Source organism: Cajanus cajan, chromosome 9 (assembly GCF_000230855.2).
Source record: "Cajanus cajan strain Asha chromosome 9, NIPB_CcT2T_4, whole genome shotgun sequence".
Classification (NCBI taxonomy): Eukaryota; Viridiplantae; Streptophyta; class Magnoliopsida; order Fabales; family Fabaceae; genus Cajanus; species Cajanus cajan.
The window spans coordinates 33,894,958-33,967,046 of record NC_138525.1 but is presented as its reverse complement, the minus strand read 5'-3'; the positions used below and the strand labels follow the sequence as shown (position 1 = coordinate 33,967,046).

At 37.2% G+C, this 72,089-nt stretch overlaps 1 protein-coding gene across 10 annotated transcripts; it reads right to left on the bottom strand.

Annotated features, from left to right (window-relative positions):
• Positions 1-45,953: 45,953 nt before the first annotated feature.
• Positions 45,954-52,602, bottom strand: LOC109811987 (casein kinase 1-like protein HD16). 10 transcript variants are annotated; one of them, XR_014429445.1, is made up of 19 exons: positions 52,056-52,602; positions 51,856-51,966; positions 51,684-51,757; positions 51,256-51,325; positions 51,099-51,154; positions 50,933-51,004; positions 50,082-50,176; positions 49,908-49,974; positions 49,689-49,818; positions 49,390-49,608; positions 49,155-49,297; positions 48,900-49,074; positions 48,660-48,750; positions 48,363-48,520; positions 48,077-48,265; positions 47,612-47,994; positions 46,605-46,824; positions 46,447-46,527; positions 45,954-46,328 (listed from the first exon to the last, which is right to left on the bottom strand). XR_014429445.1 is itself a non-coding variant. In XM_083063145.1 (16 exons), the coding sequence occupies exons 1-16, from the start codon at positions 52,410-52,412 to the stop codon at positions 47,935-47,937; spliced, it is 2,067 nt and encodes a 688-aa protein (XP_082919271.1). In that variant the 5' UTR covers positions 52,413-52,602; the 3' UTR covers positions 47,398-47,934. The 10 variants fall into 10 exon arrangements, 1 of the variants encoding a protein (XP_082919271.1); XR_014429447.1 differs by having other exon boundaries at positions 46,427-46,527; positions 46,605-46,735; XR_014429444.1 differs by having other exon boundaries at positions 46,605-46,735.
• Positions 52,603-72,089: the final 19,487 nt, after the last annotated feature.

Here is a 72,089-nt window from a genome sequence, read left to right as displayed (position 1 = left end):
GGGAGTATTATTTCTGCGAGCCTCTCCAGGCTCAATTATTCTGCATACTGTGGAGGATGTGGAGTTTTATTTTGGTAAGCCTCTCCAGGCTTAGTTATTCTGTACAAACTGTTTGTTGGATTTTCTATATCCTTGCCTTTTTTCATTTTCGGCTTTTTCTGTATTTTGCCTTTTCTTCTGATTTGGCTTTTTCTGTATTTTGCCCTTTTTTTATGTTTTTGGCTTTTGCTGTACAGAAATTAAAAGTGCTAAAGAAATTAAATTCAGTTATTATGAGAGAGTATTATTTCGGCGAGCCTCTCCAGGCTCAGTTATTTTGTAGGAGTATTATTTCGGCAAGCCTCTCCAGGCTCAATTATTCTGAAGGAGTATTATTTCGACAAGCCTCTCCAGGCTCAATTATTCTGTATGACGAGGGAGTATTATTTCGGCGAGCCTCTCCAGGCTCAGTTATTCTGAGAGTATTCTTTCGGCAAGCCTCTCCAGGCTCAGTTATTCTGAAAGAGTATTATTTCGACAAGCCTCTCCAGGCTCAGTTATTCTGTGGGAGTATTGTTTCGGCAAGCCTCTCCAGGCTCAGTTATTCTGAGAGTATTCTTTCGGCAAGCCTCTCCAGGCTCAGTTATTTTGAGAGTATTTTTTTCGGCAAGCCTCTCCGGGCTCAGTTATTCTGTATGACGCTGTTGATTTTCTGAATCTTTGCATTTTGTTTGCTGCTGTCATACACAAGCAATTTTTCTATTTTTTCTATTTTATGCAATTGCCTCATGATGAGGTCTTTGAATGTGCAATTAATTGTGCGCGATGCACAAAATGCAAGTTTAATTTATTTTATTTTTTGGAAAAAATGAATGGCTTCCCCTATCCTCTTCTTCTTGGAGGAATTTTGTCATTGATGTGAGGGAGGATTTCTGTTATTGCCAATACGGCCGTTATTCATTTCAGTATGCCCGTATTGAATTGAAAATTTGTTCATAACCCTAATTTTGGTACGGGCATACTGAACACGATACGGGCGTATTGTTTTTCTGAAGTTTATATATTTTTTGTTTTTTCAATAAACAGAGAATAAGTGATCTTCCAGTACACCTATCATCTGTATGCATGTATGCAGTATGATGCACCTAATTCTATTTGATTCTTTTATCAAAAGAATTAACCGATGCGTTTTTGTGTTTGGATTTTGCCATTCCTCCAGACGGACTGTGCTCTGCCGATTTCTGTTACCGAGGAATGATGCGTATTATATTTGAGATTTGGTGTCATCAACCAAATGATCCTTCCCTTTCTTTAGAAGATGTGTCAACCCTCCTATTGACCACTATATCTCCATGTTTCCACTAGATTATTCAAAAATCGTTGGGACAAGAGAGAAAAGAAGGAAAGGGTATATTTTTCAAAAGTTTGTGTTTTAGAGGGGATTATTTTATTTTTTGAAAAATGGTTTTTTGTAAGAATGGCTGGCCATGGTAGGCTTATGTGTTTAGGCTTGTTCGATTAAACACTTATGAGGTTAAGCACATCTTTGTTATTAATGATTGTGTTTTGACAACTTGGATAGCTTTTCTTGAGCCCCTTGTTGAATTCAATTGATGGTACCATCATGGATTTATTTTGTTTTCTTTCTTTTTTTTGACGGCCCTAACTTTTGCCTAAAACACCCATTTGTGATGTCTTAGCGGGCTTTTGTTTTTGTTCATTATTTTGTAACCCTAATTTTTGCCTAGGTCACCCTTTTGTGGGATTCCTAGCGGGTTTTTGTCTTCATTTTGTAACCCTAACTTTTGCCTAGGTCACCCTTTTGTGGGATTCCTAGCGGGTCTTTTGCTCTTATTTTTGCGCAGTCCCCTTTTTGGGTTTCCTGCCGAGCTTATTATCTTTAGGATTTCTTTTATCCATGATGGCACTTATTGATGCCAAGAAAAGGTGCTCCAAGCTGTCATGCACACTTCCACATAAAAATGATGTGGGTTTATTTTTATTAAGATGATTTTAACCTCATTCATGTTTATTCAAACAGGGTTAAAATAATGTGGTGTAGAATTTTATTGCAAGCGAGAAAAGAAGCAATAAAGAATTAATGAAGAATGATTTTATTATAATCATAATGGAAACATGTGCCCTATCGAGGCTCGGGGGTCGGGCTGTCCCCGAGGAGTGATCTCTAATAGTCACTGAATTTACACATCCCTATTAGAAGGAAAAGGACATTTGATGACGACAGTTGGCCTTGACGCTTGTGAACCAGCCTTCCTAAAGATCTGACTTAAAGAACGTCGAGAAGGATCTTGATTCCTCTTCGTTCTTTGATCTTTAACAGGGTTGTATCCTAACCCTTGTTTCCCCGGATTGTCCTTGATAATGGGTAGCTCCGGGATTCCTTGGGAGTACTTGCCTAATCCTTGTCCTGGCAAGTATCCGTTCTTTGTGAGCATATGAGCTACCTTCTTCATTTCTCGGGGAAACGTTTCAACATTGGCAATTTCCAATGCTTGGAAGGCGGTTTCCAAAGCTTCCTCTGCTGCATCCACATAAGGTATGGTGGATGGCTTGCTGATGAGTATGTCATCTTCAGCTTGCACGGTCACCAGTTTGTCACCCACTATGAACTTGACTTTCTGGTGGAGCGTAGAGGGTACAGCTTTCGCATCATGAATCCAAGGTCGGCCGAGGAGACAGCTGTATGCAGGAGTAATGTCCATCACTTGAAATTCGACGTTGAAGATAGTGGGTCCAATTTGGATTGGAAGATTGATCTCTCCCACCACTTCTCTTTTAGAACCGTCGAAAGCTCGGACGATCATGTTGCTCGGGCGCATTTGGACTCCCTTGATTGCCAATTGCTTGAGCGTTCTTTTTGGCATTACGTTCAAGGAAGATCCATTATCTACCAAGACTTTTAGCGATGTGATACTCCTTGCACTTTATAGAGATGTGCAAGGGCTTGTTGTGGTTTGATCCCTCGGTGGGGATTTCTTCATCGATGAAGGTGAGGTGATCATTAGCCGTGATGTGACTAACAATCCCCTCAAACTTGTCTTGGGAGATAGTGTGCGACACATATGCCTCGTTCAAGACTTTTAACAGAGCTTGCCGATGCGGTTCGGAGCTTAGGATCAAAGACAACAGCGTAATCTTTGCTGGCGTCTTATGAAGTTGATCCACGATGGAGTACTCGCTCTGTCGGATAAACTTTAACAGCTCGTCTGTCTCCTCCTCGGATTCTTTTTCCTCGGTTTTATCTTTTCTTCTTTTCCTTTATTCTTGGGAGATTTATCGTGAAGATCTTCGGGAGTGTAGATCCTGCCACTCCTAGTCATGCCCCCAAGTCCAGCGATGTTAGAGATATCGCTGTCGGCAGAAGAATGGATGTCGTATATCCACGGCACAGCCTTATTTGATTCGTAGGGAAAAGGCCTTGGAGTAGTGATCCTTAATGGTGTTGGACCTTCCCCCTTGTTTGTCTTGATTACCAACAACGGAATTGACGTGTGTTCGCTTGGCGCGGTTGTTGGCTTACACTTGATAACGAATGGCGTGTGATCCATTCCTTGAATATACGCATCGATTATTTCTTTCTTTTTATTAATGTTTATTAATGGATTACTAGGAGAGATGTATGAATGACTCCTAGATCTCTCCATGATCTATATGCATGATATGAGATGATGAGGTTGAATATGCATGCATAGTGTTTATTCAACTAAGCATTATCATGTTTTTAGGATGTTCCTAAGATGATGCATGATATTGCTTGGTTTGGATAAATAACCCTTTTTTCTTCTTTTTTTTTTTTTTTTTTTTTTTTTTCTTTGGGTATTTTGTATCTTTTTTGTATTTATTTTTTGGGTGAAAAGGGAAACTACCTATATGAATGTGATGAAGGTAGATGTTAACACCATGTAATGGAAGATTCTTATTCCCATTTATTCTTATTTTAAAAAAGGGAATGTTGTATGTTTAAATAATGCAATGTATGCTCATACAATGTCACATAATCAATGCACAAACAATTCACTCATCCACGAACAGTCACGAGCGAATCACGAGGTAGGGGTCTCCTGCAGAAAAGTGCATATTCAAGGAGGATCTAACTGTTCTCTCTTGGTCAAAGGCCCCCAAGGTGCCCCCATTATAGGGACCCAATTCCTCTCGTCGTAAGTCGATGGAAAGCTCCAACGCACTGTCGGACTCAAGTTCATGGTTATCACCTTGAGTGATGTTTTTCCGACAACGGTCTAGTAGGCTCCTATAGACCCATTCAACCGGCCGTACTAACATCCACTCCCTATGGATTACCACTCATGCCCCCGGGTATAGAGGGAACTGTTGTGTGCAAAGGTTTGTGTGCAATTTATTTCAAACAATTGCGGAAATTTAAACAAACAACAGTTATTTAAAGCCAAATATATAAAGCATGTTATCATACAAGCAAAGGGTAATGAAGTAATTTTAACTATTATTTGTTAAAAATAATCTGTCACTAAATGGGACTGACTCTCGAAGCTTCCCCAGTGGAGTCGCCATCTGTCGCCACCGGCCCGAACGGGCTTTCGGCATTCGCGAAGACGGTCGAGCTCGCTTATTATTTTGGTTTTGAAAATGTATTGGATTATTAGAACGACTTGTTCTCAAACTGAGACCTTGTCGATCTTATCCAATTTATTTATTAAAAGTCTCACTAATCCATATTAATCCCAAGCGGGACCCTCCATGGATTAGTGGTTTTCGCAAAAGGAGGGTTCGTGGAGTCGCCACCAATGTTTTACTCAAAACATTGGAAAAAGGGATAAGGCAATTGATTTTATAAATCAACTTTGGCCATTACAACCAGAGTTGGGTAAGGGAGTCGGTTACGCGTGGGGAAGGTGTTAGCACCCCACAGCGCCCCTTTCGGGTTCCCTATGACAGATTATTTCTAAAATAATAGCGTAAAATTACTAAATTACCCCTATTTATTATAAGCGATTATAAATTAACTATCTACATGATGACAGTTTAAATATGCACACAGAAAGCAGTAAAAGGAAGGATTTAAGAAGAAACCTCTTGAAGCGTGCTTTTATATATTGAGTAAAACTGGGAAGCTTTTTGGCGTTCCCTCGCTCTACAAGCTCGCTCGCTCCTTCCTAAAAACTTTTGACTATGGAAATCCGGAGGATTTCCCTTCGACTAGGTTCGAATCTCCAAGCTAAGTGCTCGGAATTCCAGAACTTCGTCGGATCGACTCCCAGAGAGATTTCTAGGGCAGAACACTGCTCAAAAACCCCAGAATACTCAAGGAGGGAGTCAAAACTGAGTCTCCAAGTGTGGAATGACGTCCAATTGACGTCATATTTATAGGGAATAGGCGCAATACGGCCTACAGAAGCAATACGGCCGTATTGAAATTTTTGAACTTCAATACGGCCGTATTGAGTTCAATACGGCCGTATTGAAATTCAGAAATTTCAATACGGCCGTATTGAGTTCAATACGGCTGTATTGAAGCTTCAATACGGCCGTATTGATTTCAGTACGGCCGTATTGAAGTTTCAGAAACTTCAATACGCCGTATTGAGTTCACTGCGGCCGTATTGAAGCTTCAATACGGCCGTATTAAGTTCAGTACGGCCGTATTGGGCTTCATTCCCTCCACTTCCTTATTTTGAGCTATTCTAAGACCTCTAGACCTACAGAGAACCCTCCTAGGGCCTTCCAGGAGTCCTTCTGGCTGATCTTCCTTCAGTCTTCGAGAGTCTTCAAGCTTTATTTCCGACCCGGACAATTTTAGGGGTCTACATTCCTAAAAACTAAAATATCTTGTTGGAGGTACCCAATGCGTGACCTAGGTATGTACTAGAAAATAAAGAAAACTTAACTAAACAATTACCTAAACAACTTTGTATTGCATTATTTGTTAGATACATATGAGAAAAAGGTGTTAAGAGGAGTCTAGAAAACTCATATAATCTAAGTTTGTCTTGTAGGGAAGTAACCAAGTTAAGTTCAAATAAGTTTGAACTTCCCTCAAGATCAAAAATAGAAAATAGGAGACCATGAGATGTATCCAACAAATCATACAAATCAAAAGTTGGGTGCTTTATGAGGACAACTAAAATAGAAAGAGTCTTAAAGAAAGAGGGCTTATCTTCCTTGGGCACCACCAAGGAAGTAGCACAAGAAGTGGGACTAAGTGAGGTCCACTTCTTCTCCACTAAATCTTGAAGTTGAGATTCTTTTTCTTTAAAAAGGATTTGTTTTTGAATCTCCACTTCATGACTAGTGGCAACGTGAGAGAAAGAGTTAAGGTCTTGATGAATGAAGATAGTCTTTTTAAATCATTTTCAATGGGAAAGTGACTCTCTTCAAGCATAAGCTCTTTGGAAGAAACATTATCCTCCTTACTCTTCTCTAAGAGTGTTGGTTGTTCTTTTTTTCATTTTCTAACCACTCTTGAATTTTTTCTATACTTTTCTTTATTTTTTATTTCTTTTCTATTTTCTTTTCTTTTTCTTTTCTTCTAAGTTCTACTTCTCTTGTTGTATTTTCTTCCTCATGCATACTTCTAGGAACTTTAACTTCTTTGCCTTTTTGAGATCTAGTTGGAACAATCCTAGGTTGGGATCCACTAGTTTCTACCAACTTTGCAAGTAAATTCCTTATTTCCTTATTACTCTTTGCATTTTCTTTTTCTATTTTTCTAATGTCTTCCTCTATTTTTATGTTTTCCTCTTCTTTTTTTCTTATGTACTCCTTCAACTCCCTAATCTCATCCCTAACACTAAGTCTACTACTATAGGAATTATGACCATGTACACTAGAGTGATCACTCATCTTTGATCAAGAAAAAGGTTTTCACAAATATGTTTTCAAAAGGATGGTAAAAAGGTTTTCACAAAGAATGAGTGATAAAAAGGTTTTCACAAAAAGGTTTTCACAAAAAGGTTTTCAAGATGCAAGATTGGTATGGAAAGGCCTAAGTGTACAAAGTGAACTATCAAGGGAGGTGGACTACAAGGAATCACTTAAAAACCAAGCCTTTTCAAGTAAGAATCACTAATCCTTTTCACACATTTCTCACAAAAAAAAAAATTTGCACAAGAAAAAGGTGCGTGGTGTGCACAGCCCCCTAGTAAGCAAATTGAAGCCTTCTAAACGAAACAAATAGACAAAGTAAAGACCTAGGCAATTATACTACAAAAGCTATAAAGCATGCAAAGGAAAGCACTTAAAGCATATGCTAGTCGGATTCCTAGGTGAAGGTTTTCAAATCACCTTCAAACTACACTAAATTACTACCAAAAAAATGAAGAGGTCTAAAATGGACAATTACAACCCAAAATGGAAGAAAGCAAAGGCCAAAAACATGAAGGCCAAAAATAAAACAAGAAAGAAACACGTAAGAAAAAGAAATTGTTGAATCTCCAAGTCTTCAAATCTCCACCCCTTCACAATGAACACCCAAGGTTAGCCTTTCAATGGTGTTTGCACTCTTTGATTTGGTGTGATCCTCCAAAGTTCCTTGAACTCCAATCGGACAACCACTCCACTCAATCCACCAAGAAAGTGTGTAGTGTTTTAGAAGTTTTCCTCACCTAGGTCAAGAAGGAAACACAACCCAAGAGTACAAGAGGCCAAGAAAGAAAACCTAAAAAGCAAAATTAAGAAGAGGCTAAACTCAAATGGAATTTATGAGACAAATTTAAGAGTAGAAAAAAGACTCAAAAACTGAAATTAAGGCACATTAATAAAAGGCAAGCACACAAAGAGTAATTCCTAGAATAGTACTAGAATAGAATGGCAAGTAGGTTTAAAAGAAAAATTGATGCACTTAACATGTTTGATTTATTGTCTCATTCGGCCATTAAGCATTGTCCAATGGTCCAAGAATCAACTCCAAGTGCTATGGTATGAAAGTTGGTCCAAAACTCCACAAGTCTAGCAAAGGGTTCCCTTTTTCTTGTTTTTGATTTCTTTGTTCTTTTTGGGTTTGTCCAAGTCTCGGTTTCAATGTTCCAAGTCCAGCCACTTTTATCTTCTTTGTTTTTTTTTTTTAATTTTATACTATTCCTTTGCTTGGGTTTTACACTTGGTTTTGGTGGTTTTGTTAGCAACTTTTTGGAGTATTCTTTTAGCAACTTACACAAGCTCAATGAGACAAAATTTGAGTGTTTTTCTTAGGTTTTTAATAGCCCACGTCCAGCAGAAAAAATAGGCATATAGAAATCAATTTCACACTCAAATTATCAAACATCATATAGGCATACAAGTTCACCAAGGAATACACAAAATTGGCCGAAAATTTGAAGCAAGTATGTGTAAAGAAATTAATCACACTTGATATTTTAAGTGATGTAGAACATGCTAGAACTAATTAGCATGCATGATAAACTCTACAAAGCACTCTAAACCCCATGGCCATTTCAACAAACACAAGACATGCATATCATATTTTGATCATAAAAGTGTTTAGGCATGTGTACTTGAAATTTTTTTTCAAGAAAAATTAGGGGGAATCATACTCTTATGACAAAACTTAATAGATTAAAAAAAAAAGAAAAACATATGATCATCATTTTCTTAGCATGCACCAAAATTTTCCAGCCACCCACACTTAAACCAAAAATGGGCGAATCCTACACAAGGAATCTCAGGCACAAGGATGATTCATAAGAAAATTTATAGCATCAATCAATGATCAACACAAGACACATAGAAAAAGAGAATGTATATATCAAGCACAACTTTTAAGACAAACAAGAAGACACATTAGACATGACCGGATTTATGAAAGACCAAAAAACGTTACCCTTGAAGAACCTTTGGCTCTAGATACCACTTCATGGCATCATCACTTGCATGGACATGAGATGATGGACAAGAAAGAGGATGCCTCACTCCAAGGATTAAGTTCTTCAAAAGTGGTGCAAGGTTTTAGGGTGGATGATGATGGAATGGACGAAAATGGAGGTTGGGTAGAAGGTGTTTGAGGAAATGCTTGAGAATGGTAATCTAGGGTTAGCTCATTTCATGATGATGAAGGCCACTTCTAGGGTTGTTTCTCTCAAGGTGGAGATGGGAAGGAGGTGGCCGAATTAGCCAAGGGTGACTAAGGAAAGATATAAAGGCACAAAAGGCTCTCTCTATATTCAATATCCAAAGTATTTACATGATGCATAGTCTAGGGTATTTATAGGAGTGGAGGAATCTAGGGTTGCATTAGCCAAAATTCACAATGCCAAATGCACACTAAATGAAACTCAAATTAACCCTAGATGCAACTTGGTGGCCAAGGATGAAATCTTTGGGTTTAGTTAGGCTACACCTAGGTGCATGATAATACCATGCATCATTTTCCCTCCACTTGGGCCTAAGCCTTTCTAACACCAAAAATAGGTCCAATAGCCACAAAAATACGTCTAGGTTTTTGTTCCCACCCTAATCAAATACCTTAGCCCAAAAATGAAATCCTATGATCTAAAGCACCCCATAATACAAGGGTAAAATGGGAAATACAAAAGAAAATAAACCCTATGACTAAAATACCCCAAAATATAAGGGTAAAAATGAAAAATCAAAGACAAGGGCAAAATAGGCATAAAAATAAATGCTATGCTAATAAAAACTTAGGAGCTAAGGTCCAAAAGTGGCCTCACTCCTCCTATGGTTTTTCAACACTAACTCATTCCTTTTGCTTCCTTCAATACATCACCTCTTGGACTTCTTGGCCTTAGTGTTATTCCATCAACCGGTCTGTAGTACCCCAAGGCATGCTTGGTGGGCTTCTGCAATACATAGTGCCCAGCCTAGTTGATAGGGTAGAGTCCACACAGCATGTTGATCGTCTGGTCAATGATGTATGGACATGGCTTTGGACGCAGACCAACTCTATTCCTCTTTATCACGTCTTTGTTGGTGGTGAGTTGGACATCCTTAAGTAATTCATCCTTTCCTAATGGGTTAGCAGCTCCAGGAAAAATGATGGAATAAAGATCCGTTTCTGGGTGCATTTCCTCTAGAATCGGCGAGTTTATTGGTCGTCATGTTAAAGTAGAAGGAATAGGCCTTGGAGGCAAGATCATGTGATCAGCCCTAATTGTCGTCTTTCTTTCCCTTAAGGCCACAGTATTTAGAGAAACAAACTATAAGGAGGTTTTAGATCATATAAGATTTATAAGAGGTTAAAAGAAGGGAAGGTATAGAAATGTCACTTACGAAAGGAGAATGTACAACGACAAGAGGGGAGGAAACATCCACAGGAATTTATGTCTGAGCTGAAGGAGCGACAACTTCAGCTGCAGGTTCAGCAACCACCTTTGATGCAAGCTTTATGACCCTTTTCTTTGTGGGTTAAGGTGGTGCGAGAGGAGGTAGTGAAATTTTTCTTTTTAAAGCCTTCCCGATAGGTTGGTTGTCCTCAACATCATATGTTGAGTCTTCGTCTAATTGAAGAACCATTTTTCGCTTAGCTGTTGGTGTTGCAATAGCCAATGGTTCAGCCTTCATGGGAGATGGTGATGATTGGCACTTCCTTGTTGAACGTGTCACTGGTTGCTCTCCTCCAATCTCCTTCTTTATTATTATGGTTATCGTAGGATTAGGGATGGTGTGGTTTACAGGCATCTTCCCCAGATTAGCCTTTCCAAAGACAATGGGGTGCAGTCGCTTGTTCCTTCCCATATCCATAATATTTTGCTTCTCTTTTTCCTTTTCAAGCGTATGGAAGGTGTGATAGACATTTTGATCCCAGAGGATTTTTTTTAGAAGCATGGTGTGAACCACGGAGTCCTTACAATCTTTCAAGCACCCTTTCTAATGTTGAAAGAGTGTTTGATGTAGATTGAAGGCAGTTCCACTCATCATCTGGAACAGACAGAACTTATGCATGTCTGAGATGTTATACTTGCCACCTATCTTGTGAAGGATTGATTTGTTCAGGATTTGTTGATAGCTCTTGGCCTTGTCATCAAGCTTGTTGTAGGTTATTGGTCCTTCTTCACCCTCCTTGTGAAGAGTCTTGGTGACCTTGGTCAGCCCACCAGCATCTGACATCCACTCATTGTAGTAGATGTTTCCGACCTTCTCACACCCAACTGCTTGAGCAATGGTGGATGAGGAGACCTTGACTTTTATACCGAGCACCTTTCCTTCAAAGGATCCTTGATAGACCCTTAAGGATTCGTAGAACATCTTTATCAACCCAGGGTAGACAACCTCCTTAATGTTGAAATAGCCAAGGATTCCACAGTTTGCCAAATCCTCATAGATAGGTATTCCCCATTCCTGCATCTTGCTAATGTCAAAGTGATGATTTAAGTACATAACTGGCTTTACCTCTATTGAGAAGGTGTGAGCGCAGTCAGTAGCCTCGCACATTTCTGCGGGCATGTTCACTTTTGCGGCATTTTTGGCTTGTGCATCCATTGCAGTGGATGAGAAGGATTTCTGAGAGAAAAGAAATTAGGGTTTGAGGTTCAGAGAGATTGAGATTTCTAGGTTTCAAAGATATGAGGCGTAGAGAGTAAGTTAACAAGTGCGAGGGAAGATGTAAGGTTTTTTGAAACAGAAGGATATCGCTTGTTTTTATTTTCATTAATATTCGCCTGATGTGGCGCCCTTTTGCCTTCCTCGTGTGTATAGTTCGCATTAATTTTAGGATAAAGGATATGTCCTTTCAAATGGAAACCCCAAACGACATTTTTGTCTTTTAATAATTTAATCGTTTTATTCCTTTAAATGTAGAGAATGTTTCTCTCCAACTTTTCTGTGTTTATTAATGAGGATTATTCAATGAGAATATGATAGACTAACTTTTCAGACGTATGAGAAGTAGTTTACACACTTCATCGAACGAAACATTTTAGACGCTGTAATTTCTTACAACATTCTGAGGGATATTCAGACGTAGTGGTTTACTGCGTTTGTTTTCCTACTGTGTTTCTGACTATATTGGATGGTAAATGTATATGAATATTCTAGTCTATCAGAAGTGATATACTCTTATATCATATAGAACATGCTTCATTTAAGTAGATAAAATGATACTTGTTTTCCCTGTACCAGTTGTTAGTCCTTCTTGATTTTCGGCTACCCATTTTTCCTTCGTTCTTCATGGATCGTGTTTTACACCTGCATTGTTAGATGCTCAATGTAGACCCCTAAAATTGTCCGGGTCGGAAATAAAGCTCAAAGACTCTCAAAGACCGAAGGAAAGTCAGCCGGAAGGACTCCTGGAAGACCCTAGGATGATTCTTTGTAGGTCTAAAAGTCTTAGAGTAGCTTAGAATAAGGGTGTGCGAGGATTGGAGCTCAATACACCCTCCTAGAGGTTCAGTACGGCCGTACTGAGCCATTTGAACTGCAATACGGCCGTAGTGAACTCAATACGGCCGTACTGTAGTTCAAAATGGCTCAGTACGGCCGTACCAAATTCAATACGGCCGTACTGTAGTTCAAAAAACCAGTACGGGCCGTATTGACCTCCCAGGCCGTATTGCGCCTCAATCCTATAAATAGAACGTCATTGGCACGTCCTTCCACACTTTTTACTGATTCCTCAACCCTCCTGCTAAGTATTCTTGGGTTTTTGAGCTCTTCTCTGCCCTAGATATCTCTCTGGGAGTCGATCCGACGAAGTTCTTGAGTCACGAGCCATTAGCTTGAGATTCGAACAAGTCGAAGGGAAATCTCTTTGATTTCCATAGTAAAAATTTTGTCTTTAGGGGAAAGGAGCGAGCGGACGTGTAGTGGGAAGGAGCGCCAAAAAGCCTCCTAACGTTGTTCTGATATATATAAAAGCCCGCTTCGGAGGTTTCTTTCTAAATCCTTTCTTTTACCGCTTTTATTGATTTTTGATTGTCGCATTGCATGTTTAGAGCTTTCATGATGTAAATATTTAATCTATAATCGTTTCTAATAAATAGGGGTAATTTAGTAACTTTACACTGTTATTTATGAAATAATCCGTCATAGGGAACCCGAAAGGGACGTTGTGGGGTGCTAACACCTTCCTCGCACGTAACCGACTCCCTTACCCGACTCTGGTTGTAGTGGCCAAAGTTGATTTATGAAAATCAATTGCCTTGTATCTTTTTCCAATGTTTTGAGTAAAATATTGGTGGCGACTCCAAGAACCCTTCTTTTTACGAAAACCGCTAATCTATGGAGGGTCCCGTTTGGGATTAACATAGGTTGGTGAGAATCATTTAATAAGTATTGTTAGTTCGATGAGGTCTCAGTTTGAGAATAAGTCGCTCTAACAATCCATCATCTTTCAAAACTTAAAAAGAGTCCAACCATCGTCGCGAATGCCAAGGTCCGTTTCGGCGGGTGGCGACACTCAACCGAAGGGGTCAAGCTCTGATACCAATTGAAGTTAGATAAAAAAACACATATAAGGGGACGTTAAATATGTGTGTGTGTGTGTAAACAGAGGAATTTTAAAACTTCATCACAAACAGACTCTCTTTCGTCCAGTGAAATAATATCAATGAATGCTAAACTGAAACTACCCAGAATTGGTTTAACAAAATCATGTTGCGCTTGGGAGTTTCATTGTCTGCTAAGAGAAAATACTTCTTAAACGAAAACCGTTCTTTTAGGATAATCAGTTGAACAAGTATGGTTTCCATCTGAAGATAGTTTTAATAGATGATAAGCATTAGATGAAGCTTTCAGTATATTAAATCAATCAAATAAAAGTGTGTCTGAAACATAAAAATAGTGTAACTATTTTTATATTGGTTCACTCAAACTAACTTATGTCCAGTCTCCTTCAAATGAAGGGTTCCACTAGATAATCAGTTAAGTGCAAGTATTATTTGTTCAGGCTCTTCAGGCTTGCAGTGAGTATTATAGACCACCCAGGTCACAACCACTCCTGGTCCCAAGTATTATCAACCACTCCTGGCTCGTCAACTTCACTTGTTGATGCTAGTATTCTTTGATCATCCACTTCTGGCTCCCAATGAGTATTCTCGACCAACTCTTGGCCCGCTAACTTCACCATTAGCGATAGTATTCTTTAATCAGCCACTTCTGGCTCTCAGTGAGTATTCTCGACCAACTATTGGCCCGTCAACTTCACTCATAGACGCTAGTATTCTTTACTCAGCCATTTCTAGCTCGCAGTGAGTATTCTTTAACAAGCTTATCCAAGCCTTACAAGTATTATTTCCCTAGCCTTTTTAGGCTTTACATATATTAACTATATAGGTTTGGTTTGAGTGTTTGGGTTACTCTCATAGAGAGGATACATAGGTTTGTACACTCACTAAGGTATGTAACCTTAGTTCTTACAACGATGGAGTGTTTGGATTACTCTCATAGAGAGGATACATAAGTTGAATACACTTACTAAGGTTCATGTTCCTAAGATGCACACTTGGAACTCCTTATTCTATAGAGATAGTTATCCTATGGTACATTTGACTCTATACGCTCTATCTCTGGTTTCGTTGCTTCATGGGCTTGATATCACTCTTGTTAAAATTACAAACACAAAAAGCCAACCTTTCAAGGTTTGAGATAGTGATATATATATTATCTTGTAGAATTTACCTATTGCAAGTGTCCGTTGAAGCAGATATAGTCGTTCATGACTAGTTTAATCTCTCATTTAATGCTCAAGATCTTGCATTAAATGTTTCTTCATGTTTATAGACCTTGCGTGAAGTCTTCTTTGCCTTGTTAGCAACTGTGTCTGAATTTAGCAGAGACCTAGGAACCTTTTTTTCCTTTTCCGGTCACGTAGCTGTAGAATGTTGTCGTTATCTGAAAAAATGATATATTTTTTCTGACACATACATGCTTTTACTTTTGCATGCTTTTCTTCTCCTTCTTTCATCACGCTATCATGTTGAGAGCTTTTAAGTGATTGTAGACGATGCCTTGATTTGTCCTTTCAAACTTGATTCTTTAAGTGCTTGCATGGCAATCTTCGTCTGTATCTGTTGATTTATGTGCGTCTCAAGTCGTGATATTTGACGTTGATGTTTTGACTTTCTTCTGGTCTATGAGATAGATGGACGGACTTTGTTTCCATCTTGAACACCTTTCAATCTAATACATAGTTGGCTTTCTTTTGACCAATGCTTCGTCTGATTTGCTCTCTAGGTTGTCCTTGACACATCTATCGTCTGATATCTGATTCATTATCGTCTAGTGCATACTTCATATTCCTTCTATCATTTAGCTTTGTTTACTCTTTGTGTGATCCTTATGCTAAGATTTGTCTTGACTCATCTTCATCTGATACTTGAAGTTTTCCTCTTTATCTTGGTTCTGGAGTAGGAAGTGGCACATGCACATGCTCTATTCTTCAACTTTCCTGTACTTATGTTTTTCTGAAACACTAATACACTTGATAGAAATGACAATATGTATTATATTTGTCTCATTCAAAACCTCACTTGGAATTGCTTCGTCTTCGTCTGACTTAACACTCATCTTAACTACTATAAATCTCTTGGCCTCTTAAAATCATAACCTTTTTGTTAGGGCATTGAGAAGCAATATGGCCTCTCCGAAGACATTTAAAACATTTAATCTCACTAGACTTAGTGCTAGTGAGTGATGTGTATTTTCCTTTTTTTTTTCTTTTTCTTTTTCTTTACTTTTGTCTAAGTTCTTGGAGGAATCAAAAGTTGTTTTCTTTTCAAAAGTTTTTCCCTCCCTCTTGTGATCCTTCTTGTAATAAGGAGATGAGTAAGAACTTTCTTTCTTGAAATTTTTTCTCAAAATTTGTTGTTAAACCTTGATACAAAGTTGAACTAAGTCATTTAAATCTCTATATGGTAAAAGCTCCACTTTATCTCTTATTTCCAAGTTGAAACCACTCAAGAATCTAGCAATAGTAAGATTTTCTTCTTCCCTAATCCCCGCCCTCATCATGTATAGCTCCATGATTTGCCTATACTCTTAAACACTTATGTGTCTTTGTTGGAGCCTTTGAAGCTTGTTCATAAGCTCCCTAGTATAGTATGAGGGTATGTGTCTCCTTCTTAATGCACTCCTCAATTCATTCCAATATTGAATTGGAGGATCATTATGGAGATGCTTATCCCTAACAACGAATGTCCACCAATACATGGCGTGGCTTTGAAAGCTCAAAGTGGCAAAAGACACCTTTCTCTCTTCATTTACTTGATGGCAAGCAAAGATTTGTTCAACCTTCATTTCCTAGTCAAGGTAACCTTCAACATCATCTTTCCCATAGAAGTAAGGAAGATCCACTTTGGATTCCCTAACTTTGGGTGTCCTATTAGACCTTCAAGGAGGGGTTGGTAATGATCACCTAAGGCTAGGCTTTCTTCTTGAAAAGGAACCCCTAAGGCTGAACTATGGGATTGGGAACTACCACTTCTACTTCGGTGCTTCATGTCTAAATTTTCTTCCTTTTGCTTTAAAATTTGAATTTCTTCCTCTAAGATTGCAAGTTAAGCCTCTCTTTCAATTCTTTCTTTGATCTTTTGTTTGGCTTCTTTCTCTCTCCAAAGTTTTAGTGATTTTAATTCATGTGCTACTTTTGAAAAGTCTTTGTAAGCACTTGCATCACTATCACTTCGGTGAGGAGAGAAATCTTCCATTATTGGCAAAAGTTTTTCTTTATGAAAAGATTTTTGAAAAGAAATTTTGAAAGGTTTAGACTAAATAATTAGAGGACTAAGTATACAAATTGAGCCTTGGAGGGAGGTGAGCTACTAAGAGCCACTTAATAACCAAGCCTCTTCGAGTAAAAATTACTAAAATGCCCTTTGTAGTTAATCCTTACCAAAACAATTTGTTTATGAAAAATTTTGTTTTTCTTGTGCCTTGTGAAATTATCTAGACGAACAATTAATCAAATAAAAATGTAAGTTGCTGAATTCAAAAGCTAACTAGACGGTTTCCTAAGGTGAGTGCTTGATAGGTACCAAAGACCTTCAAGGACCACTTTCACCAAGTTTAACGCAAGCTATAAGGCATTAGGGAGAGATGGTCATGTACCTAAGACACTCCCAAGACACTTCAAATTTTCAATTACAGCAAAAGAATAAAAAACAAAGACAAAATTGAATTAATTGTGGACTTGAAATGAAGAAAAATTAGCCACCGAGCTACAGATGGATTTAGTGACAGAAATTTTTGCAATGGAAATTATCCATCTCTAATTCTATCTCTAATTCTGTCTCTAATTGTGTCTCTAAACTCTGTTTTCCATATTTTCAAAATTTTCTCTCAAGTATCCTTGGCTGGATCAAATTTTTCTAGTTTGATCCGAAACTTCTGATTGTGTTAAGCAACAACTTTTAAGTGTTTAGGGATAAATTCTTGATTGTAGACCCCTAAAATTGTCCGGGTCGGAAATAAGACTCAAAGACTCTCGAAGACCGAAGGAAAGTCAGCCGGAAGGACTCCTGGAAGACCCTAGGATGATTCTTTGTAGGTCTAGAAGTCTTAGAGTAGCTTAGAATAAGGGTGTGTGAGGATTGGAGCTCAATACACCCTCCTAGAGGTTCAGTACGGCCGTACTGAGCCATTTGAACTACAATACGGCCATAATGAAATCAATACGGCCGTACTGAAGTTTTTGAACTTCAGTACGACCGTACTGAATTCAGTACGGCCGTACTGTAGTTCAAAAACTCAGTACGGGCCGTATTGACTCCTTAGGCCGTACTGCGCCTCAATCCTATAAATAGGACGTCATTGGCTCGTCCTTCCACACATTTGGAGCATTTCTCCACCCTCTGGCTGAGTATTCTTGGGTTTTTGAGCTATTCTCTGCCCTAGAAATCTCTCCGGGAGCTGATCCGACTAAGTTCTTGAGTTCATGAGCCTTTAGCTTGAGACTCGAACAAGTCGAAGGGAAATCTCTTTGATTTCCATAGTTAATATTTTTAGGGAAAGGAGCGAGCGAACGTATAGTGGGAAGGAGCGCCAAAAAGCCTCCTAACTCCTTTTTGAATATATAAAAGCCCGCTCTGAAGGTTTCTTTCCAAATCCTTTCTTTTACCGCTATCGCTTTTTGATTGTTGCATTGCACGTTTAAAGTTTTCATCATGTAAATAGTTTACTTATAATCGTTCTAATAAATAGGGGTAGTTTAGTAATTTTACGCTATTATTTATGAAATAATCCGTCATAGGGAACCCGAAAGGGGCGTTGTGGGGTGCTAACACCTTCCCCACACGTAATCGACTCCCTTACCCAACTCTGGTTGTAATGGCCAAAGTTGATTTGCGAAAATCAATTGCCTTATGTCTTTTTCCAATGTTTTGAGTAAAACATTGGTGGCGACTCCAAGAACCCCTTTTTGCGAAAACCACTAATCCATGGAGGGTCCCGTTTGGGATTAACACGGATTGGTGAGAATCATTTAACAAAATTGTTAGTTCGATGAGGTCTCAGTTTGAGAATAAGTCGTTCTAACAATCCATCATTTTTCAAAACTAAAAAGAGTCCGACCATCGTCGCGAATGCCAATGTCCGTTTCGGCGGGTGGCGACAGATGGCGACTCCACTGGGGAAGCCTCGAGAGTCAGTCCCATTTAGTGATGGATTATTTCTAAAATGATAGTTTAAAATTACTTCATTACCCCTCGCTTGTACGATAATATGTTTTACCTAATTGGCTTTAATAACTGTTGGGTGTTTAAATTTTCGCAATTGTTTGAAATATAAACTGCACACGAACCTTTGCACACAACAGTTCCCTCTATACCCGGGGGCATGAGTGGAAAGCCATAGGGAGTGGATGTTAGTACGGCCGGTTGTCGAATGGGTCTATAGGTGCCCGTAGAACTTTGTCGGAAAGCATCACTCAAGGTGAAAACCATGAACTCAAGTCCGACAGTGCGTTGGAGCTTTCCATCGACTTACAACGAGAGGGATTGGGTCCCTATAATGGGGGCACCTTGGGGGCATTAGACCGGTGAGAACAGTTAGAACCTCCTTGAATATGCACTTGTCTGCAGGATACCCCTACCTCGTGATTCGCTCGTGACTGTTCGTGGATGAGTGAATTGTTTGTGCATTGTTTATGTGACATTGTTTGAGCATACATTGCATTCTTTAAACATACAACATTCCCCTTTTAGAATAAGAATAAATAGGAATAAGAATCTTCCATTACATGGTGTTAACATCTACCCTCATCACATTCATGTAGGTAGTTTCCCTTTTCACCCAAAAAATACAAAAAACAAAATACCCAAAAAAAGTTATTTATCCAAACCAAGCAATATCATGCATCATTCTAGGAGCATCCTGAAAACATGATAATGCTTAGTTGAATAAACACAATGCATGCATATTCAACGTCATCATCTCATATCATGCATTCTTATCGAAGATCATGGAGGGATCTAAGGGAGTGCAAGGGCAGTTGAAGAAAGTGGACTTCTTGTTATACCGTGCCGAGAGGTTGGACCACCTCTGTTCTTTGATGCCACATGAGGCTCGTGTTGAGTTCGAGAAATCATATGGACGAGTCCTCGATTTGATGAAGATATGTGTGGATCCGGCCTTTCTGAGAGCATTGGTTCACTTTTGGAGTCTCGATCTGCATTGCTTCGAGTTCCCCCAGTTTGACTTAGTTCCTACTCTCGAGGAGTACGAGCTCATGCTGCGATGGCCCAAATCAGCAGGAGTCTATGTTTTTCATGGTAATTATGTGGCCGTGGAGAGGGTCACTACTTAAGTCAAACTACCATCACGATCATCTGCCTTAGTGGGGAACGGCAGTATCAAAGGTTGGAAGCTCGCTATGATTGAGGATCACCTTTCTTCCTTAGCTGGTGAGGGAGATTGGTTAGCTTTCAACAAGACTCTAGCGTTAGCCGTGTTTGGGACAGTCCTATTCCCCTTTCACGCTAACACAGTGGACCATGCCGCTATGGATGCTTTCTTCGCATGGGACGTGCACATGAAGAGTCCCGTGCCTGCCATTCTTGCCGACACCTTGCTTTCTGTCAACATATCTCAGCAGAAGCAAGGGAAGATTATCCGATGCACCTCCTTGTTATATGTGTGGAGCATCACACACTTCTACGCCTCTAGTCACATGGGACTTTCCCCGATCCGTTGAGGAGCTTTTCGAAGATCCCCGTATGCCGCCGTTATGCTTCCGAATGGAAGGAAGAGATGGAACAGTGGAGCATCGAGCACTTCACATGGGTTTGTCCTTGGTTCCGTCCGAGCAACATATTGATGAGATGCGGCAGTCACCCAAGCGCACCTTTGATGGGCCTCAGAGGTTGCATAGCTTATTGGCTATGAGGCAACTTATGAGGACTCAGATTGTTCCTACTAAAGAGGAGCTTGGAGGATTGTGTTTCTCCTTTGGTTCCGAGCATCAAAGGGACATGCACGCTGTCGTTAGAACATGGGAGAGACCAATCTACGAGGGAGATCGAGAGCTTGGAAAGCCTCGGGTATCCGTCTCCACCGACTACGAGACTTGGAGGAGCGAGAGGGGAGTGCCCCAACCATCCACCTCTTGCGCAACCGCAGTCACGAGGAGGTTGCTGCAAGAACAAGTCGATGCCTTGACCAAGAAGCTGGAAATCATGGGAGCTCAGATGAGAGTTCTTGAGGAGAAAAGCGAAGAATCCAGTTTCGCCATTGACGGTCTACAAAGGCAGTGCAAGAAAAAAGACCATGAGATAGAGCGGCTCAAGGACGAGTGTGCTAACCTTAATGAGAAGGCTATTCGGGCATCCAAAATGCCAAAGGTCGAACCGAGTAGTCAACTCCGAGATGTCGATGCAAAGATAGCACGCCTTGAAGCCGAGTACGCAAGGCAGGCACAGTTGATCAAGGATATGCAAGATGATCTACTCTTGACTCGATCCGATGCGCAGCAATGGAGGGAAGTTGCTCAACAACAAACCGCAAGCCTTTCCGATTTTCGCAAGAAGGAAAGGGAAGGATTAGCACATATGGCTAAGCTCCGAGAGGAGAAGGATCGAGCCGAAGACGAGCTTAATGAGATGCAAGCCATGATCAACTACCATATTCAAAAGGCGAAGGACGCTCAAAAGATTAGTGATAATATGAGCCAAACGGTCCATACGCAAGCCGAAGCAATGGCCCGTCGTGTAGAGGAAGCCGAAGTTGAATGGAGAAGAAACATGAACCCGCCTGTGGGTTTCTATCGGCTTTTCTCATTTTGTAAAAATTTGCTTCGAAGCATTGTATAATGAGTTGTACACTTTCTTTGATTAATAAATCAAATTTTTGAGATCTATGAAATCTTTCAATTGCCTTTGCATTTCATAGTCATTCATTTGCATACATCTCTCCTAGTAATTTATTAATAACATTAATAAAAAGAAAGGATTAATCGATGCGTATGTTCAGAATGGATCGCACGCCGTTTGTTATTAAGTGTAAGCCAACAACCGCGCCAAGCGAACGCACATCAACTCCGTTGTTGGTAATCAAGACAAATAAAGGGGAAGGTCCGACACCGTTGAAGATCACTGCTCCAAGACCTTTCCCCTACGAATCGAATAAAGCTGTGCCATGGATATACGACATCCATTCTACTGCCGACAGCGATATCTCTAACATCGCTGGACTTGGGGGCATGACTAGGAGTGGCAGGATCTACACTCCCGAAGATCTTCATGATAAAGCTCCCAAGAATAAAGGAAAGGAAAAAGAAAAAGAGAAAACCGAGGAAAATAAAGAATCCGAGGAGGAGACTGACGAGCTGTTAAAATATATCCGACAGAGCGAGTACTCCATCGTGGATCAACTTCATAGGACGCCAGCAAAGATTACTCTGTTGTCGTTGATCCTAAGCTCCGAACCGCATCGGCAAGCTCTGTTGAAAGTCTTGAACGGGGCGTACGTGTCGCACACTATCTCCCAAGACAAGTTTGAGGGGATTGTTAGTCACATCACGGCTAATGATCACCTCACTTTCACCGATGAAGAAATCCCCGCTGAGGGACCGAATCACAACAAGCCCTTGCACATCTCTGTAAAGTGCAAGGAATATCACATCGCTAAAGTCTTGGTGGATAATGGATCTTCCTTGAATGTGATGCCAAAAAGAACGTTTGATCAAGTGGCAATCAAGGGAATCCAAATGCGCCCGAGCAACATGATCGTCCGAGCTTTCGACGGTTCTAAAAGAGAAGTGGTGGGAGAAATCAATCTTCCAATCCAAATTGGACCCACCATCTTTAATGTCGAATTTCAAGTGATGGACATTACTCCCGCGTACAGCTGTCTCCTCGGCCGACCTTGGATTCATGGTGCGAAAGCTGTTCCCTCTACGCTCCACCAGAAAGTCAAATTCATAGTGGGTGACAAGCTGGTGACCGTACAAGCCGAAGATGACATACTCATCAGCAAGCCATCTGCCATACCTTACGTGGATGCAGCAGAGGAAGCTCTAGAGACCGCCTTCCAAGCATTGGAGATTGCCAATGTCAAAACATTTCCTCGAGAAATGAAGAAGGTAGCCTACATGCTCACCAAGAACGGATACTTGCCTGGACAAGGACTTGGCAAGGATTCCCAAGGAATTCCCGAGCTACCCATTATTAAGGATAATCCGGGGAAACAAGGGTTAGGATATAACCCTAATAAAGATCAAAGGTCGAAGAGGAACCAAGATCCTTCTCGACGTTCTTTAAGCCAGATCTTTAGGAAGGTCGGTTCACAAGTGTCAAGGCCGGTCGTCGTCATCAAGTGCTCTTCTTCTTCCGATAGGGATGTATAGACCTGATGACTGTTAGAGATCACTCCTCGGGGACAGCCCGACCCCCGAGCCTCAATAGGGCACATGTTTCCGCTAGAATTATAATAAAATCGTTCTTTATTAGTTCTTATTGCTTCTTTTCTTGCTTGCAATAAATTTCTAGACCACATTATTTTTAACCCTGTTTGAATAAGCATGAATGAGGTTAAAATCGTCTTAATAACAATAAACCCGCATCATTTTTATGTGGAAGTGTGTGTGACAACTTGGAGCACCTTTCCTTGGCCTCGATAAGTGCCATCATGGATAAAAAAGAAATCCTTTAAAGACAAAATCCTAAAAACAAAAAAAAGCTCGACAGGAAACCCAAAAAGGGGGCTGCGCAAAAATAAGAGCAAAGAACCCGCTAGGAATCCCACAAAAGGGTGACCTAGGCAAAAATTAGGGTTGCAAAAATGAAACAAAGGTCCGCTGAGACGCCACAAAGGGGTGTTTTAGGCAAAAATAAGGACAATAAAAAAAAAGCAAAAGAAATCCATGATGGTACCATGAGCTGAATTCAAAAAGAAAGGTTCAAGGGAAGCTATCTAAGTTGTCGAATCACAACGTCAATAACAAGACTTTCTTAACTTCATAAGTGTTTAATCAAACAAGCCTAAACACATGAGCCTACCTTGGCCAGCCATTCTTACAAAAACCGTTTTCAAAACAATAATAATCCCCTCTAAAACACAAACTTTTGAACAAAAATATCTTTCCTTTCTTTTCTCTTGTCCCAAACGATTTTAGAATAATGTAGTGGAAACATGGAGATATAGTGGTCAATAGGAAGGTTGATACGTCTTCTAAAGGAAGGGAAGGATCACTGGGTTGATGACACCAATCTCGATATAACACGCATCATTCTTCGGTTACAGAAATCGGCAGCGCACAGCCCGTCTAGAGGAATGGCAAAATCCAAGCAAAGAAACGCATCGGTTAATTCTTTTGAAAAATAAATCAAATAGAATTAGGTGCATCCTACCGCATACATGCATACAGATGATAGGTGTACTGGAAGATCACTTATTCTCTGTTTATTTCCAAAAAAAAAAAAAAAAATAATGGGGTTCCTGTAAAATCCGTAATCTCCTGCGTAAGAGGCTCACAGAAATCCTCCCTCACGTCGACGACAGAAATTCCTCCAAGAAGAGGAGGATAGGGAGAGCCATTCATTTTTCTAAAAACATTAACAAAATGATTAAACTTGCATTTTGTGCATCACACACACATTAGTTGCACATTCAAAGACCTTATCATGAGGCAGTCGCATAAAATAGAAAAATAGGAAAAATTTCTTGTGTATGACAGCAGCCAACAGAAAAAGCCGAAAAATCGACAAAAAAGGCAAAAATTCAGAAAATCCAACAATCGTACAAAATAACTGAGCCTGGAGAGGCTTGCCGAAATAATACTCCCCAGAGACATCTCAGCTTGCACTCTTGGGCCGAATTCCCAGTGAAAGCTATCAGAGCAAGATCAGCAAGATTCCCCAATGGAAGCATGATCATCCAAACAAAATATCCGAGTCAAAGGACTTAGACTTCCTCAGTGGAACATAGCTTTCCAACTCGAGCGACGAGTGAAGCTAAGCCTGAAGAGGCTTTCTAAATAATACTCTGGGATACATAAGATCCTCAATCCCCATTCGCCTACTCAGAGACACTCCTTCAAAAAGAGAAAATCCGAAAAGATCAATAACCATTCCCCAAGCGGAATTCGGTATTCAGCTAAACACCGAACGTCAAGATAATCCGCCTAACAGAAGAGGCCAATCAAGATCAATACGACAGAATCCCCCAGCGGATAACAGCCTACACAGCAAAACCAGAAAATCAAAAAAGTCACCCGAATAAGGATAACCGGGATACTCCACCAACGTCGAAAGGACGTCAGCCAACCATAAGGCATCGCTCACCTCAGAAAGAGCATCTTTGTGTCTGCATCCCCAAGGAATCAGAATTTCCCCAGTGGGCACCAACTACGCAATGGAAAGTTGGGACACAAGAACCTATGAGTAACTGCACATCCCCTAGATGGATCCCTGCGTTATCCAGCCCTCAGCGGCACCAAAATCAAAAACAACCGTCGAAGCAGCATCGTGGACTGTCGAGACAAAATCATCACAAATCCCTGGAGAGGGCAAACTCACGCTACCAAAGTGACCAGAAGCACGGAGGTATGCAACCCTGGGGAGGGCAAACCGCAGACCCTGGAGAGGGCAAACTCACGCTACCGAGGTCGTCAGAAACACCGAGGTGTGCACGAGCCTGGAGAGGCGACGACAAATACTCAGCTACCGACGTCGTCAGAAACACGGAGGTATGCAGCTGCCAACGTCGTCAGAAACACGGAGGCATGCAGACCCTGGAGAGGGCAAACTCACGCTACCGAGGTCGTCAGAAACACCGAGGTATGCACGAGCCTGGAGAGGCGACGAATAATACTCAGCTACCGATGTCGTCAGAAACACGGAGGTATGCAGCTGCCAACGTCGTCAGAAACACGGAGGCATGCAGACCGTGGAGAGGGCAAACTCACGCTACCGAGGTCGTCAGAAACACCAAGGTATGCACGAGCCTGGAGAGGCGACGACTAATACTCAGCTACCGACGTCGTCAGAAACACGGAGGTATGCAGCTGCCAACGTCGTCAGAAACACGGAGGCATGCAGACCCTGGAGAGGGCAAACTCACGCTACCGAGGTCGTCAGAAACACCGAGGTATGCACGAGCCTGGAGAGGCGACGACTAATACTCAGCTACCGACGTCGTCAGAAACACGGAGGTATGCAGCTGCCAACGTCGTCAGAAACACGGAGGTATGCAGCTGCCAACGTCGTCAGAAACACGGAGGCATGCAGACCCTGGAGAGGGCAAACTCACGCTACCGAGGTCGTCAGAAACACCGAGGTATGCACGAGCCTGGAGAGGCGACGACTAATACTCAGCTACCGACGTCGTCAGAAACACGGAGGTATGCAGCTGCCAACGTCGTCAGAAACACGGAGGCATGCAGACCCTGGAGAGGGCAAACTCACGCTACCGAGGTCGTCAGAAACACCGAGGTATGCACGAGCCTGGAGAGGCGACGACTAATACTCACCCTGGAGAGGGCAAACTCAACCTGGAGAGGCTACTCAACAATTTTCCCACCTGAAGACACTACAAGTCGGAAGGATGGCTTACTCCCCGGACAATTGGGTCAACTCCTTTACTTGTCAACCGGTACACAAAAAAGCCGATCGACTAAGTAAAGGGGGGGCAGCTGTAGACCCCTAAAATTGTCCGGGTCGGAAATAAGACTCAAAGACTCTCGAAGACTGAAGGAAAGTCAGCCGGAAGGACTCCTGGAAGACCCTAGGATGATTCTTTGTAGGTCTAGAAGTCTTAGAGTAGCTTAGAATAAGGGTGTGTGAGGATTGGAGCTCAATACACCCTCCTAGAGGTTCAGTACGGCCGTACTGAGCCATTTGAACTACAATACGGCCATAATGAAATCAATACGGCCGTACTGAAGTTTTTGAACTTCAGTACGGCCGTACTGAATTCAGTACGGCCGTACTGTAGTTTAAAAACTCAGTACGGGCCGTATTGACTCCTTAGGCCGTACTGCGCCTCAATCCTATAAATAGGACGTCATTGGCTCGTCCTTCCACACATTTGGAGCATTTCTCCACCCTCTGGCTGAGTATTCTTGGGTTTTTGAGCTATTCTCTGCCCTAGAAATCTCTCCGGGAGCTGATCCGACTAAGTTCTTGAGTTCATGAGCCTTTAGCTTGAGACTCGAACAAGTCGAAGGGAAATCTCTTTGATTTCCATAGTTAATATTTTTAGGGAAAGGAGCGAGCGAACGTATAGTGGGAAGGAGCGCCAAAAAGCCTCCTAACTCCTTTTTGAATATATAAAAGCCCGCTCCGAAGGTTTCTTTCCAAATCCTTTCTTTTACCGCTATCGCTTTTTGATTGTTGCATTGCACGTTTAAAGTTTTCATCATGTAAATAGTTTACTTATAATCGTTCTAATAAATAGGGGTAGTTAGTAATTTTACGCTATTATTTATGAAATAATCCGTCATAGGGAACCCGAAAGGGGCGTTGTGGGGTGCTAACACCTTCCCCACACGTAATCGACTCCCTTACCCAACTCTGGTTGTAATGGCCAAAGTTGATTTGCGAAAATCAATTGCCTTATGTCTTTTTCCAATGTTTTGAGTAAAACATTGGTGGCGACTCCAAGAACCCCTTTTTGCGAAAACCACTAATTCATGGAGGGTCCCGTTTGGGATTAACACGGATTGGTGAGAATCATTTAACAAAATTGTTAGTTCGATGAGGTCTCAGTTTGAGAATAAGTCGTTCTAACAATCCATCATTTTTCAAAACTAAAAAGAGTCCGACCATCGTCGCGAATGCCAATGTCCGTTTCGGCGGGTGGCGACATTGATGTGTTTAAATTTCTAGCCGAATTCACCAAAGGTTGCAATCCTTCCACAAGTCTTCCTTAGCTTTCTTTTGATGACCCTTGTAGATTTAGCTTCTAAAAAGAGTAGTTAGTTCATGCATAGGCCAACATTTAGATCACAACTCAGAATTATAGAATCAAGATCACCACGGATTTAGAAGGAGTGAGATTGCTAAGACAAAAGAAGAAAGAAATGTAGGATAGCTAAACAAAGGAATCACTTAAGATTGGTTCTAGAATAGATTACAAAAACCAAAAGAATATGAATTCAACTTTTCAAAAATTTTGTAGAAATTGCTTAAAATTTTCTAGCCACCAAATCAAACAATCTGAATCACTTCTTTTAAACCCCTTTTGGATTTTTCTTGTATAATTTTATTTTTCAATTTTTTTGAATCACATTAGGAGTTGTCTTTTTCCTTTTAATGTTGTTTTTAATTTGTTCTTGACTGGTCACTTGCAGACCAAATTTAGGTACATGGCTCATGTCAAATTTGAATGACTAAATGACATGTAAATTATGTTCAAATGTCATTTAGCTAGTCATGTTTTTTTGTGTTTACAAATTCAAACCATGTGCTAAAGCTTTGCCTCTCAAATCCTATCAAATTACAAATTCAAATTTTCCAACAACTACTACCATTCAAATCACAAGAATAATTTGCGGAATTTCAAAGAAAATTGGAAGATAAGATGACACAATGGAAGCCTAACTCTAGTAGAGAATTACTAATTAACTAATAGCAATTCATGAACTCAAATTGTGTACAAAATTAAAAGCACCACAGCACATGTATCATTCGGTCAATTCAACTTTCATATTCATGATCAAGTCAAATTTGGATAAACAAGCATAGCTAAGAATTTTAGACAATCAAAGGACTACACATGACTCTAGACATGTTGGAAAAGATTCAAAACTCAAAATGACTCAAAAAATTTTGCATATGACCAAAAATGAAATATCAATCAAGACTCAAAAATTAAAAACGCACAAGCTTAATCCTAAAAGAACATTTAGGAGTATGATTCATAGGAAGCACATTCAATATCATGAAAATTATGAATCATTGAAGCAAACTGAAACCAGATCTATCAATATAAGTAAGGAAATTTAGATCTAGATAGCAAACATCAATTAAGACATGTGAAACAAAATTTGTAGGATCAAAAGAAAAAAAAATCAATCATCAAAAGGTCAAGAACTTATCTCTTGATGAACCATGCTCTAGATACCACTTGATGGAGTCTTCTTGAGTTGAAACTCCTTAGAACTTGCTCACACTTCTCCGTATATCCTTGAGAAGATTCAAGGTAGAATGAAGATTGAAGGAGAAGCAATGTTGCTCTAGGATGAACTAGTAGCCTCATATAGAAGAAGATAAACCTAAATCTCCAAAGAGAAAGGCTCAAGGCAACAAGGAGAAGAAGATTCTCCTTTTGGTGACTTTAGTGGATAGAATAAATTCTATGATGAAGAATTTCTCATTCAAATGCCAAAGTGAAGAGTTTACAAGACCATGTGAAATTTATAGGCCAAGGAAGTCTGCTAAGGAAGCTAAGTTTAACCTGAGGTTTAATTAAACCATGGTATGGTTAATTAAACCTTCGGTGCCAAATTTTGAATATTTGAATTCAAATTTTGGAGCCAAACTCCAAGTCACCGCCACCTTCCATGTGCACTCCTAATTTGAATGTAATTTGTCATTCATTTGGATGTGAATTTTGGACCCATGTGCACCACTCACATGGTGTGACTGAAATGCATTCCAAATGTAATGCTAAATTACATTTAAATTGAAATGCACATGAAATTCTTTTAGCCTATAATTTAAATTACATAGAAATGAAATTCTCCTAATCTACTTGGCCAAAATACAAGGCCTACAAAATACAAACCCAATGGGCCCAAACCTAAACTATATGGTCTTTAGAGTATAGCCCAACTAAAAAGAACTATAGACTTATCTTTAGCAATGGCCACTCTTCATGCATCCTCTTGGCCATGGTCCTAATAGTTGGGCCTTTGGCCCATGGGCCTCCATCACTTCCAAAACTCATCAAAATGCATACAATGTGTATCTTCATCATCAAAAAAATCCACCTACAATTTCTATTCAAAGATCTCTAATGGGATATTTCCACCATGTTTCCCCGAACTTAGCTACACGTCAATAGAACATTCAACCCACCATACATTCATCCATCACCTCACAAGTAAAAGACATCTAAAGTTTTTATTCAACACAACAAAACACCTTCCATACTCAAAAATTTATACACTTGAAAAACAAAGCGTCAACAAGACAAAGTTATATCAATTCCCAAAATCATCACAATAACAAGATGAACCATGCAACAAAAATGTTACTCAAGACAACATGTCATTCAACATGCTTCAACACATCAAAGAATAACCTGATGACATCATGCCTAGGAGCCAAGTTCTAAATGAGTCAAGAGTAGTGGGCTAGACTTAAAGGAAGAATGCACAAACTCTTATTGAACTTTGGGTCACTTTTAGTAACTTACTCTCTCTTCTTTGTGTATATTTTTCTATGTAAATATTTCCCTTATTTTTTATTTTGTAGTTTTGGTCAAGTAATGTAGGAATTTATTTCCTTGTAATTTTTATTTTAGGGGTGTAAATAGTATTTTAGAAGGAGTGTAACTAGAAAAGGCTATTTGAACATATTAGGCTTGAATGGACCATGAACATCCTCCCTTGGACCCATGTGGAGGTCCATTTACTTGTGCAAGTGTGTTGGATATCCAACATGGAGGGACAAGGATGTCTCCTAAGCCATTCAAGAAGTCAACATGTCACATGGCCTTGTTTAGTTACACTTTATACACCATGCCAAGTGGTAAGCTCCCATTGGCTCTTCTACATCTAGGATGGTGACATGATTCATACTTTCCTTACCTTGCCATGTTGCAAGCTCTTATTAGTTATCCTAGATCTAAGATAGTGACATTTGGGAGTGAAATCGACCAAATTCAAATTAATAACTAGGGTTAGTAGTCTTGAGTTCAAATTAACTTAACCTAGGTTAGCTTAACTTGTACCATAAGCTACCAATCCCTATATATAGGTGTATTTTGTATAGGACGAATCACTTTTGAGATATTTGAGAAATAAACCTTGAGTTTTCTCTTCCAAAAGTCTTAGTTCTTTCTCTTGGAGAAATTTTCTCCTGATGAACTTTTATTAAGGATTTCCTCCTTATGGCATGTTCTTCCTCTCTCGCTCATCTTCACATTGAAGTGGCACATCCATTCTTTTTTCCTCCTGTGTAATTTTCAATCTCTTTGAAGGTTACAAGTCCATGGAAGAAAATTGGGAGTACGTTAAAGCTAGTTGAAAGGATTCATTCATCATCTCCAAGCTAGTTTCATTACAACCACAACACCCACCTTTTCATCTCAACACAACACATCATATAATTTCAATTGCAAAACTCATCAATAGTGATTTCAATTAGTACACCAATTCATCAAATAAGGGAAATTCATCAACATGTTTAATCAACAATTTCAATAATCAACAATAGTATATAATCACATGCATCTCAAGTACACAATATCCTGCAATTTCAATTCAAAGACTATCCATGAGCAAATTTATCAAGTCATTACAATATCAAATTCTACCCCTACATCAAAAAATCAACTGCATATTTCCTTAATTCCAACATTCCCTCACCTATCCAACAACATGTATACATTCCCCGAAATAAAATAAAAAATCTAAAATCAACCAAGGCTTAGCCTCCCTTCCCTCACATATGATTTCTAACTACTAACAGAAGGAGATGAAGGAAAAGGTACAATTTGATGAAGTACTCTAGTTTCGCTCAACTTCTAGATAGAAAGGGTCAAGTTTGGGGAACTATTTTATGACTACCCTGAGCAACACAAATTTATGGTGCACAAGGGGAAGGGAACAGAGAGCATACATGGAAGTAAAGAAAAATAAAATAAAATAAAAACTATTGCTACTCAATGCTCTGGCTTTTTCTTCAACAATAAAACAAAAAGGCTTGTGTGACACTCCTTTACTCCTAAACACAAATTTTATAAAATATTAAAATTTAATTATAATTGTATCCTCTCGGCGTATTCCCAACATGATTCTCGGCCTATTTCCGATGTGGTTTGAAGGGGCAGTTGCTTTAGCCCTTTCGCCTTATAGGCTCAAGGCTGGAAGGTAAGTGTACCGTCTCGGTCGAATCCCGATCTGATACCCTTTACAGGTTTTGATCTGATGATTCTTGAATATGGGTCTTCTCGGTTGGACCGCGATCTCACCCACCCCCTAGACGAGCTCGGCCAGGGTGTACTCGGCTAGGGTGTGCTCAGCCATGGTGAGATCGGCCAGGATGTGCTTGGCCATGGTGAGATCTAGGGTGTGCTCAACCATGGTGAGATCGTCCAAGGTGTGCTCGGCCATGGTAAACTCGGTCAGGGTATGGTCGGCCAAAGTCCGAGTGGGTCTCACCCCTTGGACTGGTCCGAGAATCAAGGATGAAAAGCCTATCTTTGATAATCAAATATTCCCAAGGAAAACCGTTATGGAAATCCTCGCGCTCACAAGGCTCAGGAGGCCCATGAACAGAAAAGTATAAAACCTAAAACCTTAGAGCTAAGACGGCAGATTACACTTTTGAATGCTCTAACTCTAAGGCTTAACCTAGGAAGAAACCCTAGTCCACCTTTTGGTCGGAACCATAATAAATAAAACTTGTCACTTGGATTAAAAAAATCTGCATACATACATTCTTCTATAAAAAAACTTTAATAAATAAACAGAGAATATGATGGAGAAGGTAAGTGAAGTGGATGATCTTTCTTCCTTAGCCTTCACCAAACTCACAAATCTTTCTTCTTGAGGTTGAATTCCGGAGAGACACCTTGATTTGGAGAACAAGAAGTGATGGAATCCCTAAGCTAGGATTGGAAGCATCCAAGCAAGAGATGCAAAAGAAAGCTCACAGCCAAGCTTTAGAAGAAAGAGATTTTCCTAATACTAATAAGACCTAGAGCTCTCGGTGACTTTGGGAGAGAATGGCTGAACTCATATTCAGAAAATTCTCATATAAGCTCAAAGTGATTACACAATGGAGGGAACCAAGCATATATAGGCATAGGAATCAAGTGAGTGGCGCCAACTCCTAAGGTCCAAAGGTGGTGCCAAAATTTGAATTCAAATTCAAATTTTGGACGTCCACTTTAGCTCCCCGTGTGCAGCCCCTCCTTATAGAAACCTTAATTACATTTAAGTGTAATTTAGGGTTCATTTGAGTGATCACATGTGCAGCCACCTTTGGCACAAAACATGTGACTCAAATGCAACTCTAATTACTCCTAAATGTAATTAGAATTTTATGATTTATGCCTAATACTTATTCCTTTTAAATTCCTATTCTAATGGCCTAAATAAAATGGCCAAGAAAATACAATGTAAAGGAAAAATTAAAAAAAAATGAAAATGAGTCCAATATTAGGTAGCAAAAGCCCAAAGGCCCATGAAGCCCAAAATTAAGCCCAATAAGCCTATGGCCCAAAATGTTACTCTATGTGATCCAAAATACAAGACCAAAATATATGAAACCTATACTAATATAAGATATACAAAATATAAGAAAATGAATATCTCAAGATATGACCCATGTGAAGTTCAACTTGGGCCTTCCAAGCTCATCGGGTCCATTGGGCCTTAACTGGCCCAAATCTTCATGTCTAGCCCATTCCCCTTGGTTCCTTCAAGGTATCACCTCTTTCCCTCTTAGGCATGATTCTATCAGAATATTAAATGTAAATAGGCATAAAAACATTTACAAAAGTTCTCAATTCTAAAACTTAGACAATAATAAAACACTAATAATATAAGTCATAATTAAAGTATTATATATGGGTAATATGTAATTCATGTATCAATTTTTGTTATTGAAAAAGTATTATGTGGATCATGTGATGATCATGCAACAAGAAGTCTAAGTAGAGACTTAGCAATAATGTGAGCAAAGTTTATGATGTAAATGTTATGTTTGTATATATTGTGACATTGTTATAATGTGATAACATGATACTTGCATTAGGTCGTATGTGACATGCATCATGTGCATAAGTGTTTTTGATGGGTATGATATGAAATACACTACTAAGAAAGGTCTCCTTGTGTATACTCAAGGATTCATGACCTTGAGAACAATTGGGTTTGGGAGCCCTAGTTCTGCCTATTTATGTGCATGGGGTGAAACTTACACGATAAAATTGTCCCGACGTGCCTTGGTGTATCTCCTCTTAGTGTTGAGTACAGTGAGGATTTGACCTAACATGTTCTCCTAGGCTACTTTATGGATCCATTTGGGCAAACTGTATAGTAAAATATTTTTACTAGCGCCACATGCATACTGTGCAACAAAAATTGTCTCCATTGCATTATGTGTATTCATGTGTAATTGTTATGGAGATATCCTATGATTCTATGAATGAGTTGTGAATGCGTTTATTCGTTGTTTGTCTTTGGTTATCAGTCTATATCCTACTCTAGTAGCCAAGTAAGACATTTCTCACTTTCCTTTCTTTTGGTTGTGTTCTTTTGTATGTTGTAAATAAGGATCATCACGAGGGTGATGAGGCTGCAGACGATGTCTAGGCCTTATGATGGGTTTATGCTTTGATAGGATGTGACATCGAAGTAGTAGCTAGGATTTATGTTTTCTGTTGGTTGTTCTTGTATGTTAAAATTTGATGTTAGATTTCATTTTGCATGACCTTATGAGATATCTATTTTGGTATAATGGTTTTGTTTCATTTTATATGTAATACCTCTATCAAAGTGGATTTGTGAACTTTTCTCATTCAATAAAGTTATTTACGAACTTTTCTCATTCAATAAAGTTATTTACGAACTTTTTTCCATATCCTTAATTTTATGCTTATATTAGTATGTGAAGTAGAGTGCGTCAAATTACCATCTGCTACACTTAAAAATTATCAAATAATAACATTTAAGCATAATTTTGACAGCTTGACATTTGCTAACCAATTTGATCATAACTTAAGTTCACGACATCTTATTTAAGTAATTCCATATCCATTGGTTATCTAACATCTAGAGATACAAATCTTATTAAAATCATGAAGCCTAATTCGGTCATATAATATGCATAATTTAGGCACACAAATTTCTATACATCACTATGTGGGCAAGAGATCCTGACTAGGTTTGTACCTCAGCCTACACCAATCATCTACAGCATATCAAAATGCACTAAAATATAAAAGAAAGTAAAGGTACAAGTGGGGGGACCAAACCAAAACCCACTAGTAAATCCAAAGCAAAGAAAAGAGGTAAAGAGAGAGCAAAAAGAGACATCAAAAAATCATTGGCCGAGACCAAAACATAACAGGGAAGCCCATCTAACACTAACCATACAAATCCAATATGTCCTATCTAGCACCAAATGAAACCAATAAGGACTCTCATCATCCAGCTCCATCATGAGTACTTATTGGATTTAGAAGCTCTAGATCGTGCACGAGTTCTAGGCCTATCCGACGCTGACTTTTTAGCATTAGAAGGTTGTGCCTTAGGCGGACCCATGCATCCCTTCTCCCAGTCATATCCAGCAGCCTCAAGGAGAGACATATCATGCTGAACCTGTGGAGGAAAATCAGCCCAATTTTTATCGTAAAAATCAGCTGCATTGTTTAGAAGGTTATCCTACTCTACATCGCGAGTAATCGGGACTCTAGAATTAGTCTTAGGGACATGTGGTAAGAGATCCACCTGCTCTGTTTCGGACTCAGATGCAGCATCCATAATGGCTGCAAAATCCCACATCTTGTGGCAAGAGCTAGTTGCTGGAATATGAATCTGTGCAGTCACATTTACTGCACCAGCTACATCAGCATGTGCAGCACTTGGGTTTTGGTCATTTGAGAGGTCTTCTAGAGGAGGCAAGCCTTCAAGGGAGTCAACAGCATGATGACTGTCATCTGCTTCTGGATCAATAGTTGCATCACCAATTAAATCACCCAAACCTGCTCCAAAATCACCAGCCTTTGATTGAATTGCTGGTACATCAATATGTTGGAAAATCTTAAATTTCTAGAGATTCCGAGATATCCGAGATATCCGAGATATCCGATTTAAGTTATCTGGAATTATTTGATTTATCTTTTGAGTTATTTTTTTCAGATTAGATAAGATAGTTTTTTGATAAGTTTTGATTTGATAAGATATTTTATTATCTTCTTGTTAGTTCAGTACGTTGTAAAATGGCTATTTAAAGGCCATCTCTTATTCAATAAAAAACACAGTGAGTTGCTACGTTCACCCACAACATTAGCATTACCTCGTCTCTCTTATTTTTTCTACAAATTGGTATCAGAGCTTTATGCTCTGAGTGCCGAGTGTGAGAGGAAAACAGTGTGCGCCTGTGAAGGAGGAAGAAAGAAGAAAGAGAGAGTAATGGCAAAGTTGTGAATGGAATGACCGTACCACAACTGTCAAAGAAAACCAATTATGATAATTGGTGTTTACAGATGAAGACCCTATTGGGTTCCCAAAGTCTATGGGACATAGTAGAGAAGGGGTTTCAAGAACCCGAGGAGGACGAAGACCAATCTGTGGCTCAGATTGCCGCATTGGAAAAGACACGAGTGAAGGACAAATCGGCTTTGTATTTTTTGTACAATGCCGTGGATGAGTCAGGCTTCGAGAAGATTGCAAACGCTGCATCTTCAAAGGAAGCATGGAAGATCTTGGAGGTTGCGCACAGAGGTAACCACCGTGTCAGACAGATCCGACTTCAAACTCTCCGAGGAGAGTTTGAGTGTTTGAAGATGGAGGATAAGGAACAAGTATCCGAGTACATAACTCGGGTGGAGAAGGTGGCTAACCAACTCGGAAGGAATGGGGAGTCAATGCCAGCAAGTAGAATTGTGGAGAAAATCTTGAGATCATTAACAGATGATTTCGAGAGTATCGCATGCGTAATTGAGGAATCAAAGGACTTGTCAGTTCTCTCAGTGGAAGAGCTCGCTGGGTCACTCGAAGCCCACGAACAAAGGAGGAGGAAGATGAAGAATACACTTGATCAAGCATTACAGGCACAACTTAATTTGAATGAAACTCGGAACACCCAGGGCCGAACATTAGGAGGCAAAGGACGAGGTGATCATGGAGGACGAGGCAAAGGACGAGGTGATCATGGAAGTGATCAAGGACGAGGTAGAGGACGAGGTAGAGGACGAGGTGATCATGGAGGTGGACAAGGACGAGGTGATCGTAGCCAAGGAAGTCAGCCGAGGTCCGAGGTGGAATGTTATAAGTGTGGCAAATTCGGCCACTACGCAAAAGAATGCAGATCGGCAAATTGCTACAACTGTGGCAAATACGGTCACATAGCAAAGTATTGCCGAGCTAAAAGCTGAAGTGAAGAGAAAGAGAAGAATCTTCTCACAGAAGAAGAGGACGAGGAAGCAGGAATTTTGATGATGACGCAGAGCTCGGAGACCAAGCTACGTCCGAGTTGTGCCTCCGAGGATGAGATAAACTTGAGTTGCATGGAGAGATCAGTAGTTGAGCTTCCAAGCTCAGATGAGAAGTCAGAAGCCGAGCTTGATTCGAGTTACTTAAACAACTCGGTCTGGTATTTAGACACTGGGGCGAGCAATCATATGTGTGGAGAAGAGAGTTTCTTCAACGAACTCATCAAGGTGAAGGCTGGATTCGTGTCATTTGGAGATGATTCCAAGGTTGCGATAAAAGGGCATGGAACCATCAAGTTTATGCAGAAGGATGGACGAGTTGGAGAAATAAGAAATGTCTACTACATTCCCGAACTTAAGAGCAACATCTTAAGCATGGGGCAGATGATGGAGAAAGGCAACTCGGTTCTGATGAAGGATCGAGTGCTTTATTTGAAGGACAAACATGATCGTTTAATAGCCCGAGTAGAGATGAAAAAGAATCGGATGTATAAACTGAAGCTGAACATCATTCAAAATAAGTGTTTAAAGCTGGACGTGAAGGATGAAGCAATAATGAGGCATTCTCGTCTTGGGCATTTAAACTTTGGAGGTTTGGTCGAGCTATCAAGGAAGGAGTTGGTGCATGGACTGCATGGTGATGAGTTTGACAAGAAGTTTTGTGAAGCGTGTGTACTCGGAAAGCATTCAAGAACAAGTTTTCCGAGCTCGTCCGAGTACAAAGCAAAGGAGCAAGACATCTACAACTCCACTGACGAGTTACATGTAGTGTGTCTATTGACAGGAACAGAAGATATAAAGTTTGAAGAGGCGGTACTTGATGAGAGATGGAAGAAAGCAATGGATGAGGAGATCGGATCAATTGAGAAGAGTGAGACGTGGAAGCTGACAGATTTACCCACAGGAGCTCGGCCAATTGGTTTGAAGTGGGTATACAAAAGGAAGACAAATGCAAATGGCGAAGTGGAGCGCTACAAAGCTCGTCTTGTGGCGAGGGGTTATAAACAGCAGAAAGGCATTGATTATGATGAAGTTTTTGCACCCGTGACAAGGATGGAAACAATTCGATTACTACTGTCCTTAGCAACTCAGCATGGATGGAAGATACAACAAATGGACGTGAAGTCAGCATTCTTGAATGGGGTGTTGGAGGAAGAAGTCTACGTGGAGCAACCTCTAGGGTACATGAGGAGAGGTGAAGAGAAGAAAGTGCTGAAGCTCAAAAAGGCTTTGTACGGTTTGAAGCAAGCTCCTCGAGCATGGAATGAGAGAATAGACACCTACTTCAAGAGAAATGGTTATGAACAATGTCCGTATGAACATGCTCTCTATTTAAAGAAGTGCAAAGGAGATATATAGTTCGTTGCTCTATACGTGGATGACTTGATATTCATGGGAAGCAAAGCTGAGCTAGTTGAGGAGTTTAAAGAAGTGATGAAGAGGGAGTTTGAGATGACCGATTTGGGCATAATGAAGTACTTTCTGGGTTTAGAGGTGGACCAAAGAGCAACAGGTATTTTTGTGTCCCAAAAGAGGTATGCCGAGGAGATTTTGAGCAAGGCAAAGATGCTGAATTGCAATCCAGTTTCTACTCCCATGGAACCTGGAACGAAGTTATCTAAAAATGGAGAGGCTGAAAGAGTTGATGCAAGCAGGTACCGAAGCCTAATCGGAAGTCTAAAGTATCTGACAAGTACAAGACCCGATCTGATGCTAAGTGTGGGAATTGCAAGCCGCTTTATGGAGGATCCGGGGTATTCTCATTGGAAAGCATTAAAGAGGATACTAAGGTATGTGAAGGGGAGGATGTCACTTGGACTGTGTTTCACTAAGTCGGACAACTACCGACTTATTGGGTACTCGGACAGTGATTGGTGTGGAGATGTGGATGATCGGAAAAGCACAGCTGGGTACGTATTCTTCATGGGAAACTCGGCTTTCACTTGGCTATCAAAGAAACAACCAATCGTAGCTCTATCAACGTGTGAAGCCGAGTATGTAGCAGCATCTTGGAGTGTCCAACATGCAGTTTGGCTTAGAAACTTGCTAAGCAAACTGGAAATTATGAAAGCTGAGAAAGTGTTGATCCGAGTAGATAACAGGTCGGCAATCGAGCTAGCCAAGAATCCAATCAATCACGAAAGAAGCAAGCACATCGACGTCCGATTTCATTTCATCAGGGAAAAGGTGAAAGAAGGAAGCGTGGAGCTCGAACACGTAGGAAGTAAAGAGCAGGTAGCCGATATCTTTACAAAACCATTGCCGACAACAACATTTCAGAAGTTAAGAAAGTTACTCGGAATGAAAGAAGAAGGAGAAATTTAAGATTATGGGGGAGTTTTGTTGGAAAATCTTAAATTTCTATAGATTCCGAGATATCCGAGATATCCGAGATATCCGATTTAAGTTATATCTGGAATTATTTGATTTATCTTTTGAGTTATTTTGTTTCAGATTAGATAAGATAGTTTTTTGATAAGTTTTGATTTGATAAGATATTTTATTATCTTCTTGTTAGTTCAGTATGTTGTAAAATGGCTATTTAAAGGTCATCTCTTATTCAATAAAAAACACAGTGAGTTGCTACGTTCACCCACAACATTAGTATTACCTCGTCTCTCTTATTTTTTCTACACAATATGCTCAGCGGAACCAGCCATTCCACCAGCTACACCCTTGATCACTTGCGGATCATCAGCAGTAGAGTTGGAGTCCATTATGTCAACATTAGGCCCTCGTGCTGCACCAGAATTTACGTCCAAGTCAGCTGAGGCAGCACCATGTGCTGCACGCACATTGGATTTTTAGTAGCCAACAAAGGTTCATTTACGTGTGCAGCTATCACAGTTGCTCCAAGCGGTGCAGCAGCTACACCCTTGATCACTTGCGGATCATCAGCTGCAGCAGAGTTTGAGTCCATTATTGCAAAGTTAACACCTCGTGCTGCACCAGAATTTACGTCCAGGTCAGCATTTACGTGTGCAGCCATCAAAGTTGCTCCAAGCGGTGCAGCAGCTACTTCAGGCGGTGCATGTCCAGCACCTGCTACACTTGTGCCAGGTGCATCTTCCAAGCTCCCCACTGCACCAGAATGCACAAGGTCCGTGGCTGGTACAGCAGCTGAACCACCAGCCAGCTGCCTTTTCTTTGTACGTAATGCATCTGGATCACCATGCTGATCAGCGTGTGGATTATCTTTAACATGATCACTCCCTTCCTCAACGGCAGTATCCACAAATTTACGTGGCCTATCATGTCCTTTCTGCATATTAGAATTACGTGAGCCATCACCTGCATGAATAACAACATTGCATGCAGAATCAACGTGTCCAATACATTTACATATAGTGCAAAACGGAGGCAACCTATCGAATTCAAAAGAAACAAAGAAAGCGTAGCCTTCCCTTTCAACCAGCAGCTGCGTGGGAATCTTATGTGCAAGATCAATTTCTATCAATACTCTAGCAAAGTGGCCATACTTCCTATCCAACGTTGCTTTATCCAGAGAAATTGGAGTTCCAACTGCTGATGCAATTGCAAGAATAATTCTTGGACTCCAATATTCTTGGGGGAGCTCCAAGATGCGCAGCCAAACCTGTGCAAACGTATTCTTGTAACATCTTGGATTGAAGTCAGGCTTCCAAAGTGATAGCCGCAGCCACCCCGGGTCCAAGTTTAACGAGCCAGCTGCAAGAACCACTTCAAGATCATGGGATCTTTGAAATTCCAACTCAAAGAATCCTCTCCCTAGTGGTATGATATTCCAGCCAGCTATATGCTTCCACACCTTGGACAGTCGTGCTTTCAATTCGTCAACTTTGAGTGGTTGTTGGCCTTTAGCCAAGAGGACCCTCCCGTGAAGATGTGTGGAGCACCTAGCAAGGCCCTCCCGGTAAGCATCTTCCGGGATTTTGATCGCAAGGGAATCACCTTTCCAACAAGGCTTAGGAATAGAGTTTAATCTTTGAGCCACCGAAGATAGGACAACATTAGCAAATTAAAGCCTAATATAAGGATTTCAACTCATCCTTAACCTCAATTATTCAATCAATTTAATTACCAATTTATTCTATTAGATTTTAAGGCTTTGAGTCCCAAACACATACCCTAAGTTATCTATTTAAGGTTAAAACTCAACCCCCACCCCACCTCCCCTCCCTAACACATTAATCAAACAATTTGAACATTATTACCACTCAATGATTCACAATGGAATTCAAACTCAACCTTTTAAAAATGGAATACACACTATAAAGTACAATTCCACAACAAGAACTTTCAATCCAAGCCAAACAACCGGAAGTCATACAATATCATAACCCTAGGGGTTCTCATTAAAATATATGATTTAAAATATACTTTGATTAAAATATGTTACAATTTTTTTTAGTTCATTGTCATTCGTTTGTTTGATAAAAAATATAAAATGTAATTAAATTTAAAAGTAATTTACTAAATAATAAATAAATATACTATTTACTGAAATTATTTAATTATTATTTTTTTGAATAATGGGAGTGTTATAATGTTTCATGAACTCGGGACAATTCACACTCTTGCGTGGTTAAAATCGTGTTTGAAGTCGCAACTTCTGAACCTCACTAAATTTGGGTTTAAGTCTTATGTCAAGTCCAATTTAGGCATATGATACTTGTTGGAAAGCTTATTCAGTGGCCTTCCTTCGAGTCCAAAAAGGACAACGAATTTACTAAAGTCAATTTATGTTGAGTGAGCATTTTCTTTCTTTCTATTCGAATCCGACTAAACCTTTTGTGATGCTCACCCCTATTTAGAGTGTATTTGAATAGGAAACTTTTGAAGTAATTCATTTTCTTTTAAGAATTTTAAATGTCTTAGAATAAAATACATTGTTTGGATGGAGAATTTATAAAGAATATGAAATTTAAACATTTGTGAAAGTTTTCAAAATAATAGTAGTATTTCAATTTTTCAAAAAAAAAAAAAAGAAAGAATTTGAAATTCTTCATATTTTATCTTCCTTATCTCATCTTTATATTTTTTATCATTCTCTCTTATCTCTTAATTATTGAATACTAAAACATATCTATTAAATATTTGAAAAATGACTAATGTTTATTTTTATAAAATTTAATCTTAAAATCTCAAAATTTATATATATGGGTATATATATATATATATATATATATATATATATATATATATATATATATATATATTATAAAAAAATCAATTTTACCATGATAAAAATCAATTACTATATCCAAACTAAATTTAAAATTTAAGAAAGTCCAAACAAAATATTTAAAGAATTATAAAAATTAAAATTAAAGTAGTTCATATTCTAAAAAGGATTCAAATTCTTTGAATTTTTAAAATTTTTCATCCAAACACACCATTATGATTAGATTATTGCGTTTTTTTTTTCTTTTGCCAAGACTATATGCTTCTTCCACTAGATACAATCCTATGTAATATTGTGTCATAAGCCAGGATTATTGTGTTTTGTGAGGCATCAAAGAATGTTAAAAAAAAATGGTTTATGATTTGATAGAGTGCTTATTTTGTTTGATTCAGCCTACCAAGTATTTTTTTTCTCCTTTGTTCTATGCTAAATTCAATAATAATAGATCCTATTATTAATTTGCAAGAAACTGTAATAATTTAACAAAAAGTTAAGTTTACCTCAACCTTCATCCCTATAGACCCAATACCTGAAAAATTCTTGGATCCTCAAACTTTGTTCTCGCTCTGCCCTTTTTCCCCTTATGATTTTTTCATGTATTTGTGTGGTGTCAAACGAGTCATTGATGTCTACTCTGGCCTACATCTATTGCCAATTAATGTTGCTCCATGTTTTCAGACAAGTAGGCCTTTCACGTTGTGATGAAACGACTGTTATTGTTAAAGGAGTAGGAGAACGTGGGACATAATAGTGGCAAGGTCTAAATGATTAGAGTATTTTAAATTTGATGGAATGATACCCTCAAAATTTAGGTATAATAATAATTTAAACTTTAATGGATGATAAGAGGTTCAGAAAACCTTTTTTTTCTTCTTCTCATGACTTGCACTTTAAATCCATGTGAGAGGTGAAAAGTGGGTAAATATTTTGTCGAGATAAATGGAGTTTACATGATAGAGGTAGAGGTAAATCCAAGTTCCAATGAGATTGGAGCAGTGTATCGGTATTTAATACCATTATAATAGCAGTTCACAAGAAAATCAAAACGAATAAATTGAACTATAAATGTTTAGTACCCAAACCCAAACCTTCAATAAAATTCGATCACCAACTTTAATTTTGCTATCAAAATATTAAAAACAACTCTAATGGGAGTTGCTTGTCCCATGAAGCAACTCAACTATTGGAGGACTCTGTTGTGATAAAATGAGTTGCTTGAAGAAGAGAGAGAGTTGCTTCCTCAAGCAACCGTTTCTTACCAGATTTCAAGCAAATCTTATTAAACATATTTGAGAACGTTTCAAAAATAATAATGATAAAAATTAATTTTATATAATGTTTATGTATTTATTATTACTTTATTTTATTTTTAATACTTATTTATTTAAATTTTTTCTCGTAATTTATTTTCTTTCATTGTAATACAATTATTCTTTTTAATAAAAATTTAAATTTGGTTCATAAATAATTAGAAAAAAAATTATAAAAGTTAAATTTCTTAAAATTTCTTACCATTTGAGTAAATTTATGTTTGATTTGTTTAATACTGACATGACACACTGAAGACTATTTTTTTCATTTTTCAATGCATGAAGCAACAGTTCTACATCCGACTCTACATCCGACGCTTTATTAACAGCACCCACAATCGTCAACTTATAACGCCAACGAAATCAATTTTAAAGATTCATTTGCAACAGATAAAAAATTGATAATGCGTCCAACCAGAAATTTAACTCGTAATGCACCTTGATCCCAAAAACCAATGCTAGAAACTTTAACTATGGTATTATGTACGCGCCTGCGTATAAAATTTTGCAGATAATGGCTAGTAAATTAAATTTCTGCTTTGTATTGCAATTGGATGCTAGTTAACCAAGTAAACCTCAAGATATAATTATCAATATTTTGTCACGTTAGTGCATCTTAATTTGAACTGCAATTATGCTTTTATTTGTAATTGGATGGAAGACTTCAATATGTCAAGATATTTGAAGAACTTAATTACTACTCCCTCTTCTCTATTATAAGCACACAAAAAAACAGTTTTTTACACTTATTCTTAAATATAAACAAACTTTAACTATTGTGTCTCATTTAATAATTCTCTCCCTAAAATACCTATTATTTAATGAATGACCTTTCAAGTTGTTTATACCATGGTAGTAAGTATCGGATGTATCGCTATTCGTATCGTACGATACGATACGATTCCGAGCTTCCGCGATACGAATCGCAAGTTGTCTCGTTTTTGATTAAGAATCGCATGTGAATCGTGCGTATCGTTGCGTGAATCGGAAAAATCGCGATTCTGGACGAAATCGCACGATTTCGAAACAGCGGGTCACGCCTCGAAACTGGATCGAGTCACGCGCGACCTGATTCTGGAAACCCTAAAAAAAATGCAGAAAAGAGAGGGAAAGTGCCGATCCTCCACCGATCTGTCTTCTTCTCTGACGAATCTCCGTCGATCTATCTTCTCTGACAGCGACTGTGTCTCCTCCGGCGGTGACTCTGTCATCTCCGGCATATGCAACCTGTCTTCTTCAAAGAAAAGTTGGGCCAAATGGGCCCAAATTTTATTTTATCTTTTGATTTGGCCTTCACTATTTTTTTTTTAAGAAGGTAACTTCTCTTTATTATTAATTATTATTATAATTCAGATAATATTTTAAGTAATAAAAAATTTAATATAAAACCTTAAATATTTTGTTTTCTTAATTTTTTTATTATTTTGTTTAACTACTATAAATTTTAATTATTGAAATTATTTAATGTATAAATTAAGTTATGTTTCTATTTTTATATGTATATCATTAATTATATGTATTATAAATTATTTAATATTTATATATATATGTAAAAATAAATAAATTAGAATATATTTATATATTATTAACTATATATTAATGTATGATTTTATTTTTTTATATTTGTTTATATATATATATATATATATATATATATATATATATGTTTTTATTGATCATGAATCTTACGATTCACGATACGATTCGATTCACGATTCAAAATATAAGCTTTCCGATACACTATTTGTATCCCGATTCAACTACCATGGTTTATACTACTTTTTTTTTAATTTATAACAGACAACATGGGAAGAATGTTATGAAATTAGTAAAATTTAATACAGATAACTAATTTACTTAAAATACTTTAAATCAATTTTTTATTTTATAATTGAAACTAGAGGAAGTATCTTAGAAGTAAAATATCAACAGTTACCAACCATTGCATCTATCCTTTGAGCTGACAGAGCAACCATCATTTTAAACGTTTGATTACACGTTTAAAAGAACCCAGGTTAGCATGTTTGTAAGATCAACATTAAAATTATTAAGGGTTCTTTAAGATTGAAACATGATTGCAAGAGTCACTCATTAACAGTATATATTATGAATAGCCAGGTCTGGTTCCCCCAACTTAAAACCCTGAAGTGGAAAGTTTGTTCAATCATGTCAAGAAGCTCTGAAATGAACTATAGGACGAATTACAGCTAGAATTTACCTTTTTATTCTTACCTCTGTTTTTTTAAAGGGAAACAAGCTAGAATACACGCAAGGCAAGGCAACAACCTTGTACAGGACTTATTCCCGTGGTAATCCCCATAGCAGAAGAATTATAGCTATGAAGAGATAAATAAATAGATATATACATCTTAGAAGATGCTCCAACAGTAAGGAATAACTCTTAAAATGTGAATTTGAACTCATTTCAGCCCTAGAAAACCAACTTATAAAGTAAAGAATGCTCCCCAATAATTTTTTTTCCAAGCCACCCTCTCACGCCAAACACTATTAAACATGGTAAACACTAATAAACTTGGTTTGTATATAAATGTTGGTTGACCGTTTTAAAAAATCTCTGATAGTTTTAATACCATCTTATAATATGAATTATGAAACTAATTGAACATTACAAAAACCGACTTGCAAGATGAATATTATCCCCATTTATTATATTTTTTATTTATCTTATTTTTAATTAATGTGAGACTAAGGTTTTTTACGATAATAACTTTCACATTATTCATATTTTATCTATGTTATGTAAAGCCCGATCACGACCACTAGCACAAATGAAATAGTGAAACACTTGAACCACAGCCAACATTCAATGATCACCCATACTTACTAACGTAATTACACCTAACAGGCAAATCTACTAGACCTCAATCACAAAACTAGCTTGATATTGTGATTTGACAATCAAAATACGGCAATTTTGTTAAGATAATTTAAAATATCACTAACTAAATTTGACATTAGATTCAACAATTACATCCCCTCCCCCCCCCCCCCCCCTTCCCCACTCTACTACAAATGGTTCACCTATTTGAAAAATGAAAGAATCACATACAGTACATAGTTCCAAAAGCTCCAGTTCCTTGAGCAGCTTCACCACTGACATATGGGTGGCTCCACAATCATAATCATAGTATGAACCAACAAGTATAAATCTGCGAGTTACCATAGCCACTAAAAATTAAGTATCCGAAGAACCTTGGTTTTATTGAGACAAAGAAATATGAGTGAAGTTACATGTAACAAGACATACAACTACAAGAAAATAATTACCACCATAATGTCAGGAACTGAAGCCTTGTTCCATCAGGCCAAATGAACATCATCAAACATATCATCGATATACAGGCATATCTAGATCAAAGTATGCAAACAATTCAGCTGCACAAAATATCAGAGGTCTCAATAACAGTAGCTACAGAATTAAATACCTGCTTCAGATGTTCAAGAAGATTCAGGTGATATACAACTCAATATGGTCAAGCACAACAAAAGCGTTAACAGTATCACAACAGCTGAGCTTCCACGATACCCAACTGCTCATCAGAATCAAGAGCGTATTCTGCCATGCACGATGGTAGAAACAATTAAAGAAAATTAGCACCCAGTCATGTAGATTGACTAGCCAGGAGCCAATGCATATTTCCGCTACTGGAAGCAAAATGTGATTAGAACATTTGTCGTCATCACCAAATTCAGATAAGCAGCTAATAGATTTCTATCAATTGAAACTCCTAGAAACTGAGCAGAAGTTCACATAGCTCCTCACTTAAAACAATCATGATATAAAAATTGATACATCAGCACAAAACATGATCTTCCTAAAGTAAAAATTTCACAGTAAAGATTTAAACAATTAATAATCACCCAAAACAGAATTTATATAAATTCAGAGTCTAGGTGAAAACAAGATTGTCAAAAGCACAAAAGACAAATTAAAGAGTTGAACATGATATTGGGAAAGTTTCAAACTAAACAATTGCTATCCTTTGTTTCAATTAGTTTAGCCCTATCTTATATTAAGTGAGAATAATCAGAAAAGAAAAAAAAACAATAAAGTTAGAAGTCACTACAGCAGCAACAAGCCCCTTTTGCCACTAAGTGGGGAACCTACAGAGAAAAATGAAGCACTGTGCTTTATCAAAAATCAAGTTGGATGTGACTGAATATAAAAAATATAATTAACATATAAAAGAAACAAAAAAAAATATATATACACAGTGATTATAAAAATTTAATGAGTTACATGCTGTGCCAAGTTTACCACCATTTTCCATTTAAAGTCAAGGTCAAATTCAGACATCCAAGAGGCCATAAGTCAAAAGTGGAAAGGAAAGAGGTCTAAGTACAATGATGCACAGCTCAAAATGTCCAGTTCCCACAGGAAAATCAAAGTTGCACATTGGCCAAAATACCATTTATAAACTAAAAACCTAACCTGCACACAATGCCTTCAACGCAGTAATTATTGTTCAAATCTCTACAATCTCTTTATCAAAAGACCCATCCCAGAGAACAAGAAAGATCTAAAGTTGCTCATAAGCATTCTAATACTTGATATACAGTGCACAGGTATTGTATCATATCACAAGTGATGACGTCCATAAAGAAAGGTTTAGCATACATCAAAGCTGAATAGCTCTTTGGTCAGTGAACTTGTCAGAGAGGGTTTCCAAATTCTGAACTGGCAGATCTAAGAGCAGACACTTTGATGAATGAAGTCAAAATGAAGTCAGCCGAAATCTCAAAAAACTACACAGTTTATGAAACTGTTCTCCCATAGCATATAGATGCAATATAGAGATTTTTAGACCATTTTTCCTGTATAAACAATATATATCAAATATAAGCATTTCTGACCAAAAATGAAAATGGAAACAGCAGAAAAAGGTGCAGTATTCACCTTGACATGAGTACTAGGGAAGGCAGATGTACGGAGTGTCTCTTGGGTTTCATCAGCAGGTTTTCTTCTTGGAACACTAAGAACAAAAGCAGCTTGGTCCCATGTAGCAGCAGTTGAAGTGATGCGGTAGCCATTGTCCCACCTCCGATGAATGCCTTCACTAGGATACAGGAAATCAAGTTCCACAACCTGAAATTAATTTTAGGGAAAGAAAAACTCACATTGCATACAATATAGTACAACTAAAAACTTCAATTGAAATATGCTTAAAAAATAATAGTAAAACCTGGTCTGAAAATCCAGCACCACGGGACATAACAATTGCCCATCTACTCCCAGCAGTGGCCATAGCAGTGACATAAAATCCTTCTCTCCATTTTTTATTGATCCATTTGAATGGAAATGACTCACTGACTTTATAGGATTGCTGCAAGTATTGGGTCCCTGAAACCAACAAACCACCAACAGATGTAAGACAATCTAAACACAATACTATTGACAAAATTAAACAGATCCTCAAAATCAAGCCAACTATCGCCACTAAAATACTCCATGCCTGAAGAATAGAGCTTCAAAGACTTACCTTTAGACATTACAACCAATGAGCTCCCATTATTAGATCCTGCTATGGCACTAATGTAATAATTCTTTTCCCACTGTTCCATTATCCATTCCTATAAAAACAATTATATTAGTTCATCAATATGCATTAAATTCAAACAGTTGACAGAATACAGTATGACAGATATAAACATGACATTACTAACATTAAACATACAATGCCACCAATGACTGACAGTCTTAAACTAAAACATAACTCAACCTTGTGAAGAAAGTTGGGTGAGAGTTCATGAACTTGTGCAGTAAAACCCGTGCCAGCATCCATAATAAGAGCCCAAAGGTTAGAACAACAAGCTACACTGCTGATAAATAACCCATCCTCGTATCCCTTCTCAATGTGTTGGGACAACCGCACGTCAGCAACATTGTAATGGTACCTGCACCAAAAAATAAAAGCCATAAACTCTGAGCATTTTAACGTTGGCTGTAATATATTTATTTAAATTCAGAAGAAAACCTTTGCTTCATTGGCCGGCGAGCATTGTACACACTAATCCATTGCATTGCTGGCATTCCCATTCTGACCTTCTTCTTTGGTTGTTCATCATCATCTTCTTCCACAGTCAATCGTCCTCTCTTATGTCCAACCATATATATAAGCTTCACAGCACAAACCAAGTAATAGCAACAAGAGTTAGCCTTTATTTTTATAGAGTAAACTGAACACATTAAAGATATAGAGAATTTCATACCTTTTGTGCACCATCAGTGTTTATGGGTCTGATGTCTGGATTTGGACCAACAATTCCATCAAAAAGTGATATATACTTGGCATAATTTGGTTCTTCATCAAACTTCAAATTCACCACGTACTCCACAAACTGCCTAAAAGGTGGAGGACAGACACAACACAAAGTCTCTGGAGAGGTGGCCATCTTTTTCTTGCAGACAAGAAATCCTTTGTTTTCTCCCTGCAACCAACAATTTTATAAGAACAACAATTTTTTTTTATTACTGACATCAAAGTGACTATATTTAACGCAAATAGAACCTGGTATCCTTGCCAAGGTAGCCGGCCACGAAGAAGGAAGATTAGCGTGTAAGCAAGAGATTCCAAATCATCTCTCCTGCTACCTGTTCTACCGAGATGAGCATGCACACTAGCATAACGAACTGTTCCCCTGTAGCAAGAATATGGTATGGTTCATCAAACAGAAGCCTGGACATTGCTAAGAAAGTCTATAGTAAATTAAATGTGCAAATAATTTACCTAAATACATCTGGGCGTTGATCGTACTCAACATGAAAGCCTGTCGAACTATCCCGCCATCGAGTTGCTGCATGTTAAAAGAGGGCAGAGTGCATAGATGTATTATGAGAAATTGGGCAAATATTCAATGAAAGTGACAGTGCCACGACTTCAATGATATGATGGAATATTTACCTAAACCAAGATCAACCAGAAAAAGCTTCTTCTCGTCAGGAGTTCCCGGGGTGCCAAGCAAAAAATTCTCAGGTTTTACGTCACCGTGCACATATCTGACAAATGGCAGCAACATGGTGAGATTATTCCCAACAATGAGATAGATATTGATAGAACATTAGGTTAGGATTAAGAGCATTATTAATCTGAAGCAGTATTTGACCTAATTATCAATATAAATGTGGTACTGGTTTGTATTTAACACAAATCCATTAATCCCATATCAGTCTAATGTTATATTTATTTGTAGGCCCTTTTTCTTCTTTCACTCCTTTTCCATCCAAATCCTATATTTTCAAAAATTTATATATACAGATGACAATAATAGCCAAGTCTTTCTCCAAGTATATTATGCAGATTGTGAGTTAAGAGTACATTCTCACACAAATCTGTTAAACAGTAATTGCCATCAAAGCCTAGAAGTGGTCTGGCAATGAGGGATTTTCATATATGACAAGTCAAAGATCATAGGTTTAATCCATCACGCTATCATTGCACAGAAAAACAGCAAAAGCAAACAAACAATACAATCCAAGTAACCAAGAAAGATTTCTGTCATTTAATGTTTCCCAATTTATTTTCATATAGAGGTTACTTAGCCAGAGGTACATAACACATTGCTCTTTGATCATTTCACCAAAGGGAAATAACAAATTATTAAACAAGTTTATCCCATATGCTAAAGATAGAGAAGACCCAAGATAGCATTTGGTACACAACAAAACGTTGTGGAGTGCATCAAAATTCAATGCTCAATTAAAAATAAAAGTCAGACATAAAACATAAGCAGAATAAAGAGAAAAGAGAATCACCCTTTAGAGTGTATCTTCTCTAATATGGAGATAGCCTCAATTGCTATACATGCTACCATTTCCGCAGACATCCTAAAGCCACAAAAAGAGAAAACAAAGTTATCTACAAATTATTGACCACAACATTGACAAAATAACATGCATTCCATCTCATGAAAAAACTTACGTGTTTGAGTTATTGTTCCAAACATCCCACAGACTAGGGCCAAGCATATCCATAACCTACATTACAACACAATGCAATGTCACATTGTGAAAACACTCCACAAAAACGCAAACCTCCAACCCCGCTTGCCAAAGAATGTCCATTTTAGCACACATACCATAACATAGTAATCACCTTGACGTCCCTTGTAATGAACTCGTGGAACGCCATGACTACCACCTAATGCACTACATAAAAATACCAACAACAAAAAAAAAATGTGAATCATGGAGTCATGGAACATTCAAAACAAGTTTTTCAAAAAATGGTCAGCAGATGCAATTTCAACAACAACATCAAGGTTTTTCACAAGCTTTTTAAATAAAGTCAGGTCCTATGATATTGTGGAAAACTGAAGACAAATGCAACTGATGCGGCCACATGCAGTCACACCCCCAAAACCCTTGCAGACCTTTTCTAAAACCTTGGTTTCGCGCCGACGTGGCCAAACGTCAAGGCTTTGACACAATATCAAGGATAGTGACAAAACCATACATTAAAACCTTGATTGAAAATATTTAAGCGAGAAAAAGGTAGTTGACTCACTTGTAAACTTGCCACTCATAAGGAGGTCCATAATTGCACCCCTTGCTGCTCCTATGTTCAAACTTCAAAGCTACCTACAAGTACTCCACATACAACATAAAAAAATCATCAAAAAAAATCCATAACTTTCAAGCCAAACACGGCGTTAAAGCTAAACACACTCATGACATACCTCTAACGCTCCAGCACCGGCGCCAAGTCGCCGACCCACATACACTTGTCCGAACCCTCCCTTACCAAGTTTTCTATCTAATCTGTATAACGGAGAACCACCTACTTGAACCTGCACCCAGAAAACAAATGAACAAAAATTCATTTCCAGCACGTGATAAAATAACAAAAATGAAATAAATAAATAAATAAATAAAATACCCTCTCGGGAATGGGAGCAGTGCTCCCTTCTTCCTCGGCGGCCGGAGCCTTGTCGCCGCTCCGGCCACCGCCGCTGTCGTACTCATCATCCATCGCTTTCTCTTCCTCCTCGGAAACCCTAACCAGAGGAACTTCTTGTTGTTGTTGTTGTCGTCGTTGTGGTTGTGGTTTCTCTTCTAATTCGCGGTTACCGATTCCACAACGTTTGAGCGTGTTCCGATTGTTCCTCCTGGTGTTAGCGGAAGCTCTTTTCGTTCTCCCCTGGCGGGGTAGGGTGTTTGGGCTTGGGCTTGGGCTTGAGCTTGGGGCATGGAACGTTGGTGTTGGGTGTTTTATTCTGGTGCGGAGTTCAGGCATGTTGGGGGTTGTGGTTGAGTGGGCTTTGCCCCATGAAGAGGGAGAGGCGTGTGGCTGTGGGAAGAGTCATGAAGGTTCTAGAATCGTCGCCGGGGAACACACGATCTGTTCGGGGAAAGTGGAAAGGCAGCAGAGGAGGATTGATGAAGGAAATGAAACGACAAAGGGATATAGATCGAGGCACCATCAACCAAGGAAAAAGAAAATGAAAATTCCAGGAATTTCAAAAAAAAAAAAATAATAGTAATGACATTGAGTAAATATTACTATTAGTATATTGGATATACGTATTTTATTATTATATATACAAAATAAATAAACTAGTGGGTATTTATTTAAAAATATATATAAAATAAGAAAAGATATATACAGTTTTGAGATGAAAAAAAACAAAGAAAGACAAAAAGTAACAGTCATCTAAGATACCAGCTGCCTCTATTAAAAATTTAAAAAGTAATATAAATGGGTAGTTCCAATTTTGTGTGGTGTGGTTGCATATTTATAAGCGTATAATTATTAAAAAAAATGAAACTAATGGTACTTATTTATATTAGTGAGGTTGAGGTAATTTACGTTTTTATATTTTATTTAATAAAAATATTTAAAAATTATTAATATTTGTTAGATTAATTAGTGATATATTTGGTCCTTAAATCTAAATCTTAAGTTTAAGTTTTGTGTTTGTAAGAGTAATCAATTTAAAAAATGCGGACACCAAATTATGCTATCGTCTTTATATATACTAGAGGGGTCTGCCTCTATATGTATTTTATATTCAAATTTAAAATAACTGATGGATTGAATGAATTTATTTGTTGGTATATAATCATATAAATAATTTTACATAATTTATGTGATTATTTTGATCATTATTCATTAATGAAGCACATTTTTTTATTTTTTAAATGAAATTGAAGGAAAGTTTTGAAATTTAACGTGAAACATGAAGATATTCTCGAGGGTGACTTTGATTTAAAATACTTTTTATATGCCAAAAAATAATAAAAAATATTAATGGTAGAAAAAGCAGAGAAAATAATGGAGGAATTATTTTAGTAGAAGGAAAAGGGGCCACAGAGTATTGGATCTCAATCGTATTGTAAAATTTTGATGATGCAAATGCAAGCAAAACATTAAAAAAAATATGAAAATCAAAATTGAAACTAAATTATTGTCATTTACTCCACAAATTCAAATTTCATTTTGACATACATACCTACAATTTCACAAATTATAATTTCTAACATATATTTAATTGAAGATGATTTAGAAAAAAATACTTCTTAATGATGTAGTTATCACAATCAAAGTATTATTGTTCTTCACCATGTTTTAATATATACTAAAATTTCAATAGAAAAAGAAACAAAGAAATTCATTAAAAAAAATATTGGAACATTAAAGAAGATGAGTTAAAATATATTACAACTTGCTTCAAAATATGAATCATACCAAGATATAGTGTGATTGAGTTTGAAATATAGGGAAAATTGAGAATCGATTGGGATGAAAAAATCGTAGAGGGTGATAATATAAAACAATGTACGAAACAGGTGAAAAGATAAAAATAGATAAAAGCATAGGTATGTTCAACAGTTATTGTTTTAAAAGAAAATAGTTATTGTTTCAAAAGAAAATAGTTATTATTTTAAATTAAAAGAGAGTTACGACCAATAAGAATTAAAATAGGATAAAGAAAAATGGAGACCAATACCTTTTTATTTCCTTTTGTCTTAATTTTAAGTTATATATAAATTATAGAAGTTATAGATTATGTAGAATAATCACATGTTTTAAGGGTAAAATAGAAAATTAAATGTGGAGATCAAAAGGATTAATATATGTATTGTTATATATTATAAATTATAGATTATGGATTATAGATTGTAAATTAAAGATGATAAATTATAGATTACGGATGTTATAGATAGATGCATGTTATAAATACTAAAATACAATATAAATTTCAAAACATTGGTAAACAAATAATGTATGTCTACCACCATATAGAATATTAAAAATTATAAAAAGAGTTAAACATGCACTTAATTTAGTCCAATAGAAAGAATATAAAGAAAGAAAGAAAATGATAGAATACATACCCAGAGCCATCAAAGAAGCAACATTGAACAAAATGACTATATATTTCTTCTCTAAACTTCCAATAAAATCCTATTTCCAAGAATTAATATCATGAAAAACAATTTAAATAAAAAATGTAATATAGAAACTAAAAATCAACTATATCAATAAATAAATAGTTAAAAAATGAATAATATGAGACAAATATCATAAATGAATATGGAAAAATCATAACAGATTTTTTGAAATGAAGTTCACTTATCACGCTACTTTCTTTGTATCATGGGTTAGGTTGATATGAGTATGTTTTTGAAGCCAAAAATGCAAGGAAAAAATACAAACACAACAAAAACTTGACATTTGTATTTTAAATTCTACCATATAATATTCATGATGTATGTATCAATTAAAATTAATAATAAAAATCTAGTTCTAGCATATATATAACTTGACATTGCATGTGTTAGGTTCAACTTATGTAAAGAAAAAACAAAAAAAAAGGTATAAAATAGAGAATAAAGGATAAAAAATAATTTATTTAATTATAAAACTATTAAAAAAAATAAAGTTCAAAATAAAAAAAATAGATATATTCTAAATTTTTATTTTTATTGAAATAAGATTATATGATTAAATTAAATTTTTAAATGTATTAAGATTCTAAGTTTTAAAATGATTTTTTATAATTTTAAATAAATTTTAAAAAAGAAAATGAAGATATCTTAAATTTGTATTATTAAGAAGTTGAGTAAACTTGAATTTTAATGGGTAAAATTGAATAGACATTAGTGGAGACCAAAGAGTTTGTATTCGATTTAGGTTTAGCTATAGATATTGGAATTTTGAAATCTATCTATTAAATAAATAAGTTTTAAAATGCATTTTGACTCAAAAAATAGAAAGACTTAAATAATAATAAAAAAAGGTATAAACATGAACTTTGTTAAAAAATAATTTGAAGCGAAGAGAACTAAATCTTTGATGCTTATAAAATCACACTTGATGACGATTTAGTAAGTGAATTTGTAATCTTTCAACTGATAGATATATTTCATAAATATTAAATCTAAATATCTTTTTGATCGAAAAGCATTTGTTCAAAAGTTGATAAATATATACTAATATATGAAGAAAAAAATACTTATTCTAGTAATTGTTTTTAGTTTTTACAATTTATGGACAATTATACACCTAATTAGTAAGAAAATAAATAAATAAATAAATATAATAACCACTATTAATCAATTTTAAATAAATGGTCAAACTACTATATTATTTTATTTTATTTTAACTCAGCAATAAGAATGTAATGTCATAATGACTTTACTTTTGTATTGATCATTCAACCAAACTTAGCAATAAAAATGTAATGTCAAAAGGAATTAAAGTGTTTTATCTGATTTTATACTTTTAAAACAACTATAACAATCAAAATGTTGAGAAGAAATTAAAAATATTAACTCTTCACAGTTAAGTAGTAATCAAATGGAAGAATCCAAAATTGAAAAGCACACCAAAATGTACATGGAAAGGCAATAAATGGGAAGTAGTTTGACATACCTTTCGAGGGAGCATTTTCTATTAACGGTACACATTAACTAAATCTCCAACACATATCTATCTCTAACACTCAAACTAAGAAGAAAAAAAAGATTGAAATAAAAGAAATGTTGATGACTAAAACACAATTAAATATATATGACTATTAATTGTATATGTTATATATATATATGAAAGAACAACTCACTTACTTAATAAAAGAATGTTGATTTATCTTTGTGAGTTAAATTTGAATCTGCAAAAAAACTAAAACTAAACAATAAATATTTAAAAAAATTTAAAAGTAAAGAAAATAATATCATAAAGAATAGAAATTTCAATGGATTAATTTTGAATCTTCTTTTTGTTTTTTTTTATCTTTTTACATTTTTGACACAAAAAAAAAATAGAACACAAATATTTGTTTTGGCCTCCTGAGGGTTGCTACTTGCTTCCATTCAAGTAAAACCTATTATATGCCAACCATCAAAGAAAATAAAGATAAATTAAAAAAAGGAAATCAAAGGAGAAAAGGGTGGTTAGTGCTTTTACATAAAGTGTGAAATTCATAGAGTAAGAAAAAGAAAATAAAGATAAATTAAAAAAAAGGAAATCAAAGGAGAAAACGGTGGTTAGTGCTTTTACATAAAGTGTGAAATTTATAGAGTAAGAAATGAACGTATGAATTTTTTACTTGTATTCCTTGTATTGTTATTTTTTATTAGAGAAGGTTGAGTTGGGGTAAAGTGATTTAAAAAAGTGGAACCAAAATTGAAAACAGTAACGTGGTAAAAGTGGTGCATTTGTGCTCTTAATTGTTGGTTTCACGTTTTGTTTCACCTCCTGACAAATATCCTTTCGGTTACCTTGAGAGATCAATATAAGCATAAAAACTAACCAACTACCATTGATAAAAAAACCTCCTGACATATATAGGAATAGTTCATAAATATAACAATTGGAAATCACAATTAAGTAAGAAAAACCACCATTAATAAAAAAAAACCACTATGAAAATTATAAAAAATTTGTTTAGAATCTACGGTCATGCAAAATCTCAAGTAAAACCCATTGAATTTAAGATCAAATGGGACATATGAAGCCAAAAATGAAAAAATAAAAAAATCACACACAAACACAACAAAAACAAAAAATGTCGACAGTACTTCAAATTTTAGTTTATAGTATTGAAAAAAATAATTAAAATGCAATCACTTATGTCAAGAAAAGAAGAAAAAACTTAAAATAACAACAGAAGATTGAGAGAAGAAAGAAAAGTAACTTTCACAGGACCAAAAAGTCTTAACTTGGTTCTTCTGCGTATGCAACTTTTTAATCTAATAATCTCCTTCTACGGGCTAGTGGTGAACTTCTATTTGTTATCATTGGTGGGTACACGAAGAAAAAAGCAAAAGAGATCGTGCAGTTAAAATGTGCGGTTACATTTTTTAAATGTGAGAGAAGTGGTTTCAACAAAAGAGAGATTCTAGTAAGAGGGGTGTGATTTATGAACATAGCATTTTTATTTTCCATTTATGCCCAAGACAGTCATACAATTAAGTAAAAGCATATGCAGTTAAAAAAAGGATATAAATGTCTTAAAAATAGTGGAAACCAAACTCATGTATTCCCTTTATCTATTGTTATAGATTATATAATTAACTAAAAGTCTTTAAAAATTATAAATGTTTGTTGGATTGATCAGTGATGCACTTGATCCTCAAACTTAAAAATTGGTTCTCAAATTTAAAATTTTCAAGTTCGAGTAGAATATCATCTTTATATACGTTATAAATTATAGATTATAAATATTGTTATAGATAAGTGTGAGTAGTTAAACATCTAGTATTTTAGTTCATATAATGTATAAACTAAATATTTATTATATATAACTAAAAAATAATAATAAACTATATATATACAAATAAATATTTTTAAATATATAAATTATATTTTAGATTTAAGATAAATAATTTATATTGTAGTATAATCACTTTTATTTATTGGTAAATTATTTTTAAAAAAATACTAAAATTTAATTCATAAATAATTATGATAAATAAAAATCAAATTAGATATGAGTCTAAAGAATCCTTAAAAACTTTTTCATTAAAGAAAAACTCCTAAAAATATCTTCTGGAAGATAAATGTTCATGTTTAGTATATAGGAGTTAATAATTATTTATTTAAAAGACAATAAGAATTTAAGGATAAAATTGTCTAAAATTAAAATGGACACCAAGGGAAGCTAGAAAATCATGTATCCACATTATTTCTTCTTCTTCTTCTTTTTTTTTTTTTGTAATCATGATATTGGTATGAATGCACATATAAAAAAAATGCTAATAGTAATTACAAAATTGTAAGATTTATAAAGTTTTAAAAAAAACATATGTATAAATGAAAAAGTGTATGATATATTATTTTCATTCCAACTAGTGAAAGTTACTAAAGTCCAAAGACTAAAAATTGTTTCAATATTGATAACGAGATCAACATATTTGTCAAGTGAAACATCACTTGACAAATATGTCAAATATTTTTTAATTACCAACATCAAATTTTTCTGTGATATAATATCTCATATAATGTATAGAGAAAATGGGTGATGCACTAATAATGTAAAGTAATTAATTGTTTCAATATTAATAATGAGATCAACAAAATTGTCAAGTGATGTTTCAATTTACAAATATGCCAAATTTTTTTTGCTATTTATCAATATCGAATTTTTAGTGATATATCTCATGGTATAATGTGTGTATAGGGAAAATAGGTGATACACTAATAATGTAAAATAATTTTACTCTATCATTCAATCACAAGTCACCAATAATGGTAAGTTCTTGACTTTTATGATAAATAAGTAAAAAAGTCATTTCAATGATAATAGTTGACAGGTTGATAGTGTAAAGTTATTTTACATTATAAGTTTACAAGCATTAAACTTTAATATACATAATACTTGAACTTTGGTAACTTTTGTCGATGAGAGTGAAAATAATACATCATATACTTTTTCATCCACATAGATGTTTTTTCAACTTTACATACCTTAAAGTTTTTTAAGTACGGTCAACATTTTTTATATGTGCATACTCGAAGTAGTGATTAATTTCTATATTGACCATGAATGCATACAAGACAGGTATTTTCCTCTCAATATAGTTTATTTTGTACCTGAGATCAAAATTTAAATCTTAAATAATTTGGTTAAAAGACACAATTCGTTACTACTTGTACAAACTAATATTGACATGTATTCCTTTTACTTTATAACTAGTGTAAAAAACAAATTTACAGTTTTTCCTAAAAAAAATTTACTAAATTTTCTAAGAAATAAAAAAAGAATAAAAACTAAATAAAAAATATGAGAAAATATTTATTGATAGTATAGATGTAAATAATAGGTATATGTATAGATATAAAGGGTATTGATTGTTTTTCCGAGCTCTATAATATCCTTTTTGTATCTAATTTTTTAATTTAAGATTTCTAATTTTATAAAAATATAATTTTTGTTAAATTATTAAATATTCTTTCATTGACAATTAAAATTCATTCTTTTGTATTAATTATCAACGAACTATAATATTTTTAGTTATTTTTCTTCAACAAAAATGTTTTATAGAATTTTTTCATAACTTCTTATCTTCATTGATATATCATTTTAATTTACTAATACTATATATATATAACATTTTCAATTTTTTAAATTTACACATATTTTAATTACGAACAACTTACCAATAAGTTATTGATTTGAATAATACTAAACTCTTTTAATTTAAATGATGGAAGAGCATGGGCCAAAGGCCCAACCACTAGAGCTATGGCCAGGAGATTACTTGAAGACTTGTCTGCTTCAGAGCTTAGTGGGCCCAATGGGCTTGGTGGGCCTAGGGTGCTTTTCACATGGACTTTACTTGATTAAACACCATGCTTTATTGTATATTTCTTAGTATAGGAATTTGTTTGATTTCGGTCTTGTATTTTGACCATAGTTTAGGGTTTAGGCTTTTGGGCTTATATTTGGGCTTCATGGGCTTTGGGCTTTTGATACCCAATATTAGGCTCATTCTTTTTCTTGTATTTTTTCATATTCATTGTATTCATTAGACCAATGTATTTCGGTCCATAGATTAGGTTTATATGAAGTATACATTAATAGGAGAATTAGGTTTCATTCATGTGTCATTTAGAAGTAATTTGAAATGAATTTGAGTCACATGGATGGCATGGAGTGGTTCCGGCCATGTGAGCTCCAAATTCACTTCAAATAACTCCTAAATGACACCTAAATGATGGTAGCATCCGGATTAAGCATGTGAGTGGCCAAAGTTTGAATTTCAAATTCAAATTTGAAATTCAAACTTGGCGCCAACTATGCTTGTTTGAGTTGCCGCCAAGCTTGACCTAGTTTCCCTCCTATAAATGTATCTCTTCCCACCATGTAAAAACACTTTTGATATATGAGATTTCTGAATTGATTTCAGCCATCTTTCAAGAGTCACCGAAGTTCTAAGAGAGAGCCATAGAGAGTGCCTTCAATTCCTTAGGAAAACCTAGTTTCCTTCTCTTTGAAGTGTGCAATCCCTTGAGCGCTTGAGCTTGGATGCTTCCCTCTAAGGTCTAGACCTTACCTTCCGCAAGTGTTCTTCATTCTAAGGTGTTCATCATCTCGGTCTCATCTCCATTGAAGAGGATCCGTGCCTAGGAGGAGTCAAGGAGGAGTCCATTCTTCACCTCTCCTACTTCCTTCTATCATTTTTGGTATCAAGAGCAAGGTCTTCAAGGAGATAGTGTCTCAACCTTTGTGTGTCCGTGTTTGTCTTCTTGTGTTCTTGTGTTTGTCTTGTCTTATTTGAGTTTCTACTTCGGATCTATGTTATTTTGATTCATTGTGTTCTATAGATCCATTAGTTGATTGTTTTTGAATTTCTTCCACAATCAACATGTTTAGGAACTATTTGCTTGTGCTATTTTGATTTTATTTTGAGTCTCTCCATTCCTTGTATGTGTCCGTGATTGGACTCCATGCATTACATTAGATTTTGGTTTTTAATCCATGTTTTGTCTTAGGATGTTTGTTTAGTCATTATATGTTCAAAAATTCCTTGAATAGCATGTTGACCTAATTTTCTTTTGTGCATTGTTCATCAATTTGTTGCTCTCGGTTTGTATTCATTGTGCCTACCTATATGTGCTTTTTCTTTTACCTTATTGTGTTCATAATTTTCTATTAGTCCTAGCAAATTTCTTTAGAGTTAGGTTTCCATTGTGTACTTAAGTTTTCAAATCACTTTCCATTGAAAAATCTTAAGAAAAAAATTTTGTTACCTAAAATTTCAAGTGTTTAACCTACTTCTAGTGCACTTTTCTTGTGGATTCAAATTTAAAAAAAAAATAGTTAAGAGACTGAAAAACAGAGGAAAAAATAGAGCCTAAGGTTCAAAAAGTTCAAAAAGAAAGAATACAAAAGGAATCCAAAACAAAACCTAAAAACTAGTGCACTAGTTTCCTTGTTTTCACTTGAATTTTGACCTAATTTGTAGTCTCGGTTTCTATAGCTTGGAATCATAAAAAAATTTGAAACAAAAGGCAAATACCTTCTCTGGAATCTTAATTTGAATATAGAAAAAGAAAGAATAAAAAAAAATAGAGAAAGAAATTTAAATTGAAAAAGCCGAGAGGTGTGCATTGATAGAAATTCACTTGATTCCTTGTTTTTGTTTTGACTACTACTTGTTCTATACTTATCCAATTGTTCTCAAATTTTTTTTGTTTTGTTCATCTACTCTAGTACCTATCTAGGAACTTTCTAACTGTGTGCTAGCTTTATTTGGAGTCTTAATTTTCAGTTTTACTTGTTGAACCTCTTTGAGTCTTGTCATATACACCTATTACTCTTCATTTTTGGTATAAGCTTTTCAAATTGTGCTTTGTTACTTGTCTAGTTTTCTTTCATTAATTTCCCTGTGCTGGAAGTGGCCTCAAATCCTTGCTCAAGAATCAAGCATTGCTCAACAAAGAGTAGAAAAAGTTTGGACACTAAGACTACAACATTTTGACCTAATTTAGTGACCTAGCTTTTCCTAAACTTCCTTCACTTGAGTGACCATTCCTTTCACATTGTGAGGCAGCCACCATTAATCTCTTTTGTTGTGTTCTTTTGCAGGTCTAGGAGCATCAAGTTTGAAGGATTACTGGCGGATTAAACACTTGAATAAAGTGTTAGAAAATTGAACATCAAATCTGTCACTAATTGGTCACCAAAGCCGCCAATTTATTGCTTTCCTAGGCTAGTTTACATTTTTCCAAAATCTCTTGTATTTTAAACCAATTTATAAAGCTTGGAGGGAGTATTAAGAAGCTGGTCAGGTATATCTAACTCCTTGATAGCCTTCTCACGTGTAGTACTAGTGGAAGTGGCTTGGAAATTTCATATGTTTCAAGCTTCCACTTAGGGTTATACGACTAGCTACTTATTCTTGCTTCTTTTAAGTTTCTTGTCCATAATTGTGTTTAATTTGCTGCCCTAATTCGTCTAGAATTGTGTAGTTTTATTTGATCACGTTTAGTTTAGTCTCAAAAACAAACAAATTGTGAAAAGCATACAAAATTTTTGTGAAAAGTTTTGGGGAATTGGAAGTACCACAAAGGAGTTTAGTGATTTCCACTTGAAAAGGCTTGGTTATTAAGTGGCTCTTTGTAGCTCACCTCCCTTGATAGTGCAACTTGTACACTTATACTTCCAAGTGCTATTTTCATTCCTAGAAAATTACAAAAACATTTTATAACTAATAGCATATAAATTCTTATTGCTTAATCATGAGTCATCAATCTCAAAGTAGTAGTGACTTTGAAACTCCTAAAAGTTTTAAAAGAATTATCAAGGAGGTTGAAGCACTAAAACTTTGGAAGCATGAAGAGGTACTTCAAAAACAAAAAGAAAAGATTCAAAGAGAAGTACAACTTATTGCTTTAGAGGAAGAGATACAAAAGATTAAGCAACGAGAAGAAAAACTTTTGAAAAAAATAAATAAAAGTAAAAGTCAAAAAAATTCCTCAAAGAGTTCTACCAAAGGTTCCAATGCCTCTTCTAGCCAAGAAGATATGGGTAGTTTGAAAATTGATGATTATTACCAACCCATACCTAGAAAAGTCATTAGGGAACCTAAAGTAAGGGAATCAAGGGTTGATCTCCCTTACTTTTATGGAAAGGAGGATGTGGATGCCTACTTGGATTGGGAGATGAAAGTGGAGCAAATCTTCACTTGTCATAAAGTAGGTGAGGAGAGAAAAGTTTCCCTAGCCACCCTAGCTTTCCAAGGAAAAGCTATGTATTGGTGGACATCCTTGGAGAGAGAGAGAAGACTTCACAATGACCCTCCTATTACTTATTGGAATGAGTTGAGGAGTGCTATGAGAAGAAGGCACATACCTTCTTATTATAGTAGGGAGCTTATGGATAAGCTCCAAAGACTCCAACAAAAAAACATGAGTGTGGAGGAATATAGACAAAAAATGGAGTTATATCTCATGAGGGCTGGGATAAGGGAAAAAGAAAGATTGACCATTGCTAGATTTCTAAGTGGACTCAATTTTGACATAAGAGATAAGGTTGAGTTACTCCCTTATAGGGACCTTGATGATTTGGTCCAACTTTGTATAAGGGTGGAACAACAAAACTTGAGAAAAAGCTCTTTTAAAGGCAAAACTCAATCTAGCTCTTATGTTAAGAAAGACTACAAGAGGGAGGGTCAATTTGATTCCTCTAAGAAATTTGGCAAAGGTTTAGAAAAAGAAAAAGAAAAAGAAAAAGAAAATGATAAAAATAAAAATGTTGTCACTTCTAGTAGTAAGACTAGTGACATCAAATGCTTTAAATGTCTTGGGAGAGGCCACATAGCTTCTCAATGCCCAACAAAGAAAGTGATGATTTTAAGAGGGCAAGACGTTTATAGTAATGTTGATGAATCTAGTTCCACTACTTCAAGTGATAATGAAACAAGTGAGGAAGACCATCCAATTGAAAATGCATATCCTTGTGATGGTCAACTCCTAATGATTAGAAAGCTTCTAGGAAGCCAACCTCATGAGTCTCACCTTTCACAAAGAGAGAATATTTTTCACACAAGGTGTAAAATTCTTGATAATGCTTGTTCTCTCATTGTGGGTAGTGGGTCTTGTTGCAATTGTTGTAGCACAAGGTTGGTAGAGAAGCTTGGACTTACTCCTATTCCCCATCCGAAACCATATCAACTTCATTGGATTAATGAAGATGGGGATATCAATGTTGATAAACAAGTGAAAGTCAAGTTCTCTATTGGAAACTATGAAGATCAAGTGGTTTGTGACATAGTTCCAATGGAGGCTTGCCATATTTTGTTGGGAAGGCCTTGGCAATTTGACAAGAAAACCATGCACAATGGCCTTACCAATGAAATCACTTTCACCCATAAAGAAAAGAAGTTTGTACTTCATCCTTTGTCTCCTTCACAAGTGATAGAGGATCAAGTACAAATGAAAATGAAAAGAGAAGAAGAAAAAAAAACTTGATTAAAAAAAAAAAGGAAAAGAAGCATAATTCTTCAAAGAAGAAGAAGGAAGAGAAACCTTTTCTAATAGAAGGAATTCAACAAGAACCTTTAAAACAAACTTTAATTGTTGAAAAGCCTTCTTACATTCTTCTTTGTAGAGGTATGCTTCAGTGTCATAATTTAAGCATTGAGCTTAGTTCTTTACCTCCTCAAGTTTCTCATTTATTAAAAGAATTTGATGATATATTCCCTAGTGAAGGTCCAAAAGGCCTTCCTCCTTTTAGGGGTATAGAACATCAAATTGATCTTGTGCCTGGGGCTAGTCTACCCAATAGACCAGCCTATAGGACAAATCCACAAGAAAATAAGGAGATAGAGAACCAAGTTCAAGAGTTATTGGATAAGGGGTGGGTGCAAAAGAGTTTGAGTCCCTGTGCTGTGCCTGTATTGTTAGTGCCCAAGAAAGATGGGAAATGGAGAATGTGTTGTGATTGTAGGGCCATTAATAATATCACAATCAAGTACAGGCACCCAATCCCTAGACTTGATGATATGCTTGATGAATTACATGGTGCTTCTATATTCTCTAAAATTGATCTTAAGAGTGGTTATCACCAAATAAGAATCAAAGAGGGTGATGAGTGGAAAACTGCTTTTAAGACCAAATTTGGATTGTATGAGTGGCTGTAGACCCCTAAAATTGTCCGGGTCGGAAATAAAACTCGAAGACCCTCAAAGATCGAAGGAAAGTCAGCCAGAAGGACTCCTAGAAGACCATAGGATGGCTATCTGTAGATTTAGAGGTCTTAGAGTAGCTTAAAATAAGGAAGTGGAGGGAATGAAGCCCAATACGGCCGTACTAAACTTAATACGGCCGTATTGAAGCTTCAATATGGCCGCAGTGAACTCAATACGGCGTATTGAAGTTTCTGAAACTTCAATACGGCCGTACTGAAATCAATACGGCCGTACTGAAATCAATACGGCCGTATTGAAGCTTCAATACAGCCGCAGTGAACTCAATACGGGCGCATTGAAATTTCTGAATTTCAATACGGCCGTATTGAACTTCAATACGACCGTATTGAAGTTCAAAAATTTCAATACGGCCGTATTGATTCTGTAGCCCGTATTGCGCCTATTCCCTATAAATATGACGTCAATTGGACGTCATTTCAGACTTTCACACTCAGTTTTGACTCCCTCCTTGAGTATTCTGGGGTTTTTGAGCAGTGTTCTGCCCTAGAAATCTCTCTGGGAATCGATCCGACGAAGTTCTGGAATTCCGAGCACTTAGCTTGGAGATTCGAACCTAGTCGAAGGGAAATCCTCCGGATTTCCATAGTCAAAATTTTATAGGAGGGAGCGAGCGGGCTTGTAGAGCGAGGGAACGCCAAAAAGCTTCCGAGTTTTACGAAATATATAAAAGCACGCTTCAAAGGTTTCTTCTTAAAATCCTTCCTTTTACTGCTTTCTGTGTGCATATTTAATTGTCATCATGTAGATATTTAAAGTATAATCGCTTATAATAAATAGGGGTAATTTAGTAATTTTACACTGTTATTTTAGAAATAATCTGTCATAGGGAACCCGAAAGGGGCGCTGTGGGGTGCTAACACCTTCCCCACGCGTAACCGACTCCCTTACCCAACTCTGGTTGTAATGGCCAAAGTTGATTTATAAAATCAATTGCCTTATCCCTTTTTCCAATGTTTTGAGTAAAACATTGGTGGCGACTCCACGAACCCTTTTACTACGAAAACCACTAATCCATGGAGGGTCCCGCTTGGGATTAACATGGATTGGTGAGACATTTAATAAATAAATTGGATAAGATCGACAAGGTCTCAGTTTGAGAACAAGTCGTTCTAATAATCCAATACATTTTCAAAACTAAAATAAAAGCGAGCTCGACCGTCTTCGCGACCGCCGAGGCCCGTTTGGGCCGGTGGCGACAGATGGCGACTCCACTGGGGAAGCTTCGAGAGTCAGTCCCATTTAGTGACAGATTGTTTTTAACAAATAATAGTTAAAAATTACTTCGTTACCCCTTGTTTGTATGATAATATGTTTTATCTATATGGCTTTAATAACTGTTGTATGTTTAAATTCTCGCAATTGTTTGAAATATAAATTGCACACAAACCTTTGCACACAACAGTTCCCTCTATACCCGGGGGCATGAGTGATTAACCATAGGGAGTGGATGTTAGTACGGCCGGTTGTCGAATGGGTCTATAGGTGCCCGTAGACCGTTGTCGGAAAACATCACTCAAGGTGATAACCATGAACTTGAGTCCGACGGTGCGTTGGAGCTTTCCATCGACCTACGATGAGAGGAATTGGGTCCCTATAATGGGGGCACCTTGGGGGCCTCAGACCGGTGAGAACAGTTAGAACCACCTTGAATATGCACTTTTCTGCAGGATACCCCTACCTCGTGATTCGCTCGTGACTGTTCGTGGATGAGTGAATTGTGTGTGCATTCGCTATGTGACATTGTATGAGCATACATTTGCACCTTTTTAAACATACAACATTCTTGTTTACAATAAAATAAGAATAAATAGGAATAAGAATCTTCCATTATACGGTGTTAACATCTACCTTCATCACATTCATGTAGGTAGTTTCCCTTTTCACCCAAAAAATACAAAAAATATATAAAATAAAAAATACCCAAAAAAATAAAAAAAGGGGTTATTTATCCAAACCAAGCAATATCATGCATCATCTTAGGAACATCCTAAAAACATGATAATGCTTAGTTGAATAAACACTATGCATGCATATTCAACCTCATCATCTCATATCATGCATATAGATCATGGAGAGATCTAGGAGTCATTCATACATCTCTCCTAGTAATCCATTAATAAACATTAATAAAAAGAAAGAAATAATCGATGCGTATGTTCAAGATGGATCGCACGCCATTTGTTATTAAGTGTAAGCCAACAACCGCGCCAAGCGAGCGCACATCAACTCCGTTGTTGGTAATCAAGACGAATAAAGGGGAAGGTCCGACACCATTAAGGATCACAGTTCCAAGGCCTTTCCCTTACAAATCAAATAAGGCTGTGCCGTGGATATACGACATCCACTCTTCTGCCGACAACGATATCTCCAACATCGCTGGGCTTGGGGGCATGACTAGGAGTGGTAGGATCTACACTCCCGATGATCTTCATAACAAAGCCCCCAAGAATAAAGAAAAAGAAGAAAAGAAAACCGAGAAAAAAAAATCCGAGGAGGAGACTGACAAGCTGTTAAAATTTATCCGACAGAGCGAGTACTCCATCGTGGATCAACTTCATAGGACGCCAGCAAAGATTACGCTGTTGTCGTTGATCCTATGCTCCGAACCGCATCGGCAAGCTCTGTTGAAAGTCTTGAACGAGGCATACGTGTCGCACACTATCTCCCAAGACGAGTTTGAGGGGATTGTTAGTCACATCAAGGCTAATGATCACCTCACCTTCATCGATGAAGAAATCCCCGTCGAGGGATCAAACCACAACAAGCCCTTGCACATCTCTATAAAGTGCAAGGAGTATCACATCGCAAAAGTCTTGGTAGATAATGGATCTTCCTTGAATGTGATGCCAAAAAGAACGCTTGATCAAGTGGCAATCAAGGGACTCCAAATGCGCCCGAATAACATGATCGTTCGAGCTTTCGACGGCTCTAAAAGAGAAGTGGTGGGAGAAGTCAATCTTCCAATCCAAATTGGACCCACCGTCTTTAATGTCGAATTCCAAGTGATGGACATTACTCCCGCATACAGTTGTCTCCTCGGCCGACCTTGGATTCATGATGCGAAAGCTGTTCCTTCTACGCTTCACCAGAAAGTCAAGTTCATAATGGGTGACAAGCTGGTGACCGTGCAAGCTGAAGATGACATACTCATCAGCAAGCCATCCACCATACCTTATGTGGATGCAGCAGAGGAAGCTTTGGAAACCGCCTTCCAAGCATTGGAAATTGCCAATGTTGAAACGTTTCCCCGAGAAATGAAGAAGGTAGCCCATATGCTCACTAAGAACGGATACTTGCCAGGACAAGGATTAGGCAAGGACTCCCAAGGAATCCCGGAGCTACCCATTATCAAGGATAATCCGGGGAAACAAGGGTTAGGATATGACCCTAATAAAGATCAAAGAACGAAGAGGAACAAAGATCCTTCTCGACGTTCTTTAAGCCAGATCTTTAGGAAGGCCGGTTCACAAGCGTCAAGGCCGGTCGTCGTCGTCAAATGTTTTTCTCCTTCCAATAGGGATGTATAGACTCAGTGACTATTAGAGATCACTCCTCGGGGACAGCCCGACCCCCGAGCCTCGATAGGGCACATGTTTTCCACTATGATTATAATAAAATCATTCATTATTATTTCTTATTGCTTCTTTTCTTGCTTGCAATAAAATTCTAAACCACATTATTTAACCCTGTTTGAATGAACATAAGTGAGGTTAAAATCGTCTTAATAATCAATAAACCCGCATCATTTTTATGTGGAAATGTGCATGACAGCTTGGAGCACCTTTTCTTGGCATCAATAAGTGCCATCATGGATAAAAGAAATCCTAAAGATAATAAGCTCGGCAGGAAACCCAAAAAGGGGACTGCGCAAAAATAAGAGCAAAAGACCCGCTAGGAATCCCACAAAAGGGTGACCTAGGCAAAAGTTAGGGTTACAAAATGAAGACAAAAACCCGCTAGGAATCCCACGAAAAGGGTGACCTAGGCAAAAGTTAGGGTTACAAAATGAATACAAAAGCCCGCTAAGACATCACAAAAGGGTGTTTTAGGCAAAAGTTAGGGCCGTCAAAAAAAGAAAAAAACAAAATAAATCCATGATGGTACCATCAATTGAATTCAACAAGGGGCTCAAGAAAAGCTATCCAAGTTGTCAAAGCACAATCATTAATAACAAAGATGTGCTTAACCTCATAAGTGTTTAATCGAACAAGCCTAAACACATAAGCCTACCATTGGCCAGCCATTCTTACAAAATCCATTTTTCAAAAATAAAATAATCCCCTCTAAAACACAAACCTTTGAAAATATATCCTTTCCTTCTTTTCTCTCTTGTCCCAACGATTTTTGAATAATCTAGTGGAAACATGGAGATATAGTGGTCAATAGGAGGGTTGACACATCTTCTAAAGAAAGGGAAGGATCATTTGGTTGATGACACCAAATCTCAAATATAATACGCATCATTCCTCGGTTACAAAAATCGGCAGAGCACAGTCCGTCTGGAGGAATGGCAAAACACAAAAACGCATCGGTTAATTCTTTTGAAAAAAGAATCAAATAGAATTAGGTGCATCATACTGCATACATGCATACAGATGATAGGTGTACTGGAAGATCACTTATTCTCTGTTTATTGAAAAAACAAAAAAAATATAAATTTCAGAAAAAACAATGCGCCCGTACCATGTTCAGTACACCCGTACTAAAATCAGGGTTATGAACAAAATTTCAACTCAATACGGGCGTACTGAAATGGATGCGGCCGTATTGGCCATAAAGAAATTTTCAAAGACCTCGTCATGAGGCAACTACATAAATTAGAAAAAATAGAAAAAATTGCTTGTGTATGACGGCAGCAAACAAAATGCAAAGATTCAGAAAATCAACAGCGTCATACAGAATAACTGAGCCTGGAGAGGCTTGCCGAAAGAATACTCTCAGAATAACTGAGCTTGGAGAGGCTTGCCGAAAGAATACTCTCAGAATAACTGAGCCTGGAGAGGCTTGCCGAAAGAATACTCTCAGAATAACTGAGCCTGGAGAGGCTTGCCGAAAGAATACTCTCAGAATAACTGAGCCTGGAGAGGCTTGCTGAAATAATACTCTCTCAAAATAACTGAGCCTGGAGAGGCTCGCCGAAATAATACTCTCTCAAAATAATTGAGCCTGGAGAGGCTCGCCGAAATAATACTCTCTCATAATAACTGAGACATTTCTGTACAGAAAAAGCCGAAAAACAACAGAAAAGGCAAAAATACAGAAAAAGCCAAAAAATGACAAAAAAGGCAAAAATACAGAAAAAGCCAAAAAAAATGACAAAAAGGCACATACAGAAAAAGTCAAAAGTCGACAAAAAAAAAAAGAAGACAAAGATTTCACATCTTTCAGAATAACTGAGCCTGGAGAGGCTCGCCGAAATAATACTCTCAGAATAATTGAGCCTGGAGAGGCTTGCTGAAATAATACTCTCATCAGAATAACTGAGCCTGGAGAGGCTTACTGAAATTATACTCTCTCAGAAATAACTGAGCCTGGAGAGGCTTGCCGAAACAATACTCATTCAGAATAACTGAGCCTGGAGAGGCTCGCCAAAATAATACTCCACATCAAAGAATAACTGAGCCTGGAGAGGCTCGCCGAAAAAATACTCTCTCAAAATAACTAAGCCTGGAGAGGCTTGCCGAAATAATACTCTCTCAAAATAATTGAGCCTGGAGAGGCTTGCCGAAATAATACTCCCGCAAAATAATTGAGCCTGGAGAGGCTTGCCTAAATAATACTCCCGCAGAATAATTGAGCCTGGAGAGGCTTGCCGAAATAATACTCCTTCAGAATAATTGAGCCTGGAGAGGCTCGCCGAAATAATACTCTTTCATCATAACTAAAGCCTGGAGAGGCTTGCAGAAATAATACTCTCTCAGAATAAATGAGCCTGGAGAGGCTCGCAGAAATAATACTCCCCAGAGAAACCTCAACTCAAGCTCACGGAACGAATCCCCAGCGAGAGCTATCAAAGCAAAATCGACGCAATCCCCAATGGAAGTGCGATCATCCAAACAGTATATACAAGTCAAAGGACTTAACACTTCCTCAGTGGAAGATAGCTCTCCGACTCAAAGCACTGAGTGAGGCTAAGCCTGTAGAGGCTTCCTAAATAATACTCTGAGATACATAAGATCCCTCATTCCCCAATCGCCTACTCAGAGGCATCCCTGCAAAAGGAGAAAAATCAAAAAAATATCAATAAATATTCCCCAAGCGGAATCCGGCACTCAGCCGAACACTGAACCCCAATTCCTCCGTCGCCTACATAAGAGGCACTCCTTCAAAAGGAAAAATCATAAAAAGATCAATAATCATTCCCCAAGTGGAATCCGGCTCTCAGCCTATCATTGAACATCAAGATGATCTGCCTAACAGAAGAGGCCAATCACAAACCAATGACAAAATCCCCTGGCGGATAACAGCCTACACAGAGGCAACAAAATCCAAAAATTAAAAAGAGTTACCCGAATAAGGATAACCGGGATACTCCACCAACGTCCAAAGGACGTCAGCCAATCATAAGGCACTGCTCATCTCAGAAAGAGCATCTTCGTGTCTACACCCCAAGGAAACAGAAATTCCTCAATGGGCGCCAACTACTCAATGGAAAGTTGGGACACAAGAACCTATGAGTAACTGCACATCCCCTAGACGGATCCCTGCGTTATCCAGCCCTCAGTGGCACAAAAATCAAAAACAATCGTCGAAA

Bases quoted from the DNA above. Each gene is read 5' to 3' on its own strand.
- LOC109811987 (XM_083063145.1), bottom strand. From the start codon at position 52,412: ATGCCTGAACTCCGCACCAGAATAAAACACCCAACACCAACGTTCCAT. The intron at 51,967-52,055 runs GTATTTTATTTA...TTCTGGGTGCAG, and splicing joins CTGCTCCCATTCCCGAGAGG to GTTCAAGTAGGTGGTTCTCC. The intron at 49,075-49,154 runs GTTTTCTTCTGA...TTTTTGGTGCAG, and splicing joins CGCCGGCCAATGAAGCAAAG to GTACCATTACAATGTTGCTG.